The sequence below is a fragment of the Coregonus lavaretus genome (assembly GCF_964263955.1).
Source record: "Coregonus lavaretus genome assembly, contig: HAP1_SCAFFOLD_1400, whole genome shotgun sequence".
Taxonomy (NCBI): domain Eukaryota; kingdom Metazoa; phylum Chordata; class Actinopteri; order Salmoniformes; family Salmonidae; genus Coregonus; species Coregonus lavaretus.
In genome coordinates this window covers 49,198-112,500 of record NW_028157457.1, presented here as the reverse complement: position 1 = coordinate 112,500, position 63,303 = coordinate 49,198, and the positions used below count along the sequence as shown (strand labels likewise).

General features: G+C 44.2%; 1 protein-coding gene across 3 annotated transcripts; it reads left to right on the top strand.

The window, feature by feature from the left end:
• Positions 1-8,461: 8,461 nt before the first annotated feature.
• LOC311125415 (E3 ubiquitin-protein ligase RNF38-like) lies at positions 8,462-56,078 on the top strand. Of its 3 annotated transcripts, none has more exons than XM_084199458.1 (13): positions 8,462-8,574; positions 9,745-10,425; positions 28,539-28,594; positions 38,564-38,754; positions 39,012-39,354; positions 41,802-41,960; positions 47,502-47,663; positions 50,220-50,387; positions 50,914-51,017; positions 51,783-51,867; positions 53,451-53,572; positions 55,035-55,134; positions 55,739-56,078. In XM_084199458.1, the coding sequence occupies exons 2-13, from the start codon at positions 9,822-9,824 to the stop codon at positions 55,799-55,801; spliced, it is 2,157 nt and encodes a 718-aa protein (XP_084055584.1). In that variant the 5' UTR covers positions 8,462-8,574; positions 9,745-9,821; the 3' UTR covers positions 55,802-56,078. The 3 variants fall into 3 exon arrangements, with proteins under 3 accessions (XP_084055584.1, XP_084055585.1, XP_084055583.1); XM_084199459.1 differs by lacking the exon at positions 8,462-8,574 and adding an exon at positions 8,583-8,676; XM_084199457.1 differs by lacking the exon at positions 8,462-8,574 and adding an exon at positions 8,737-8,872.
• Positions 56,079-63,303: the final 7,225 nt, after the last annotated feature.

Genomic DNA, 63,303 nt, shown 5'->3' with positions numbered 1-63,303 from the left:
AGGTTTGAACACATGGTTCTCTCTGTCTGTGTATGTATATATATATATGTGTGTGTGTGTGTGTGTGTGTGTGTGTGTGTGTGTGTGTGTGTGTGTGTGTGTGTGTGTGTGTGTGTGTGTGTGTGTGTGTGTGTGTGTGTGTGTGTGTGTGTGTGTGTGTGTGTGTGTGTGTGTGTGTGTGTGTGTGTGTGTGTGTGTGTGTGTGTGCGTGCACCTTTTCTGTTTGCATGAGTGTTGACCCATAGTGATAACTGACCCAGGTTATGCAGAATAATCATTGAAAGTGTAGGGAGCGTTACTGTACTCACCACCTATTTTTGTGTCACTTCATCACTGATGGAAGGCTCATCTTCAATGGAAACCCTCTCTTTGTTATTCCATGGTATCTACATAGTGATAACTAATATGGCTTTTCACTCAAGGCAACGGAGGCCATTTGTTCTTCTGCATATCTCATGTGGATTTAAATTATAGATTCTGTTTGCACCCCAAATGGCACCCTATTCCCTATATAGTGCACTACTTTTTACCAGAGCCCTATGGGGGAGTGCACTTTGACTCCGCATTAACTAGGCCTGGATATCAATATTAAAACACATCTATTCTATCCTCCTCACTCTCTCTCTCTCTCTCTCTCCTCTCTCTCCTCTCTCTCTCTCTCTCTCTCTCTCTCTTCTCTCTCTCTTCTCTCTCACTATCTCTCTCTCCTCTCTCTCTTCTCTCTCTCTCTCTCTCTCCTCTCTCTCTTCTCTCTCTATCTCTCCTCTCCCTCCCTCCCTCCCTCTCTCTCTCTCTCTCTCTCTCTCTCTCTCTCTCTCTCTCTCTCTCTCTCTCTCTCTCTCTCTCTCTCTCTCTCTCTACAGCTGGTGAGGACATGGTAGTGTCTGCCCCTCCCCCACCATTTGAACGAGCCAATGGTAGAGGATGTCAACAGAACCCCTCCCCTCCCCCACCACATCCATCTCTATTCCCATCCCCCAGAGCCCTGTGACACTCCACCCCCATCCCCCTATATCCCCCTATCATTCTACTCATCTACCCCTAACCCACTTACCAATCCCCCTTGCCCCAAATACCCACCAGACTCCCCACCACACCCTCTCTCTCCCCCTCTCCTCTGCGGCCTTATCTCATGAATATCGTAGCACACTGGGTGAAGACTTGATCCTTCGCGCCTGTCTACGGACGCAGGCTGCCACAGCAACATTATAGTGTGTGTGTGCGGGCGTGCGTGGGTTTGTGTGTGTGTGTGTTTGTGTGGAGAGGGGGATGTATGTGAAATGAGAGAACAAAACCAAAGGGGAATAGGTTTAGGAGGTGAGATGTGTGTATGTGTGAAATTTGGTTTCACATACATCCCATCCTGACACAACACACACTCCCAATATTCAAGGAATTCTGCTGAGGAATATTCTAATATTGATATAGGCTATACATATAGCTGTATTACCTTATACTATATTACTGTATATTGATGTAGGATACATTACCCACTATATTACAGTATATTGATGTAGGCTACATTACACACTATATTACTGTATATTGATGTACTTCTGAGTGGTGCAGTGGTCTAAGGCACTGCATCGCAGTGCTAACTGTGCCACTAGAGATCCTGGTTCGAATCCAGGCTCTGTCGCAGCCGGCCGCGACCGGGAGACTCATGGGCGGCGCACAATTGGCCCAGCGTCGTCCAGGGTAGGGGAGGGAATGGCCGGCAGGGATGTAGCCCAGTTGATAGAGCATGGCGTTTGCAATGCCAGGGTTGTGGGTTCGATTCCCACGGGGGGCCAGTATAAAAAAAAATATGTATTCACTAACTGTAAGTCGCTCTGGATAAGAGCGTCTGCTAAATGACTAAAATGTAAAATGTAAAAATGTAGGCTACATTACCCACTATATTACAGTATATTGATGTAGGCTACATTACCCACTATATTACAGTATATTGATGTAGGCTATATTACCCACTATATTACAGTATATTGATGTAGGCTACATTACCCACTATATTACAGTATATTGATGTAGGGTATATTACCCACTATATTACAGTATATTGATGTAGGCTACATTACCCACTATATTACTGTATATTGCTACAGTATATTGATGTAGGCTATATTACCCACTATATTACTGTATATTGCTACAGTATATTGATGTAGGCTATATTACCCACTATATTACTGTATATTGATGTAGGCTATATTACCCACTATATTACAGTATATTGATGTAGGCTATATTACCCACTATATTACTGTATATTTATGTAGGCTATATTACCCACTATATTACAGTATATTTATGTAGGCTATATTACCCACTATATTACTGTGTAATGATGTAGGAAATATTACCCACTATATTACTGTATATTTATGTAGGCTATATTACCCACTATATTACTGTATATTGATGTAGGCTATATTACCCACTATATTACTGTATATTGATGTAGGCTATATTACCCACTATATTACTGTATATTTATGTAGGCTATATTATCCACTATATTACTGTATATTGATGTAGGCTATATTACCCACTATATTACAGTATATTTATGTAGGCTATATTACCCACTATATTACTGTGTATTGATGTAGGAAATATTACCCACTATATTAATGTATATTGATGTAGGCTACATTACCCACTATATTACAGTATATTGATGTAGGCTGTATTACCCACTATATTACTGTATATTGATGTAGGCTACATTACCCACTATATTACTGTATATTGATGTAGGCTATGTTACCCACTATATTACAGTATATTGATGTAGGCTACATTACCCAGTATATTACAATATGTTGATGTAGGCTGTATTACCCACTATATTACTGCATATTGATGTAGGATACATTACCCAATATATTACAGTATATTGATGTAGGCTACATTACCCACTATATTACTGTATATTGATGTAGGCTACATTACCCACTATATTACTGTATATTGATGTAGGCTACATTACCCACTATATTACAGTATATTGATGTAGGCTGTATTACCCACTATATTACTGTATATTGATGTAGGCTACATTACCCACTATATTACTGTATATTGATGTAGGCTACATTACCCACTATATTACTGTATATTGATGTAGGCTACATTACTCACTATATTACAGTATATTGATGTAGGCTGTATTACCCACTATATTACTGTATATTGATGTAGGCTACATTACCCACTATATTACTGTATATTGATGTAGGCTACATTACCCACTATATTACTGTATATTGATGTAGGCTACATTACCCACTATATTACTGTATATTGATGTAGGCTATATTACCCACTATATTACAGTATATTGATGTAGGCTACATTACCCACTATATTACAATATGTTGATGTAGGCTGTATTACCCACTATATTACTGCATATTGATGTAGGCAACATTACCCACTATATTACAGTATATTGATGTAGGCTACATTACCCACTATATTACTGTATATTGATGTAGGCTACATTACCCACTATATTACTGTATATTGATGTAGGCTACATTACCCACTATATTACAGTATATTGATGTAGGCTATATTACCCACTATATTACTGTATATTGATGTAGGCTACATTACCCACTATATTACTGTATATTAATGTAGGCTACATTACCCACTATATTACTGAATATTGATGTAGGCTACATTACCCACTATATTACTGTATATTGATGTAGGCTACATTACCCACTATATTACAGTATATTGATGTAGGCTGTATTACCCACTCTATTACTGTATATTGATGTAGACTACATTACCCACTATATTACTGTATATTGATGTAGGCTACATTACCCACTATATTACTGTATATTGCTACAGTATATTGATGTAGGCTATATTACCCACTATATTACTGTATATTGATGTAGGCTATATTACCCACTATATTACAGTATATTGATGTAGGCTATATTACCCACTATATTACGGTATATTTATGTAGGCTATATTACCCACTATATTACTGTATATATTAATGTAGGCTATATTACCCACTATATTACAGTATATTGATGTAGCCTATATTACCCACTATATTACTGTATATTTATGTAGGCTATATTACCCACTATATTACTGTATATTGATGTAGGCTATATTACCCACTATATTACTATATATTGATGTAGGCTATATTACCCACTATATTACTGTATATTGCTACAGTATATTGATGTAGGCTATATTACCCACTATATTACTGTATATTGATGTAGGCTATATTACCCACTATATTACAGTATATTGATGTAGGCTATATTACCCACTATATTACTGTATATTTATGTAGGCTATATTACCCACTATATTACTGTATATATTAATGTAGGCTATATTACCCACTATATTACAGTATATTGATGTAAGCTATATTACCCACTATATTACTGTATATTTATGTAAGCTATATTACCCACTATATTACTGTATATTGATGTAGGCTATATTACCCACTATATTACTGTATATTGATGTAGGCTATATTACCCACTATATTACTGTATATTTATGTAGGCTATATTATCCACTATATTACTGTATATTGGTGTAGGCTATATTACCCACTATATTACATTATATTTATGTAGGCTATATTACCCACTATATTACTGTGTATTGATGTAGGAAATATTACCCACTATAGTAATGTATATTGATGTAGGCTACATTACCCACTATATTACAGTATATTGATGTAGGCTGTATTACTCACTATATTACTGTATATATATGTAGGCTACATTACCCACTATATTACTGTATATTGATGTAGGCTACGTTACCCACTATATTACAGTATATTGATGTAGGCTACATTACCCACTATATTACAATATGTTGATGTAGGCTGTATTACCCACTATATTACTGCATATTGATGTAGGATACATTACCCACTATATTACAGTATATTGATGTAGGCTACATTACCCACTATATTACTGTATATTGATGTAGGTTACATTACCCACTATATTACAGTATATTGATGTAGGCTACATTACCCACTATATTACAGTATATTGATGTAGGCTGTATTACCCACTATATTACTGTATATTGATGTAGGCTACATTACCCACTATATTACTGTATATTGATGTAGGCTACATTACCCACTATATTACTGTATATTGATGTAGGCTACATTACTCACTATATTACAGTATATTGATGTAGGCTGTATTACCCACTATATTACTGTATATTGATGTAGGCTACATTACCCACTATATTACTGTATATTGATGTAGGCTACATTACCCACTAAATTACTGTATATTGATGTAGGCTACATTACCCACTATATTACTGTATATTGATGTAGGCTATATTACCCACTATATTACAGTATATTGATGTAGGCTACATTACCCACTATATTACAGTATATTGATGTAGGCTGTATTACCCACTATATTACTGCATATTGATGTAGGCTACATTACCCACTATATTACAGTATATTGATGTAGGCTACATTACCCACTATATTACTGTATATTGATGTAGGCTACATTACCCACTATATTACTGTATATTGATGTAGGCTACATTACCCACTATATTACAGTATATTGATGTAGGCTGTATTACCCACTATATTACTGTATATTGATGTAGGCTACATTACCCACTATATTAATGTATATTAATGTAGGCTACATTACCCAATATATTACTGTATATTGATGTAGGCTACATTACCCACTATATTACTGCATATTGATGTAGGATACATTACCCACTATATTACTGTATATTGATGTAGGCTACATTACCCACTATATTACTGTATATTGATGTAGGCTACATTGATGTAGGCTACATTACCCACTATATTACAGTATATTGATGTAGGCTACATTACCCACTATATTACAGTATATTGATGTAGGCTACATTACCCACTATATTACAGTATATTGATGTAGGCTGTATTACCCACTATATTTATTGCCTTACCTCCATAACTTGCTACATTTGCACACACTGTATATATATTTTCTGTTGTATTTCTGACTTTATGTTTTTTTTTACCCCATATGTAACTCTGTGTTGTTTTTATTGCACTACTTTGCTTTATCTTGGCCAGGTCGCAGTTGTAAATGAGAACCTGTTCTCAACTGGCTTACCTGGTTAAATAAAGGTGAAATAAAAAAATAAAAATAAAATTACTGTATATTGATGTAGGCTATATTACCCACTATATTACTGTATATTGATGTAGGCTACATTACCCACTATATTACTCTATATTGATGTAGGCTACATTACCCACTATATTACAGTATATTGATGTAGGCTACATTACCCACTATATTACTGTATATTGATGTAGGCTACATTACCCACTATATTACAGTATATTGATGTAGGCTACATTACCCACTATATTACTGTATATTGATGTAGGCTACATTACCCACTATATTACTGTATATTGATGTAGGCTACATTACCCACTATATTACAGTATATTGATGTCGGCTACATTACCCACTATATTACTGTATATTGCTACAGTACATTGCCCATTATAATAGGGTATATTGCTACAGTATATTACCCATTACAATAGGATACCTTTTAGGAGTCAGCCTGCCTCTCATGAAGAATAGGGTGTATTTGGTGATCATTTCATCCAAACCATCATCTGCTGATGTTTTTCTGCTATGTACTGTGTGTATACAATTGCTGCTATGTAATGTGTATATAATTGCTGCTATGTAATGTGTATATAATTGCTGCTATGTAATGTGTATATAATTGCTGCTATGTAATGTGTATATAATTGCTGCTATGTAATTTGTGTATAATTGCTGCTGGCCTGAAAAGTCTCTATTAAAATGTTTACATTTCTGTATGAGTAATAGACAATACAATCATTCAATCAATCAATCAATCAATTGTTGGTTTCTGCCAGTATGTTGATACACTTTATATACAAAAGTATGTGGACACCCCTTCAAATTAGTGCATTTGGCTATTTCAGCCACACCCGTTGCTGACAGGTATGTAAAATCGAGCACGCAGACATGCAATCTCCATAGACAAATATTGGCAGTAGAATGGCCCATGCTGAAGAGCTCAGTGACTTTCAACGTGGCACCGTCATAGGATGCCAACTTTCCATCAAGTGATTTCGTCAAATCTCTGCCCTGCTAGAGCTGCACCAGTCAACTGTAAGTGCTGTTATTGTGAAGTGGAAACTTCTAGGAGCAACAACGGCTCAGCTGTGAAGTGGTAGGCCACACAAGCTCACAGAACGGGACCGCTGAGTGCTGAAGCTCGTAAAAAGCGTGTATAAACTGTCTGTCCTTGGTTGCATCACTCACTACCGAGTTCCAAACTGCCTCTGGAAGCAACGTCAGCACAACAACTGTCCGTCGGGAGCTTCATGAAATGGGTTTCCATGGCCGAGCAGCCTAAGCACACAAGCCTAAGATCACCATGCGGAATGCCAATGCTTCGGCTGGAGTGGTGGAAACGCGTTCTCTGGAGTGATGATTCACGCTTTCACCATCTGGCAGTGTGACGGACGAATCTGGGTTTGGCGGTTGCCAGGAGAATGCTACCTGCCCCAATGCATAGTTCCAACTGTAAAGTTTGGTGGAGGAGGAATAATAATGGTCTGGGGCTGTTTTTCATAGTTCGGGCTAGTTCCCTTAATTCCAGTAAAGGGAAATCTTAACGCTACAGCACACAATGACATTCTAGACTATTCTGTGCTTCCAACTTTGTGGCAACAGTTTGGGGAAGGCCCTTTCCTGTTTCAGCATGACAATGCCCCTGTGCACAAAGCGAGGTCCATATAGAAATGGTTTGTCGAGATCGCTGTGGAAGAACTTCACTGGCCTGCACAAAGCCCTTACCTCAACCACATCGAACACCTTTGGGATGAATTGGAACGCTGACTGCGAGCCAGGCCTAATCGCCCAGCATCATTGCCCAACCTCACTAATGCTCTTGTGACTGAATGGAAACTTTTATAAACCAGCATAATATGTTATTCCTTTTTTTAATTCGGGTAAGCAGCTGCAATAGGTAGCAGGCTATCTGTAGATAAATCATTTACAATCCCCTTTTAGTCTTGCTAATGCATCGAAGATAGCGTTTGATTTTACTAGGCAAAACCAGTCGAGCAACGATCGGACTCAAACAAACGATTTGCCTTGAGACAGTTTTGGGACCTTTTTATTGAAATGATTCCCTTCACTGTAATCCAAAATAATAGCAATATAAATCAATTTACGACCCACGGTACCCAGGTGAGTTTCGAGGTTTGAATATCGAGGTAAGAGCGAGAACGAGGTGAGAGAATGAGCTGCGAACACTTTCCTTTATCTGCTATTGATTAGTTCGGCCTGGGTGAAATCTGGCTTCTGCGTTGACGGTCCGTCACATTTCACGCTGACATCGAGCGAACACACGCTACCATATACACACACCACACGGCTCCAAATATTATCGACAGATCGCAGTTTGGGAGTACAGTAGAGAACGGGGAGTGTATTAAAGGTAGGTGACTGAGGAGAAAAAAAAACATGGTATAATGGGACAAACGGGTATTTTCTCAACGTCGAACGAAGAGGTGGATCCCGCTTTTAGCTCGTATTAAATGTATGTTGTGTTTTTTCTTTGAAATTTGAGGTTCACCACTTTTTAGTCAGTCAGGGGCGAAAGCTGGATCCCTTCTAGCCATGACCGGGGGTTCTGCGTTTGGGAAACGCTTTCTCTCCGCTGGGACAGACGCGAACTAGCTAAATTGATTCAGGAGCTAGCTTTACACTTAACTAGCTAACAGTAGCTACTAAGGGTAAGTTTATAGGCTACTTTTTTTTTTTTTTTTTACATACTGGTAACCAGAGTCGTTTAAAGGGAATTCAAGACATGGGTGACTAGTTAACGTTAGCTTGGTTTTCTCTGTGTGTTTCATACCGCGGGAGGAGGGGTTGGTTCGTTGACAGAGAGCGATGGCTAACTAATATGCTAGCTGGCTAACTAACTGGCTGAATAAGTTGACGACGTACTCACTCAAACTGTCAAAACTAATCCCAAAACTGTACACAACGTTAGACACGGACACGAATGATCTGTTTAGTGTGTTAACACAGTGCTGGTAGTTTGTTGTAACCGAGTATTGGTGCTAAACCGTGTGTTATTGGCAGCTAGCATGCTAGTTAGCTATGGCGTTATAGGATACGGTGCCCTGGGCGGTTTTCACGGAAGTATACTGTACCTAGTTAGCTAGCTGAATAAACTAAGTTTGAGTCCATTCCTAGAAAACATTGAACCGCTGTAGTTTACAAAAAATAGTATTTCTAAAGTGGAAGTTGGAAGAGTTATATTTTTAGTGTTTCAGTGAAAAGGGACGAGCTCAGTTTTCTTATGTCTTGTGATCCATGAGTACTGGGAATCGAGACAGAAGGACATGGTTTGGAGTTTCCTGAAAGCGTAAACAAAGCTATGTCACAAAATAGTTTGACATTTGAAAGCTAAGTAGTTATAACCAACGACATTAACGTATTTTTTTTTACCTAATCAAATAATCTGCTTTCTATGGGTAGCCTTTTAAAACTGGTTGTTGTTGTGTAGGCTGTTTAGTTAGCTAACGTTATTTTTTTCAAATTTCCATCCAGTCATCAACTGTATTTTCTAAAGTTGTTTTTGTTTTATTTATTTTTTTAGAAAGGAAGAGATTTTCTAGTGAGGAAACGGGGAAAACAGAACGACAGAAAAGAAAGCGAGGAAACCCCCAAAAGGAAATGCCAATCGCAGCCACGGGTCAACTGACGACTCAGGAACCCCGTATTTTCTCCCGACTGCCCTCCACCCCGGAGCCTGTACCGAAAGGGGGTCATTTATGTGACGGTGCGGGGGCAGTAGCCGAGTCCCAGGAGCTAACAGAATACGGGGGTGCCGAGGGGGGCAGGGGAGGACTAGTAGCCAGCTACAGCCAGACCAGCGGCGCTAGGGGATTTCTGCCGCTCCGTTCTTCCAACTCCAACGGTTCTCCTCCACAATCCCCACCCACGTCCTCCCCCCTCGCCTCATCTTTCTTCCATCACCACCCCTATCAAATAGCCATGGAGCCCCCCAGGACTCGATCGCGTTCTCGGTCTGGATTCTACCAGCAGTACGGTGCGACCGGCCCCGGGATTAATGCCAACGGGGGAACTGGACCTAACAACAATTACCACCATAGCCAGCAACAACATCAACAGCAGCACCACGACTCGGGGTGCGCACCGCTTGGAGCTCACAGCCACCACACGGAGCAGCACAGCATTGGAGCCCCAGGATCTAACGTCTCCCCTGGTGCTCAGAGGCAGTCGGGACCGCCTGGAGCACATCGCATCTCGGCTGCAGGTAAGCGTTCTCTCATATGCACTCACTAACTGTCAGTCGCTCTGGATAAGAGCGTCTGCTAAATGACTAAAATGGAAATGTGATGTGTAGGCTACCCTTGACCCGACAGGCTAGGGAAACTGCTCTAGGTTTTCTTGTTGTAGCCTCTGCTCTAGTGTCCGGAGGCAGTGTGTGTGTGTGTCTAATGCATTTAGGCAGTGAGAGGCAGTCTGTTTCTGGGGATAGGGAACACAACAGTGTGTGTCTGCTCTAGTGTCCGGAGGCAGTGTGTATGTGTGTCTAATGCATGTAGGCAGTGAGAGGCAGTCTGTTTCTGGGATAGGGTACACAACAGTGTGTGTCTGCTCTAGTGTCCGGAGGCAGTGTGTATGTGTGTCTAATGCATGTAGGCAGTGAGAGGCAGTCTGTTTCTGGGATAGGGTACACAACAGTGTGTGTCTGCTCTAGTGTCCGGAGGCAGTGTGTATGTGTGTCTAATGCATTTAGGCAGTGAGAGGCAGTCTGTTTCTGGGGATAGGGTACACAACAGTGTGTGTCTGCTCTAGTGTCCGGAGGCAGTGTGTATGTGTGTCTAATGCATTTAGGCAGTGAGAGGCAGTCTGTTTCTGGGATAGGGAACACAACAGTGTGTGTCTGCTCTAGTGTCCGGAGGCAGTGTGTATGTGTGTCTAATGCATTTAGGCAGTGAGAGGCAGTCTGTTTCTGGGATAGGGAACACAACAGTGTGTGTCTGCTCTAGTGTCCGGAGGCAGTGTGTATGTGTGTCTAATGCATTTAGGCAGTGAGAGGCAGTCTGTTTCTGGGATAGGGAACACAACAGTGTGTGTCTGCTCTAGTGTCCGGAGGCAGTGTGTATGTGTGTCTAATGCATTTAGGCAGTGAGAGGCAGTCTGTTTCTGGGATAGGGTACACAACAGTGTGTGTCTGCTCTTGGGTTTGTCAGAGAATACCCAGGCGGAGACAGAGGCAGCGAGGAGAGACGGAGAACTCAAGCTGGTTTAATGCACTAAGGATCTGCTCCTGAAAGGGAGAGGGGGGGGGGGGGCAGGCAGCTGTATCAGGTTGGCATGGTAATGTGTGTGTGACTGCACATTAGGTCTATTCTAATTAAGTAGGCTCTGTTATGTGCTGCCACAGAGCAGCAGCTAGATGGTTATTACATAGTAGTTACATGGAACAAGCAGTTTAGCTTTGTGTATGATGCTGCCACGATGCACTGAGATTAACTCTATAGGCTGTTCCTCGCTCTCTCTCTCTCCGCCTGTTCCTCTCTCTGTGTTCCTCTCTCTGTGTTCCTCTCTCTCCGCCTGTTCCTCTCTCTGTCTCTGTCCTTCCGCCGCCTCTGTCTGTCTGTCCGTGGGTTAAACAGGTCAGAAGAGTCATCCCATTTTGCAATAGCTATTACAGATGGATGAACAAGGTGATACAATGCTACTATACTGGACACAAGTAGTGGCACAATACAATGATCCCATGGCTGTAGTACAATGGCATGTAGGCCTGGATTTAGTCTTTCTTCTAGTAAATAATCACCTTTGTCTGACTGTGTGTGACGGCTACTACATAACTGTGGTCCTGTGTAGCTCAGTTGGTAGAGCGTGGCGCTTGCAACACCAGGGTTGTGGGTTTGATTCCCGGGGCCACCCCCATACGTAAAATGTATGCCCGCGTGGCTTTGGATAAAATCGTGTTCTAAATGGCATTTTATATTGTAACAGAAACCAACTAGACTTCACTGAGTAGGAGGCCTGTAACTACCAGGAAGAATACAATGGTACTGGGTAGTAGTGGTGGTGGTGGTGGTGGTAGTGGTGGTGGTGGGGTGGATGTCATTCAATGACCTGTAGATTCTGTCACCTCATCAACCAGAATGGCACATACAACTTGTCTGGATATTTACCTATATTTAGATAAGAGGGAATATTCATCTATCGTTTTTCATTCAATGTGCTTTATTGTTTTCATCTCTTTTCTCCAGAGTTAATAATTGACTGTGGTTGTTGAACTCCGTTAGTTTCAGTTTAGCTAGGTTTGGAACTGAACAGAACGTTGCATTCTGTTTTACTAGGTTTTGCGTTCATTAGTGCATACCGCACAAAAACACTTTGCTACGGAAACAAGCTATTCTTATTGGACAAGTTCAGGTTACTTCCTCCGTTTAAGTCTGTTGTCTTCGGGGGGGCGGCATTGTTGTTGTTGTTGTTATAGTAACTAGGCTATATGGAAGAGTGCATGTTAAAACCCCTTTCACACAGTGGCCCGTGCACTGAACCAGAAAACACTGTTTGACTATATAGAGTTTCAGATCTATAGTGAACAGGACCTGGGGAGTGTCTCCTCCTCTAGACTCTACAGCTAACTCCCCAGCACACAGACACCACCTCATTTGGGTCATATTCAATGATGAAATGATGGTGACTGTGTGAGCGTTTTACGTTGCAGCAGTGTTCAGGTGTGTGTGTGTGTGTGTGTGTGTGTGTGTGTGTGTGTGTTTGTGTGTGTTTGTGTGTGTGTGTGTGTGTGTGTGTGTGTGTGTGTTTGTGTGTGTGTGTGCTGAGCGGCAGTGAATGGTACGCTGGGACTGGAAATACCTGTCTGGGAGAGTGGGTGTCAAAGTTAGAACACACTAACACACACACACACACAGTGTAGCACTATTCACAATAAGCTGTGTGTGTATGTGAAGTGGGGAGGACAACACACACACAGACAGGCCTACAGAGAGAGAGAGAGAGAGAGAGAGAGAGAGCGCTCCGGACAAGAGGAGAAAGAACGTGGGGGAGAGAGGAGAGAGGTGGAGGACAGGTGGGGGAGAGGGGAGAGGTATGAAAGAGGACAGGTGGAGGAGAGAGGTGGGGGAGAGAGGTGGAGGACAGGTGGGGGAGAGGAGAGAGGTGGGAGAGAGGTATGAAAGAGGACAGGTGGGGGAGAGAGGAGAGAGAGGTAGGGGGGAGAGGAGAGAGGTGGAAGAGAGGTATGAAAGAGGACAGGTGGGGGAGAGGACAGGTGGGGAGAGAGGTGGAGGAGAGAGGTGGGGGAGAGAGGAGAGAGAGGTGGGGGAGAGAGGTGGAGGAGAGAGGTATGAAAGAGGACAGGTAGGGGAGAGGACAGGTGGGGAGAGAGGTGGAGGAGAGAGGTGGAGGAGAGAGGTGGAGGAGAGAGGAGAGGTGGGGGAGAGAGGAGAGGTGGGGGAGAGGAGAGGAGAGAGAGGTGGGAGAGAGGAGAGAGAGGTGGGAGGAGAGGAGAGGGGTGGAGGGGTGGAGGAGAGAGAGGTGGAGGAGAGAGGTGGAGGAGAGCGGTAGGGGAGAGAGGAGAGGTGGGGGAGAGGAGAGGTGGAGGAGAGGAGAGAGGTGGGAGAGAGGAGAGAGGTATGAAAGAGGACAGGTGGGGGAGAGGACAGGTGGGGGAGAGGAGAGAGGACAGATGGGGAAGAGGACAGGTGGGGGAGAGGAGAGAGGACAGGTGAGGAAGAGGACAGGTGGGGGAGAGGAGAGAGGACAGGTGGGGGAGAGGAGAGAGGACAGATGGGGGAGAGGAGAGCTGAGAGACATGATGACAGCAGGGTGGGGGATGGAAAAGAGAGGTAGACAGAAGAGAGCAGTTTCTAGCGTCATCATGTCAGGAAGTGTTAGATTAATTTGGATTTTAAGAATAATGACTAAAGAATTACACCCCAAACACAGTATAAATGTTAGAATTATCATGTGTCAACCCACTAACAGAAGGGCGTTACTAACCATTCAAGGGGGGAGGCGGGAACTGTTTAAGAAAGGTGGGAGGAGCATAGTGTTTTTGTTTGTCAAGAAGTATAAAGAAAGGAGATTTGTGTTTTGGCCTCAGAGCTCTCACCATGAATAAAAATACAGATAAGACTTGTGAGTTGTGGACCTTGAATCATTGATGATTAAAACCAGAGCCTTACAACCTCTGGTAATGATTCAAGCTTAGGGTGAATTAGAGATAGAAATTCACGTGACAGGAAGCTTCATCCTCCTCACCAGTACTGTCAGTTTGGTGGTTCATCCCCCTTTGGTTAGGGTTTGGGGAGAGGCAAGCTGATCCTAGATCTGTGGTTGAGGTAGTATCTAATGGCAGGAGTTGGATTAGCTTTCAAAAATCTGAATTTTCTAAACGCAGACAATAAAAACATCTGCATTTTAAACAATTTCACCTGCGTTTTATATTGAAAGTCAAGTGTTTGCTTCAATAAAGTAATGAGGAACGTCCAACTAGATTCATGCAAAACATTCAGCAGGAAATGGCTTCATTTTCATCAGATGACAACAGAAGTGCAACACTATTTGGCTGACAGCCACACATAGTAAATTATCTTCCAATGAAAGACCCAAGGTATTTCTTGCAAAGATGCTGCATGGCCATCATATTTCTAATGTTTGTCGTAGAAAGAGTGTAGCCAGCTACATTTCCTAATGTGTTGCGTGAAGTTAATCTTGCATTGTAACTTGCTATTGGAGGAAGACCACACCGGAGGGCGATGGACATCAGCCAGGGCGCTGTCTGCTGATAGGATGCCCCTTCCTGAATGCGGGAATTTGATTGGTCTGACGACGAGAGCAGAAGTGGAGAAGTGCACCTGAAGCCGAACAGACGTTTCAATAGAAGCATTTTAGATCTGTTTACAAAACGCAGCAATATATTTTCTCTGCGTTTTATCATCTTTTCTGCGAGGGGAAAAAAACGCAGAATTCTGCATTAACGCAACCTCTGAATGGTCTGGGGAGGGGCCAGCTGATCCTAGATCTGTGGTTAACCATTAGATACTAACTTAAGGTTAGGTATTGGGGAGGGGCCAGCTGATCCCAGATCTGTGGTTAACCATTAGATACTAACTTAAGGTTAGGTATTGGGGAGGGGCCAGCTGATCCTAGATCTGTGGTTAACCATTAGATACTAACTTAAGGTTAGGTATTGGGGAGGGGCCAGCTGATCCTAGATCTGTGGTTAACCATTAGATACTAACTTAAGGTTAGGTATTGGGGAGGGGCCAGCTGATCCTAGATCTGTGGTTAACCATTAGATACTAACTTAAGGTTAGGTATTGGGGAGGGGCCAGCTGATCCTAGATCTGTGGTTAACCATTAGATACTAACTTAAGGTTAGGTATTGGGGAGGGGCCAGCTGATCCTAGATCTGTGGTTAACCATTAGATACTAACTTAAGGTTAGGTATTGGGGAGGGGCCAGCTGATCCTAGATCTGTGGTTAACCATTAGATACTAACTTAAGGTTAGGTATTGGGGAGGGGCCAGCTGATCCTAGATCTGTGGTTAACCATTAGATACTAACTTAAGGTTAGGTATTGGGGAGGGGCCAGCTGATCCTAGATCTGTGGTTAACCATTAGATACTAACTTAAGGTTAGGTATTGGGGAGGGGCCAGCTGATCCTAGATCTGTGGTTAACCATTAGATACTAACTTAAGGTTGGGTATTGGGGAGGGGCCAGCTGATCCTAGATCTGTTCTTAAGTTAGTATCTAATGGTTAAAGTAAAGGTTTGGGGGAAGAAGCTGATCCTAGATCTGTGTGCGGGTTGGTTTAACAGTAGCTCAATGTCTGTGACACGCAGAATTGCATAAATTGATGGTTGGAATGGCCGATTTGTGTTTCTGTCCTAATGGATGTAGATCTGAGAGGAGAATGGCTGTCTGATACACACACACAATGCCAAGTCACAAGTTTGTGTGTCTGAGTAGATGGCTGGATCTGCATTCTGAAAGCATGCGTGTTTGTCACTGGAGGGGATGTTGCCTGTTGCCTCATTTCCCCCATATGCTCCACACACACACACCCCTTGTACCCATGTAGGCCCCCAAAAAAAGAAACCCCCTTCACATTCAGCCGTGTGTACCAGATGCCCTTCTCCACAGCCACTTGTGTTTAATAAGGAGTAAGGAGGGGGCTCCTGAGAACAAGCTTACGACTGCAGTGTGTGTGTTTTTGTGTATAGTACTCACGCCTACAGCATCTGTGTCTCAGGCTCACTGGATGAGTTCCAAATAGCACCTTATTCCCTACATAGTGCACTAGATGTCTTGGTTCCTTAATAGAACATGTATTCTCCTTGTTACAGAGAGAGAGAGAGAGAAAGTGAGGCAGAGCTAGAAGGAGAGAGAGGGGTGCTTGTCAGTCTTCCCACGCTGGTCACCTGCGCTAGGGATGAAAGCTAATGATCCCTCGCTCCTCCACTCCTCCACTCCCCTCCTTGAAGGTCCTCTGTACCCCTCTCCTCCCTTTCTGCTTCCTTCCTTTTACCCCTCTCCTCTCTGCTCCCTCCTTCATCCTAACCTCTCCATCTCTCTCTCTCTCTCTCGTTCTCCTCCGTCGCTTTTGTCTGAAGAGGGTATCGTTCTAATGTATCACTCAATGTTCCTCTCCTTCTGAAAGAGGGGTTAGTCTGTTTGATTACTCCTCTCCTCCTGAAAGAGGGGTTAGTCTGTTTGATTACTCCTCTCCTCCTTCTGAAAGAGGGGTTAGTCTGTTTGATTACTCCTCTCATCCTGAAAGAGGGGTTAGTCTGTTTGATTACTCCTCTCCTCCTCCTGAAAGAGGGGTTAGTCTGTTTGATTACTCCTCTCCTCCTGAAAGAGGGGTTAGTCTGTTTGATTACTCCTCACCTCCTGAAAGAGGGGTTAGTCTGTTTGATTACTCCTCACCTCCTCCTGAAAGAGGGGTTAGTCTGTTTGATTACTCCTCTCCTCCTGAAAGAGGGGTTAGTCTGTTTGATTACTCCTCTCATTCTGAAAGAGGGGTGAGTCTGTTTGATTACTCCTCTCATTCTGAAAGAGGGGTTAGTCTGTTTGATTACTCCTCTCCTCCTGAAAAAGGGGTTAGTCTGTTTGATTACTCCTCTCCTCCTGAAAGAGGGGTTAGTCTGTTTGATTACTCCTCTCCTCCTGAAAAAGGGGTTAGTCTGTTTGATTACTCCTCTCCTCCTGAAAGAGGGGTTAGTCTGTTTGATTACTCCTCTCCTCCTGAAAGAGGGGTTAGTCTGTTTGATTACTCCTCTCCTGAAAGAGGGGTTAGTCTGTTTGATTACTCCTCTCCTCCTGAAAGAGGGGTTAGTCTGTTTGATTACTCCTCTCCTCCTTCTGAAAGAGGGGTTAGTCTGTTTGATTACTCCTCTCATTCTGAAAGAGGGGTGAGTCTGTTTGATTACTCCTCCTCCTCCTGAAAGAGGGGTTAGTCTGTTTGATTACTCCTCTCCTCCTGAAAAAGGGGTTAGTCTGTTTGATTACTCCTCTCCTCCTGAAAGAGGGGTTAGTCTGTTTGATTACTCCTCTCCTCCTCCTGAAAGAGGGGTTAGTCTGTTTGATTACTCCTCTCCTCCTGAAAGAGGGGTTAGTCTGTTTGATTACTCCTCTCCTCCTTCTGAAAGAGGGGTTAGTCTGTTTGATTACTCCTCCTCATCCTGAAAGAGGGGTTAGTCTGTTTGATTACTCCTCTCCTCCTTCTGAAAGAGGGGTTAGTCTGTTTGATTACTCCTCTCCTCCTGAAAGAGGGGTTAGTCTGTTTGATTACTCCTCTCTACCTGAAAGAGGGGTTAGTCTGTTTGATTACTCCTCCTCCTCCTGAAAGAGGGGTTAGTCTGTTTGATTACTCCTCTCCTCCTCCTGAAAGAGGGGTTAGTCTGTTTGATTACTCCTCTCCTCCTCCTGAAAGAGGGGTTAGTCTGTTTGATTACTCCTCTCATTCTGAAAGAGGGGTTAGTCTGTTTGATTACTCCTCTCCTCCTCCTGAAAGAGGGGTTAGTCTGTTTGATTACTCCTCTCCTCCTCCTGAAAGAGGGGTTAGTCTGTTTGATTACTCCTCTCCTCCTCCTGAAAGAGGGGTTAGTCTGTTTGATTACTCCTCTCCTCCTCCTGAAAGAGGGGTTAGTCTGTTTGATTACTCCTCTCATTCTGAAAGAGGGGTTAGTCTGTTTGATTACTCCTCTCCTTCTGAAAGAGGGGTTAGTCTGTTTGATTACTCCTCCTCCTCCTGAAAGAGGGGTTAGTCTGTTTGATTACTCCTCTCCTCCTCCTGAAAGAGGGGTTAGTCTGTTTGATTACTCCTCTCCTCCTCCTGAAAGAGGGGTTAGTCTGTTTGATTACTCCTCTCATTCTGAAAGAGGGGTTAGTCTGTTTGATTACTCCTCTCCTCCTCCTGAAAGAGGGGTTAGTCTGTTTGATTACTCCTCTCCTCCTCCTGAAAGAGGGGTTAGTCTGTTTGATTACTCCTCTCCTCCTGAAAGAGGGGTTAGTCTGTCTGTTTTGTTTTTACTCCTTTTGTCTTGTTTCCAGGGCAACAGGTTTTTACTCTTTATTGTTTAGGGGGTTCGCCTACCACCACTCTGATACCACAACTGAACACTGACTGTATCCCAAATAGCACCCTATTCCCTATATAGTGCACTACTTTTAACCATGGGCCCCATGGGTCTCTAGTTAAAAGTAGTGCACTATGTAGGGAATAGGGTGCTATTTGGGACACAGTCACTAAGTCCTTTGCGTGGAGAGGATTATGATAACTTTTTTAGAAAGGATCTATTTCTTCTAGATATTAATACAGAGACCCAGAATAGTTAGATATATTTATGTTTATTAGGTAGGCTGTCTTTTCCTATCAAGGAGGAGAGGACAGAGGAGGACAGGACAGAGGAGTTTAAGATGATTCAGAATGAACCAGGCCAGGGAGAGGGCTGATACCGTCTGTCTGGGGGGAGTGATGAGGAGAGGGCTGATACAGTCTGTCTGGGGGGAGTGATGAGGAGAGAGGAGAGGGCTGATACCGTCTGTCTGGGGGGAGTGATGAGGAGAGAGGAGAGGGCTGATACCGTCTGTCTGGGGGGAGTGATGAGGAGAGAGGAGAGGGCTGATACCGTCTGTCTGGGGGGAGTGATGAGGAGAGGGCTGATACAGTCTGTCTGGGGGGAGTGATGAGGAGAGAGGAGAGGGCTGATACAGTCTGTCTGGGGGGAGTGATGAGGAGAGAGGAGAGGGCTGATACCGTCTGTCTGGGGGGAGTGATGAGGAGAGAGGAGAGGGCTGATACAGTCTGTCTGAGGGGAGTGATGAGGAGAGAGGAGAGGGCTGATACCGTCTGTCTGGGGGGAGTGATGAGGAGAGAGGAGAGGGCTGATACCGTCTGTCTGGGGGGAGTGATGAGGAGAGGGCTGATACAGTCTGTCTGGGGGGAGTGATGAGGAGAGAGGAGAGGGCTGATACCGTCTGTCTGGGGGGAGTGATGAGGAGAGAGGAGAGGGCTGATACCGTCTGTCTGGGGGGAGTGATGAGGAGAGGGCTGATACAGTCTGTCTGGGGGGAGTGATGAGGAGAGAGGAGAGGGCTGATACAGTCTGTCTGGGGGGAGTGATGAGGAGAGAGGAGAGGGCTGATACCGTCTGTCTGGGGGGAGTGATGAGGAGAGAGGAGAGGGCTGATACAGTCTGTCTGAGGGGAGTGATGAGGAGAGAGGAGAGGGCTGATACCGTCTGTCTGGGGGGAGTGATGAGGAGAGAGGAGAGGGCTGATACAGTCTGTCTGGGGGGAGTGATGAGGAGAGAGGAGAGGGCTGATACAGTCTGTCTGGGGGGAGTGATGAGGAGAGAGGAGAGGGCTGATACAGTCTGTCTGAGGGGAGTGATGAGGAGAGAGGAGAGGGCTGATACAGTCTGTCTGAGGGGAGTGATGAGGAGAGAGGAGAGGGCTGATACAGTCTGTCTGGGGGGAGTGATGAGGAGAGAGGAGAGGGCTGATACCGTCTGTCTGGGGGGAGTGATGAGGAGAGGGCTGATACAGTCTGTCTGAGGGGAGTGATGAGGAGAGGGCTGATACAGTCTGTCTGGGGGGAGTGATGAGGAGAGAGGAGAGGGCTGATACCGTCTGTCTGGGGGGAGTGATGAGGAGAGGGCTGATACCGTCTGTCTGAGGGGAGTGATGAGGAGAGGGGAGAGGGCTGATACCGTCTGTCTGGGGGGAGTGATGAGGAGAGAGGAGAGGGCTGATACCGTCTGTCTGGGGGGAGTGATGAGGAGAGGGCTGATACAGTCTGTCTGAGGGGAGTGATGAGGAGAGGGCTGATACAGTCTGTCTGGGGGGAGTGATGAGGAGAGAGGAGAGGGCTGATACCGTCTGTCTGGGGGGAGTGATGAGGAGAGGGCTGATACCGTCTGTCTGAGGGGAGTGATGAGGAGAGGGGAGAGGGCTGATACAGTCTGTCTGAGGGGAGTGATGAGGAGAGAGGAGAGGGCTGATACCGTCTGTCTGGGGGGAGTGATGAGGAGAGGGCTGATACCGTCTGTCTGAGGGGAGTGATGAGGAGAGAGGAGAGGGCTGATACAGTCTGTCTGGGGGGAGTGATGAGGAGAGGGGAGAGGGCTGATACAGTCTGTCTGGGGGGAGTGATGAGGAGAGGGGAGAGGGCTGATACAGTCTGTCTGGGGGGAGTGATGAGGAAAGTTTACAAGGGAGAACATGTGAGCCAAAGAGCAGAGGGAGGGAGGGAGGCGTTGGCGCTGCTGTTTTTGGCATTTCTCCCTTTCCCCTCTGTTCATGAGTTCTCACCAACAGGAAGCCCAAACCCCACTAGCCAAATCTACACTCTTTCTATGGTGTTCTCTCTTTCTTTCACTCTATCCCTCCATTCCTGCCCTCTGTCACGGTTTCCCTCTCACTAGTTTCTGTTTCTCTCTTCACCCTCTTTTCTTTCCCTTCTCTTTCTTACTCATTCTGTTCTTCTTCTCTCTGTTTAGGCCTACCTCTCTTTCTGTTCTTCTTCTCTCTGTTTAGGCCTACCTCTCTTTCCTTCTTCTCTTTTCTCTCTGTCCTCTCCTCCTCCTGGCTGGCTCAACTGTTCCTTCCCTCTTTCCTTCCCCTGGGCTTAGTTGCTCTCTCCCTCTCGTTCCTTCTCTCTCTCTCGCTCCTTCTCTCTCTCTCGCTCCTTCTCTCTCTCTCGCTCCTTCTCTCTCTCTCGCTCCTTCTCTCTCTCGCTCCTTCTCTCTCTCTCGCTCCTTCTCTCTCTCTCGCTCCTTCTCTCTCTCGCTCCTTCTCTCTCTCGCTCCTTCTCTCTCTCTCCTTCTCTCTCTCCTTCTCTCTCTCCTTCCACATGACCCTCTCTCTATTTGCCCCTTTTTTAAGTTTGTGTTGTAACAGTTGTGCAGAATGTGTTGAACAGGTGTGTGTGTGAAGGAAATGTAGCAGCAGCAGAGCACAGGACAGCTGAGCAGCTTCAAACACTACTGATGTTGTAGAGAGAGAGAGACATGGAGAGTCTGCTGGGCCCTGTCTGTCAGTGAAGGAGGGAGAGAGGGAGGGGAGAGTCTGCTGGGCCCTGTCTGTCAGTGAAGGAGGGAGAGAGGGAGGGGAGAGTCTGCTGGGCCCTGTCTGTCAGTGAAGGAGGGAGAGAGGGAGGGGAGAGTCTCTGCTGGGCCCTGTCTGTCAGTGAAGGAGGGAGAGAGGGAGGGGAGAGTCTCTGCTGGGCCCTGTCTGTCAGTGAAGGAGGGAGAGAGGGAGGGGAGAGTCTGCTGGGCCCTGTCTGTCAGTGAAGGAGGGAGAGAGGGAGGGGAGAGTCTGCTGGGCCCTGTCTGTCAGTGAAGGAGGGAGAGAGGGAGGGGAGAGTCTGCTGGGCCCTGTCTGTCAGTGTAGGAGGGAGAGAGGGAGGGGAGAGTCTGTTGGGCCCTGTCTGTCAGTGAAGGAGGGAGAGAGGGAGGGGAGAGTCTGCTGGGCCCTGTCTGTCAGTGAAGGAGGGAGAGAGGGAGGGGAGAGTCTGCTGGGCCCTGTCTGTCAGTGAAGGAGGGAGAGAGGGAGGGGAGAGTCTGCTGGGCCCTGTCTGTCAGTGAAGGAGGGAGAGAGGGAGGGGAGAGTCTGCTGGGCCCTGTCTGTCAGTGTAGGAGGGAGAGAGGGAGGGGAGAGTCTGCTGGGCCCTGTCTGTCAGTGTAGGAGGGAGAGAGGGAGGGGAGAGTCTGCTGGGCCCTGTCTGTCAGTGAAGGAGGGAGAGAGGGAGGGGAGAGTCTGCTGGGCCCTGTCTGTCAGTGAGGGAGGGAGAGAGGGAGGGGAGAGTCTGCTGGGCCCTGTCTGTCAGTGTAGGAGGGAGAGAGTGAAGAGAGAGGGAAAGGAGAGAAGGTCCATGTGGTATGTGTGTGGGGTTTGCATGGAAGTGAACGTGTGTAGTGTTGGTGACTTGTAGTTCTAGAGTGTGAGCGTTAGCGAGCGGCCTGTGTGTGTGTGTGTGTGTGTGTGTGTGTGTGTGTGTGGGCCTTGTTTACTGGCTTCCTGGGTGGGCTGTCTGTGGAGCAGCACTGAGGGTTCTTCCCAAATGGATCCCTATATAGTGCACTACTTTGGACCAGAGCTCTATGAGCCCTGCTTAAAAGTAGTGCGCTATATAAGGGAATAGGGTGTCATCTGGGACACTAGAGAGACATGGAGATCATTACGTCACTACGGCAACACTACTACTACAGAGTTAGGACGGGGGAGGTGGAGGGAGGGAATGAAAACTAGAGGGAGAGTGTCACTCCTGTGTTTACAATGGGAAGCCATACTTAATGACACACACACACACACACACACACACACACACACACACACACACACACACACACACACACACACACACACACACACGGGTGCTGTCAGTCACGTAGGGTTAGTTTATTCTCTCTGTCTTTTTTAAAGAGGTAGCGTTTTAGTGTGTCTGGTGAAGACCTCATGTTATTCTACAAGGCTGGCGCTGAAGTCTTGACGGCTGTTGATGTGTTCTGTTCAGATGTCTTAAGATCTTCGTGTGTGTGTGTCTCTCACGCTCATCTCGCGCGCTCATCACGCGCTCTCGCCTCTCTCCCCTCTCTCGCCTCTGTCTCGCTCTCTCACGTCTCTCTCTCGCTCTCTCTATCTGTGTGTTTTTAGATGTGAAAAGTTACTGAGAAATAATCTCACCAGCTACTTCTAAGAGAGATGGAGGGAGAATGATATGAAAAAGAGGAGAGATAGAAAGGGATGTGTTAATGAGGGAGGGGGGGAGGGAGGGAGAGGACTGAAAGAGAGTGTGGGTATGACATGAAGAAGAGATGGGGGGGGCTGGTGATATGTAGAGGGAATGTGTGTGTGTGGGAGGGATGGAGAGAGAGGGAGGGTGTAATGTGTTGGAGGGAGTGATGGTGATGAAATGAGGGAGGAGGAGAAGAGGAAATAGCTGATGCTTCCAGAAAATCAATAGCTGTCAAGAGAAGCCACAATCTCTCTCTCTCTCATACTCTTTTTCATCGATCTTCCCCTCTCTCTCCCATCCTCCCTCTCTCTCTCTCCCACCATCCTCCCTGTCTCTGTCCTGTTCTCTCCTGTCCCATGGTGTGTCTCTGTCCTGTTCTCTCCTGTCCCATGGTGTGTGACTGTCCTGTTCTCTCCTGTCCCATGGTGTGTGACTGTCCTGTTCTCTCCTGTCCCATGGTGTGTGACTGTCCTGTTCTCTCCTGTCCCATGGTGTGACTGTCCTGTTCTCTCCTGTCCCATGGTGTGTGACTGTCCTGTTCTCTCCTGTCCCATGGTGTGTGACTGTCCTGTTCTCTCCTGTCCCATGGTGTGACTGTCCTGTTCTCTCCTGTCCCATGGTGTGTGACTGTCCTGTTCTCTCCTGTCCCATGGTGTGTGACTGTCCTGTTCTCTCCTGTCCCATGGTGTGTGACTGTCCTGTTCTCTCCTGTCCCATGGTGTGTGACTGTCCTGTTCTCTCCTGTCCCATGGTGTGTGACTGTCCTGTTCTCTCCTGTCCCATGGTGTGTGACTGTCCTGTTCTCTCCTGTCCCATGGTGTGTGACTGTCCTGTTCTCTCCTGTCCCATGGTGTGTGACTGTCCTGTTCTCTCCTGTCCCATGGTGTGTGACTGTCCTGTTCTCTCCTGTCCCATGGTGTGTGACTGTCCTGTTCTCTCCTGTCCCATGGTGTGTGACTGTCCTGTTCTCTCCTGTCCCATGGTGTGTGACTGTCCTGTTCTCTCCTGTCCCATGGTGTGTGACTGTCCTGTTCTCTCCTGTCCCATGGTGTGTGACTGTCCTGACAGTTGCAGCAAACTCAAACTAACATCGAAAAACAACCTATCATGTGAACAAAACAATGTAACTGGCCAAGAAACACGAGGACAAAGTCACTCTTTTAGTAGTCTTTCTGGTCAATTAGACCGGGTTCTACATGTGGGCTTTGGATTGAGGTAAATAATGGAAAGTAAAACTATCTTTTCATCACTAGTGTTCTTTAGTCTTCTCCTCTTAGATGAGGTGGCCTTGACCAGACTAACAAGAGTCCCAAATGGCACCCTATTCCCTGTTTAGCGCACTACTTTTGACCGAGTAACAGTCTGGTGGGATTCTGCTTTAATCCTGGATCACTGGCTTTACTGTGTGTTTGCCGTGTGTGTGTGTGTGTGTGTGTTTGCCGTGTGTGTGTGTGTGTGTGTGTGTGTTTGCCGTGTGTGTGTGTGTGTGTGTGTGTTTGCCGTGTGTGTGTGTGTGTTTGCCGTGTGTGTGTGTGTGTTTGCCGTGTGTGTGTGTGTGTGTGTTTGCCGTGTGTGTGTGTGTGTTTGCCGTGTGTGTGTGTGTTTGCCGTGTGTGTGTGTGTGTTTGCCGTGTGTGTGTGTGTGTTTGCCGTGTGTGTGTGTGTGTGTGTTTGCCGTGTGTGTGTGTGTGTTTGCCGTGTGTGTGTGTGTGTGTTTGCCGTGTGTGTGTGTGTGTTTGCCGTGTGTGTGTGTGTGTTTGCCGTGTGTGTGTGTGTGTTTGCCGTGTGTGTGTGTGTGTGTGTGTTTGCCGTGTGTGTGTGTTTGCCGTGTGTGTGTGTGTGTTTGCCGTGTGTGTGTGTGTGTTTGCCGTGTGTGTGTGTTTGCCGTGTGTGTGTGTGTGTTTGCCGTGTGTGTGTGTGTGTGTGTGTTTGCCGTGTGTGTGTGTGTGTGTTTGCCGTGTGTGTGTGTGTGTGTGTGTTTGCCGTGTGTGTGTGTGTGTGTGTGTTTGCCGTGTGTGTGTGTTTGCCGTGTGTGTGTGTGTGTTTGCCGTGTGTGTGTGTGTGTGTGTGTTTGCCGTGTGTGTGTGTGTGTGTGTTTGCCGTGTGTGTGTGTGTGTTTGCCGTGTGTGTGTGTGTGTGTGTGTTTGCCGTGTGTGTGTGTGTGTGTGTTTGCCGTGTGTGTGTGTGTGTTTGCCGTGTGTGTGTGTGTGTGTGTGTTTGCCGTGTGTGTGTGTGTGTGTGTGTTTGCCGTGTGTGTGTGTGTGTGTGTGTTTGCCGTGTGTGTGTGTGTGTGTTTGCCGTGTGTGTGTGTGTGTGTGTGTTTGCCGTGTGTGTGTGTTTGCCGTGTGTGTGTGTGTGTTTGCCGTGTATATTGTTTACTGCTTCTGAATGTACTGACTGTAGCTAGTCCTTTTGTCTTTCTCTAATCTCTCACACTAGAGACCCTAACTCACACAAACATGTTGTTTCTATGTTAAGGTCCAGATGTTAGATAATCAAAACAACAATAGGGGATAAATCTATATAAACCTATATAGCCTTAGTATCATATTGTCTCTATAAACCTATATAGCCTTAGTATCATATTGTCTCTATAAACCTATATAGCCTTAGTATCATATTGTCTCTATAAACCTATATAGCCTTAGTATCATATTGTCTCTATAAACCTTTATAGCCTTAGTATCATATTGTCTCTATAAACCTATATAGCCTTAGTATCATATTGTCTCTATAAACCTATATAGCCTTAGTATCATATTGTCTCTATAAACCTATATAGCCTTAGTATCATATTGTCTCTATAAACCTATATAGCCTTAGTATCATATTGTCTCTATAAACCTATATAGCCTTAGTATCATATTGTCTCTATAAACCTATATAGCCTTAGTATCATATTGTCTCTATAAACCTATATAGCCTTAGTATCATATTGTCTCTATAAACCTTTATAGCCTTAGTATCATATTGTCTCTATAAACCTATATAGCCTTAGTATCATATTGTCTCTATAAACCTTTATAGCCTTAGTATCATATTGTCTCTATAAACCTATATAGCCTTAGTATCATATTGTCTCTATAAACCTATATAGCCTTAGCATCATATTGTCTCTATAAACCTATATAGCCTTAGTATCATATTGTCTCTATAAACCTATATAGCCTTAGTATCATATTGTCTCTATAAACCTACATAGCCTTAGTATCATATTGTCTCTATAAACCTTTATATCATTAGTATCATATTGTCTCTATAAACCTATATAGCCTTAGTATCATATTGTCTCTATAAACCTATATAGCCTTAGTATCATATTGTCTCTATAAACCTATATAGCCTTAGTATCATATTGTCTCTATAAACCTATATAGCCTTAGTATCATATTGTCTCTATAAACCTATATAGCCTTAGTATCATATTGTCTCTATAAACCTATATAGCCTTAGTATCATATTGTCTCTATAAACCTATATAGCCTTAGTATCATATTGTCTCTATAAACCTATATAGCCTTAGTATCATATTGTCTCTATAAACCTATATAGCCTTAGTATCATATTTTCTCTATAAACCTATATAGCCTTAGTATCATATTGTCTCTATAAGCCTATATAGCCTTAGTATCATATTGTCTCTATAAACCTATATAGCCTTAGTATCATATTGTCTCTATAAACCTATATAGCCTTAGTATCATATTGTCTCTATAAACCTTTATAGCCTTAGTATCATATTGTCTCTATAAACCTATATAGCCTTAGTATCATATTGTCTCTATAAACCTATATAGCCTTAGCATCATATTGTCTCTATAAACCTATATAGCCTTAGTATCATATTGTCTCTATAAACCTATATAGCCTTAGTATCATATTGTCTCTATAAACCTACATAGCCTTAGTATCATATTGTCTCTATAAACCTTTATATCATTAGTATCATATTGTCTCTATAAACCTTTATAGCCTTAGTATCATATTGTCTCTATAAACCTATATAGCCTTAGTATCATATTGTCTCTATAAACCTATATAGCCTTAGCATCATATTGTCTCTATAAACCTATATAGCCTTAGTATCATATTGTCTCTATAAACCTACATAGCCTTAGTATCATATTGTCTCTATAAACCTTTATATCATTAGTATCATATTGTCTCTATAAACCTACATAGCCTTAGTATCATATTGTCTCTATAAACCTATATAGCCTTAGTATCATATTGTCTCTATAAACCTATATAGCCTTAGTATCATATTGTCTCTATAAACCTATATAGCCTTAGTATCATATTGTCTCTATAAACCTTTATAGCCTTAGTATCATATTGTCTCTATAAACCTATATAGCCTTAGTATCATATTGTCTCTATAAACCTATATAGCCTTAGCATCATATTGTCTCTATAAACCTATATAGCCTTAGTATCATATTGTCTCTATAAACCTATATAGCCTTAGTATCATATTGTCTCTATAAACCTTTATATCATTAGTATCATATTGTCTCTATAAACCTACATAGCCTTAGTATCATATTGTCTCTATAAACCTATATAGCCTTAGTATCATATTGTCTCTATAAACCTATATAGCCTTAGCATCATATTGTCTCTGTAAACCTATATAGCCTTAGTATCATATTGTCTCTATAAACCTACATAGCCTTAGTATCATATTGTCTCTATAAACCTTTATATCATTAGTATCATATTGTCTCTATAAACCTACATAGCCTTAGTATCATATTGTCTCTATAAACCTATATAGCCTTAGTATCATATTGTCTCTATAAACCTATATAGCCTTAGTATCATATTGTCTCTATAAACCTATATAGCCTTAGTATCATATTGTCTCTATAAACCTATATAGCCTTAGTATCATATTGTCTCTATAAACCTTTATATCCTGTGTCTAGGATCTATAGGGGGAGTCTACCACTGTTAATAATGGTATCTCTGTGTCTAGGATCTATAGGGGGAGTCTACCACTGTTAATAATGGTATCTCTGTATCTAGGATCTATAGGGGGAGTCTACCACTGTTAATAATGGTATCTCTGTGTCTGGGATCTATAGGGGGAGTCTACCACTGTTAATAATGGTATCTCTGTGTCTAGGAGCCGTAGGGGGGAGGAGCCATCCTGACCATGCCTGGGGAGAGGAGAGTGACAAGGTGAGAGCAACACACACACACACACACACACACACACAGTCATAATATCGTGCTCCAACAGCTCCTCTAGTGTTTACAGATATGACCTCATTGTGAAAGAGTGACACTGTCAGGTCCTTACACATACCTCTGCGCCATGTGGAGGGGACTGGTTTCTGTGGAGGGGACTGGTTTCTGTGGAGGGGACTGGTTTCTGTGGAGGGGACTGGTTTCTGTGGAGGGGACTGGTTTCTGTGGAGGGCGCTGGTTGGGAGATGTTGATTGAACTGAAGTGGAGAGGAAATGAAGGAATATGGAGGGAGGGAAAGAGGGAATGCAGGGAGAGGAAGGAATACAGAAGGAGAGGAGGAAGAAGGGAGGTGGATGGAGGGAGAGAGGAGGTGCTGCTAATGATTTCTCCTCCAGGTGTTGGTGTGAGTGGGGGAACTAGAGGAGGAATGGTGGCCCAGGAAAATACAGAGATTTGAAATCAAGAGGTGGGGAAGAGGGGGTGGGAGAAATAAAGTGTGTGTGTGCTTATGTGTGGGTCAGGGTGTGTGTGTGTCAGGGTGTGTGTGTGGGTCAGGGTGTGTGTGTGTGTGTGTTTTATAGGTGCGTGCACATGCAAGTGGGGAGGACGGGGTGCTAAAACAGTGTGTTTATTTTCTGTCCATACCTCTGTAGCCTAAGCACCAGCTGTGTGTGTCTGTGTGTATCTGTGTGTATCTGTGTGTGTCTGTGTGTGTGTCTGTGTGTGTCTGTGTGTGTCTGTGTGTGTCTGTGTGTGTGTGTCTGTGTGTGTGTCTGTGTGTGTCTGTGTGTGTGTGTGTGTGTCTGTGTGTGTGTCTGTGTGTGTCTGTGTGTGTCTGTGTGTGTGTGTGTGTCTGTGTGTGTGTCTGTGTGTGTCTGTGTGTGTGGTATTTAAATCCCCCATTGTATTTGAATTGGAGGTCACACCGCCTGCTGTATTTCTGGAGTGTTCTATTGCTGTTCTTGAAACATGCATGCAGGTACACACACTCACACTCACATGCGCACACACACACACACACACACACACACACACACACACTAGGGATATCAACCTGCAATAAGGCCCACTGGGAGTCTGGTCTGCATCATGTTAACTCCCCACCCTGCCTGCTCCACTAACTCACTGCTAGCCTGCACTGGGAGTCTGGTCTGCATCATGTTAACTCCCTGCCTGCTCCACTAACTCACTGCTAGCCTGCACTGGGAGTCTGGTCTGCATCATGTTAACTCCCTGCCTGCTCCACTAACTCACTGCTAGCCTGCACTGGGAGTCTGGTCTGCATCATGTTAACTCCCTGCCTGCTCCACTAACTCACTGCTAGCCTGCACTGGGAGTCTGGTCTGCATCATGTTAACTCCCTGCCTGCTCCACTAACTCACTGCTAGCCTGCACTGGGAGTCTGGTCTGCATCATGTTAGCTCCCCACTAACGCTGCACAGAAGTTAACACACTGAAATAATGCAACACGGAATGTAGAAATGTTGAAACTGTTAATTACTGTTCGTAAACAATGTCCATACAGGCTAGAATAACTTCAAAATGCAAGAAGATAGCCTACGAAGCTGGAAGCTACCGCTAACTTTCCTTGCTAGCTGACAGCTGAAGCTAACATCAATTCACTACCCCTAGTACTTTGTTTATGATGATAATATGCAAATCATAACGCAAAATAAGCAGATTTCAAAGCTGATTGCCACCAAAAACGTTATTCATTCACCTATTCAGTCTCTCACATCTCTCAAAGAGGATCTATTGGGTCAGAGAACTGACTCTGTGCCGCCCCTTCTTGCCTCATGAATGATGTCATTACTTGTTAAAGAGACAGCGCACACTTTTATAAAAGAAGCTACTTCTATGCAAATGTTGTTGATCAGTAGAATAAAATTAGTCCCAAATGGAAGGGAAACAGATTGATTGTCGTCTGTAGCCACATGAACTCAGCCAAAAACAAGCTCAATAACTCAATGCATTCACACACTCCTATTGAATATGCATTCAGCTGTATGGTGAATAGGCCTAGGCGACATCTGGATTTTACCCAGTTTATCATTAGAGATTTACCATTATGTTGTTAGATTGGTAAACAAAGTCGTTGATTTGTATAATTGATTTGTTAATGCATACATGGTGGTCTCTGGAAAATGTTGATGTAAATAAATTCTAATGTAACGATATTGAACTGCCCAAACGATTTGAACAGAGCAGTAGCAGAGTTTCTGTCTGGATCAAGTGCCATTCTGTAACTTTGGTTAATATGCCTTATTTTTTTTGCCTTGGTATCGTTTTGGTATTGTGATGGTATGGAGTATTGTGATGGTATGGAGTATTGTGATGATATGGAGTATTGTGATGGTATGGAGTATTGTGATGGTTTGGAGTATCGCGATGGTATGGAGTATTGTGATGGTATGGAGTATTGTGATGGTTTGGAGTATCGCGATGGTTTGGAGTATTGCGATGGTTTGGAGTATTGCGATGGTTTGGAGTATTGCGATGGTTTGGAGTATTGCGATGGTTTGGAGTATTGCGATGGTTTGGAGTATTGCGATGGTTTGGAGTATTGTGATGGTTTGGAGTATCGTGATGGTTTGGAGTATTGCGATGGTTTGGAGTATCATGATACTAAACCTGGTATCAGTTTCAAAGTGAAAAATCTGGTATCATAACACTATAGAGGGGGCAAGGAGTAATACTTTAGGATAGGGGTGTAACGGGGGGTTAGAATAGTTATACTGGCTGGCCTTGGGGGGTTGACATAGAGGGGGACAGGGGGTCAAGGAGGAATAATGAATGATAGGGGAGTGGAAAGGGGGTAGAGGGGTGAGAATGGGTACACTGGTCCCCCTCAGGGTGTAAGGTCAGTCGTGGTGTGGAGCTTGGACCCAAATCTGTGCAGTCATTTGGCTCTGGTGAACCCCTAGGCACTCCCCTAATCACCACTCCTCTACCCCCCTTCCTATCCCCACTCCCCTAATCACCACTCCTCTACCCCCCTTCCTATCGCCCTCTTTCACGCTCCCGTCCAAATCCCTCTATCCCCCTCTTTCACTCTCCCGTCCAAATCCCTCTATCCCCCTCTTTCACTCTCCCGTCCAAATCCCTCTATCCCCCTCTTTCACTCTCCCGTCCAAATCCCTCTATCCCCCTCTTTCACTCTCCCGTTCAAATCCCTCTATCCCCCTCTTTCACTCTCCCGTTCAAATCCCTCTATCCCCCTCTTTCACTCTCCCCCCCTCTCCTATACCTTCCCCTCTTGTCAACCCCCTCCTTTCCCCCTCCCACTCCCCCCTCTCTTTCTCTCAAATGTAATGCTAGAAGTGTGTGTGTGTGTCTGTGTGTCTGTGTGTGTGTGTGTGTGTGTGTGTGTGAGAGAGAGGATGTGATATGTATGAAAGCTCACATGTATGGCAGCCTAGGGAAACCCTTCACATCGTGAAATTTAGATTGTAGTTTTCAGAACTATAAAAACACTGTCCCAAATCCAGATCTTTTGAAATCACTGAGATATCTTTATCAGAACCAGAGTTATGAGCTTTTAAATCTGTACAATAACAGGTGCATGTATTTGAATTGGAGTCAAAACAATGTACATTTCAGTGTGATTATGAACCGTCAACAACACATCCTTAAAGAAAAACATGAAAGAAAGATCTGTTTGATTTGACAGGATATAGTGAGCTCCTAAGGTATTGTAAAGGATTGGGACAGTGACACCTTTTGTTTTGGCTCTGTACTCCAGCACTTTGGATTTGAAATGATACTTTGAGGTTCACCGTAACTGTTTAGAAATTACAGCCCTTTTTGAACATAGTCCCCCCATTTTAGGGGACCAAAAGTATTGGGACAAATTCACCTATGTGTATTAAAGTAGTCCACATTTTAAATATTTGGTTCCATATTCCTAGCACGCAATGATTACAACAAGCTTGTGACTTTACAAACTTGTTGGATGCATTTGCGGTTTATTTTGGTTGTGTTTCAGATCATTTTGTGCCCAATATAAATCAATGGTAAATAATGGAATATGTTTCTAAACACTTCTACATTCATGTGGATTCTACATTTACATTTACATTTACATTTTAGTCATTTAGCAGACGCTCTTATCCAGAGCGACTTACAGGAGCAATTAGGGTTAAGTGCCTTGCTCAAGGGCACATCGACAGATTTTTCACCTAGTCGGCTCGGGGATTAGAACCAGCGACCTTTCGGTTACTGGCACAACGCTCTTACCCACTAAGCTACCTGCCGCCCCAGGTACCATGATTACGGAATGAATGAATCGGGAATAATGAATGATTAATGAAAGTTAGACACACAAATAATCATACCCCCAAGACATGCTAACCTCTCACCATTACAATAACAGTGGAGGTTAGCATTTTATATCATACCCCCAAGACATGCTAACCTCTCACCATTACAATAACAGTGGAGGTTAGCATTTTATATCATACCCCCCAAGACATGCTAACCTCTCACCATGACTAACAGTGGAGGTTAGCATTTTATATCATACCCCCCAAGACATGCTAACCTCTCACCATGACAATAACAGTGGAGGTTAGCATTTTATATCATACCCCCAAGACATGCTAACCTCTCACCATGACAATAACAGTGGAGGTTAGCATTTTTGGGGGGGTATGATATTTGTGCGTCTAACGTTCTCACTCATTATTCATGTGTGTGTGTTAGTCTGAAACAGGTCATTATTCACGTACAGTGCATTTGGAAAGTATTCAGACCCCTTCCCTTTTTCTACATTTTGTTACGTTACAGCCTTATTCTAAAATGGATTACATTCCATTTTTTTCCTCATCAATTTACACACAATACCCCATAATGACGAATCAAAAACAGGTTTTTAGACATTTGAGATGTTTCTACAACTTGATTGGAGTCCACCTGTGGTAAATTCAATTGATTGAACATGATTTGGAAAGGCACAAACCTGTCTATATAAGGGCCCACAGTTGACAGTGCATGTCAGAGCAAAAGCCAAGCCACGAGGTCGAAGGAATTGTCTGTAAAGCTCAGAGACAGGATTGTGTCGAGGCACAGATCTGGGTAAGGGTACCAAAAAATGTCTGCAGCATTGAAGGTCCCCAAAAACATGATGATTTAATCAATTTTAGGATAAGGCTGTAAAAAGTCAAGGGGTCTGAATAGTTTCCGAAGGCACTGTATGTCAGTGTGTTAGTCTGAAACAGGAGTTGAAATGGACTAGTGCAGATGCTGAGGGCGTTACTGGCTGTAGAACTCAGTCTGCACAGTGGCAGCTGCCTGCCTGCCTGCCTGCCTGCATCCTGTGTGGGTGAGACTGTGTGTGTGTGTGTGTGGGGGGGTGTTTTTGTACTGTTTGTGTGGGTGTGTGTCTGCAGCCTGCCATCCAGCTGTTTCCTGTTAGCAAACATGCTGCTCTCACTGGTGTGTGTGTGTGTGTGTGTGTGTGTGTGTGTGTGTGTGTGTGTGTGTGTGTGTGTGTGTGTGTGTGTGTGTGCGTGTGACTCAGAGCCTGTGACTGTGTTTAAAGCTTGCTGCAATAGATAGAAGCTGACTTACTGAGGACACTGTGTCTCCTATGCTCTCTGTTCTGTAACGTCTTAGTAGGCTAAGATCATCAGTGATTCAATGACTGACTGTAGTAGGTGTGACTCAGTGTTAATGACTGATGACTGTAGTGGGAGTGACTCAGTGTTAATGACTGATGACTGTAGTAGGAGTGACTCAGTGTTAATGACTGATGACTGTAGTGGGAGTGACTCAGTGTTAATGACTGATCACTGTAATAGGAGTGACTCAGTGTTAATGACTGATGACTGTAGTAGGAGTGACTCAGTGTTAATGACTGTGTTGATTGTAGTGGGAGTGACTCAGTGTTAATGACTGTGTTGATTGTAGTGGGTGTGACTCAGTGTTAATGACTGTGTTGATTGTAGTGGGAGTGACTCAGTGTTAATGACTGATCACTGTAATAGGAGTGACTCAGTGTTAATGACTGTGTTGATTGTAGTGGGAGTGACTCAGTGTTAATGACTGTGTTGATTGTAGTGGGTGTGACTCAGTGTTAATGACTGTGTTGATTGTAGTGGGTGTGACTCAGTGTTAATGACTGTGTTGATTGTAGTGGGTGTGACTCAGTGTTAATGACTGTGTTGATTGTAGTGGGTGTGACTCAGTGTTAATGACTGTGTTGATTGTAGTGGGTGTGACTCAGTGTTAATGACTGATCACTGTAATAGGAGTGACTCAGTGTTAATGACTGTGTTGATTGTAGTGGGTGTGACTCAGTGTTAATGACTGTGTTGATTGTAGTGGGTGTGACTCAGTGTTAATGACTGTGTTGATTGTAGTGGGTGTGACTCAGTGTTAATGACTGTGTTGATTGTAGTGGGTGTGACTCAGTGTTAATGACTGTGTTGATTGTAGTGGGTGTGACTCAGTGTTAATGACTGTGTTGATTGTAGTGGGTGTGACTCAGTGTTAATGACTGTGTTGATTGTAGTGGGTGTGACTCAGTGTTAATGACTGTGTTGATTGTAGTGGGTGTGACTCAGTGTTAATGACTGTGTTGATTGTAGTGGGTGTGACTCAGTGTTAATGACTGTGTTGATTGTAGTGGGTGTGACTCAGTGTTAATGACTGTGTTGATTGTAGTGGGTGTGACTCAGTGTTAATGACTGTGTTGATTGTAGTGGGTGTGACTCAGTGTTAATGACTGTGTTGATTGTAGTGGGTGTGACTCAGTGTTAATGACTGTGTTGATTGTAGTGGGTGTGACTCAGTGTTAATGTCTGTGACTCCCAACAGCCTGACAGGCAGAACACATTACCCTGCAGCAGATTAAACACCCCTTCACAGGGTTCCAACATGTTCTCCATTAGAATGCACTTTACTGTTTTGACCAAATCATGGATGTTTTGAACCTTTGGAGTGAGGTGACCATGTGATAAATGTAACTTGCACAGCCAAGTCAAAGGGTTGTAAAATGCCCCTAAATGGTCCCGATCTGGAGCCCTGCCCCTTAACGCCCTCTTGCTGGAGAATAAGTAGCATCATCAGTACTGCCCTACCAAGCAAAAAGGCAGGAACTGAGTAAAAATGGCTTTTATTTACCTTGGTTTCACAGTAACCTTATGCAGTTACTGCTAACATGACCCCCATTTTCTCCACACCTCAATACAATAGAGGCAGGATACTGGTCCACATGGTTAAGTAGGTATTTTAATGTAGCATAAATGACATGAACTACCGTATTTTCCGCACTATAAGGCGCACCGGAGTATAAGCCGCAGCAGCTAAATTGAATGATGTGTACATATATAAGCCGCACTGGAATATAAGCCGCGGGTGTTTTAATGTTTATTTACCATATGTAAGGGTTCGTGCACAGAGGGGATTGTCGGGAAAGAGATGGCTGCTTGAAAACGTCCTTTGCACAAACTGTCTCGCTCTCGTAATGTCTGTCTGTCTTGCTCTCGTTCTGTCTCTCGTTCTGTCTCTCGTACCACTCTCGGTTCCACTTTTACTTTTGCGCGCTACCTGTCTCACTCTTTTCCGGCCTCCAGCTTTTCCTGCTGGAGCCCGCCGCTTAAAGGTGGGGGGCGCGGACCGGTCATAGAGCCCATAGAGTTAAAGTTGGTGGACTGTAACCTGTAAAATCCATAGATTTAGGAGGTCTTCTAGTGGCCGTTAGCTGTAAAAATCCATAGATTAGCCGCACCGTTATATAAGCCGCAGGGTCGAGAAATGGGAAAAAAGGCACGGTAATTTTCGACCAAATGAGCAGCTACTGCCTTTTTGCTTGGTAGGGCAGAGTAGTGCTCTGATAGGTTGTAGCTAACCAGCTAGCATTAGCAATCTGTTATTAGCCTACCTGAGCAGGTATATATATATATACTACCAGTCAAAGGTTTGGACACACCTATTCATTCCAGGGTTTTTCTTTATTTTTACTATTTTTTACATTGTAGAATAATAGTGAAGACATCAAAACTATGAAATAACACACATGGAATCATGTAGTAACCAAAAAAGTGTTAAACAAATCAAGATGTATTTTATATTTGAGATTCTTCAAATAGCCACCCTTTGCCTAGATAACAGCTTTGCACACTATATTTACTGGGATGATGTGCTTTCAGATGTCTCTTGAAGTCGCTGGTGTTTTTTCCTGTCAACTTGTGGGCGCAAACACTGTCTTCTCACTTAGAAAAGTTGTTTGAATCAACATGATAAGTAAAGTGGCTCTGAACTTCACTCCTTTTTCTCCCGGGAGCTTTTACCAGCCGTATGAGTAGCCACCAGATTGCAAATAACAGATTTCAGTCAGAGATAATGTAGTCTCGTTTTAGTTAACCCAAATGAAAAATCATTTTCGTTTAGTTCTATTTTCTTCTGGGTCTATTTAGTCAGTTATAGTCTCGTCAATTGCCACTGAAAAAAAAGGTGTTTTGAAGAATATCGTCACTATTTTAGTTGGTGAAATGAACACTGGTGTGGCGTGTGTGAGAGAAAATGAGGGAGTGAGTGAGCTCTTGCCGGTAAGTGAGTGAGTCATCGTTGACTGAAGAGTGTTCCCCAACTTTCTCTGTGAAAGTGTGTCTCACTGCGTCTCAACTCAAGCCCTAATGTGTGCAGATGACTCTCATATGGGCCTGTATTCATGTCTCACACTCACAAAGGGAGCACCATGAGTCACACTATGGGGTAGAATAGGGCTTGTGTGTTACTGAGCAACAATATGGGGTAGAATAGGGCTTGTGTGTTACTGAGCAACAATATGGGGTAGAATAGGGCTTGTCTGTTACTGAGCAACAATATGGGGTAGAATAGGGCTTGTGTGTTACTGAGCAACAATATGGGGTAGAATAGGGCTTGTGTGTTACTGAGCAACAATATGGGGTAGAATAGGGCTTGTGTGTTACTGAGCAACAATATGGGGTAGAATAGGGCTTGTGTGTTACTGAGCAACAATATGGGGTAGAATAGGGCTTGTGTGTTACTGAGCAACAATATGGGGTAGAATAGGGCTTGTGTGTTACTGAGCAACAATATGGGGTAGAATAGGGCTTGTGTGTTACTGAGCAACAATATGGGGTAGAATAGGGCTTGTGTGTTACTGAGCAACAATATGGGGTAGAATAGGGCTTGTGTGTTACTGAGCAACAATATGGGGTAGAATGGGGCTTGTGTGTTACTGAGCAACAATATGGGGTAGAATAGGGCTTGTGTGTTACTGAGCAACAATATGGGGTAGAATAGGGCTTGTGTGTTACTGAGCAACAATATGGGGTAGAATAGGGCTTGTGTGTTACTGAGCAACAATATGGACCATTGATCAGAGAGGGTGATGCTACATCTCTATATTGATTTATGATGGAGGTATAGGTGCTATGTGAAACTAACCTTGGGTTATCTCTTCCCCTCTTCTCTCTCCTCCCCTCTTCTCTCTCCTCCCCTCTTCTCTCTCCTCCCCTCTTCTCTCCCCTCCCCTTCTCTCCCCTCCTCTTCTCTCTCCTCCCCTTCTCTCCCCTCTTCTCCTCTCTCCTCTCCTTCTCTCCCCTCCCCTTCTCTCCCCTCCTCTTCTCTCTCCTCCCCTTCTCTCCCCTCTTCTCCTCTCTCCTCTCCTTCTCTCCCCTCCTTCTCTCCCCTCTCCTTCTCTCCCCTCTCCTTCTCTCCCCTCTTCTCCTCTCTCCTCTCCTTCTCTCCCCTCTTCTCTTCTCTCCCCTCCTCTTCTCCCTTCTCTCCTCCCCTTCTCCCCCCTCTCCTTCTCTCTCCTCCCCTTCTCTCCCCTCCCCTTCTCCCCCTCCCCTTCTCTCTCCTCCCCTTCTCTCTCCTCCCCTTCTCTCTCCTCCTTCTCTCTCCTCCCCTTCTCTCTCCTCCTTCTCTCCCCTCCCCTTCTCTCTCCTCCCCTTCTCTCTCCTCATCTTCTCTCCCCATCCCCCCAACAGCGTGAGGACAGCCCCAGTCCAAAGCGTCAGAGGCTATCCGGCCAATCAGTGCTGGATCTCTCCACTGTGGCCCCACCCTCAACCCCCTCTCCGCCAATGAGGCCATGGGAGCTGCCCCCCAGTCGCAGACCTCCCCCTAACCCCCACTACCACCAGGAGCGCTGCCATACACCTGCCAGACACAGACACAGGTAAGAGACTGTTACCTCACCTGGTACTGTGCTTTTAGCTTGGTTACTTTGCTTGGTTCATTAGTCAGTCAGTCAGTTACTCAGTCAGTTAGGTAGCTATTCAGTTTGGAATATTTCTCAGTAGTCAATATTGACCAGTAAGAGCTAACATGATGATGATGATTGTAACTATGATGATGGTATATTCATAGTTAATGATTTGATTATAGTTATCAGAATGATGAAGACTTAACTCCTCCCCCTCTCCTTTCCTCCAGTCCTCCAGCGCGTCGCCAGCGTGGCCGTCTCTCCCGTCCCCCACGTCACCTCCCCCCTCCTCCCCACCACCCTTCCCCTCCTCCCCCCTCCATCCGACTAGACCCCCAGGACCAAAACTACCGCCACCACCACCCTCACCCCCACCAGAGCTACCCTCACCCCCCTCCTCCCCCCTACGGCCAGCCCCCAGCCCCTGCTAGAGGGGGGGTGGAGGAGCCCCGAGCGTTCCACCCCCCCACCCTATCTCCACGGTTACTGCACCCTGCTGTCCATCATTCTCATCAAGCAGCTCACCACCAGGCACAGCAGCAAGGAACCATGGTTATGGACCTACATGAACAGGTCAGTCCCAGTCTCCTATATATTAACTCTCTCCAACAGGCTTCAGTCCCAGTCTCCTATATATTAACTCTCTCTCCAACAGGCTTCAGTCCCAGTCTCCTATATATTAACTCTCTCTCCAACAGGCTTCAGTCCCAGTCTCCTATATATTAACTCTCTCTCTCTCCAACAGGCTTCAGTCCCAGTCTCCTATATATTAACTCTCTCCAACAGGCTTCAGTCCCAGTCTCCTATATATTAACTCTCTCTCTCTCCAACAGGCTTCAGTCCCAGTCTCCTATATATTAACTCTCTCTCTCCAACAGGCTTCAGTCCCAGTCTCCTATATATTAACTCTCTCTCTTTCCAACAGGCTTCAGTCCCAGTCTCCTATATATTAACTCTCTCTCTCTCCAACAGGCTTCAGTCCCCGTCTCCTATATATTAACTCTCTCTCTCTCCAACAGGCTTCAGTCCCAGTCTCCTATATATTAACTCTCTCTCTCTCCAACAGGCTTCAGTCCCAGTCTCCTATATATTAACTCTCTCTCTCTCTCCAACAGGCTTCAGTCCCAGTCTCCTATATATTAACTCTCTCTCTCTCCAACAGGCTTCAGTCCCAGTCTCCTATATATTAACTCTCTCTCTTTCCAACAGGCTTCAGTCCCCGTCTCCTATATATTAACTCTCTCTCTTTCCAACAGGCTTCAGTCCCAGTCTCCTATATATTAACTCTCTCTCTTTCCAACAGGCTTCAGTCCCAGTCTCCTATATATTAACTCTCTCTCTCTCCAACAGGCTTCAGTCCCAGTCTCCTATATATTAACTCTCTCCAACAGGCTTCAGTCCCAGTCTCCTATATATTAACTCTCTCCAACAGGCTTCAGTCCCAGTCTCCTATATATTAACTCTCTCCAACAGGCTTCAGTCCCAGTCTCCTATATATTAACTCTCTCCAACAGGCTTCAGTCCCAGTCTCCTATATATTAACTCTCTCTCTCTCCAACAGGCTTCAGTCCCAGTCTCCTATATATTAACTCTCTCTCTCTCTCCAACAGGCTTCAGTCCCAGTCTCCTATATATTAACTCTCTCTCTCTCCAACAGGCTTCAGTCCCAGTCTCCTATATATTAACTCTCTCTCTCTCCAACAGGCTTCAGTCCCAGTCTCCTATATATTAACTCTCTCTCTCTCCAACAGGCTTCAGTCCCAGTCTCCTATATATTAACTCTCTCTCTCTCCAACAGGCTTCAGTCCCAGTCTCCTATATATTAACTCTCTCTCTCTCTCCAACAGGCTTCAGTCCAGTCTCCTATATATTAACTCTCTCTCTCTCTCCAACAGGCTTCAGTCCCAGTCTCCTATATATTAACTCTCTCTCTCTCCAACAGGCTTCAGTCCCAGTCTCCTATATATTAACTCTCTCTCTCTCCAACAGGCTTCAGTCCCAGTCTCCTATATATTAACTCTCTCTCTCTCTCCAACAGGCTTCAGTCCCAGTCTCCTATATATTAACTCTCTCTCTCTCCAACCGGCTTCAGTCCCAGTCTCCTATATATTAACTCTCTCTCTCTCCAACAGGCTTCAGTCCCAGTCTCCTATACATTAACTCTCTCTCTCTCTCCAACAGGCTTCAGTCCCAGTCTCCTATATATTAACTCTCTCTCTCTTTCCAACAGGCTTCAGTCCCAGTCTCCTATATATTAACTCTCTCTCTCTCTCTCCAACAGGCTTCAGTCCCAGTCTCCTATATATTAACTCTCTCTCTCTCTCCAACAGGCTTCAGTCCCAGTCTCCTATATATAACTCTCTCTCTCTCTCTCCAACAGGCTTCAGTCCCAGTCTCCTATATATTAACTCTCTCTCTCTCTCTCTCTCCAACAGGCTTCAGTCCCAGTCTCCTATATATTAACTCTCTCTCTCTCTCTCCAACAGGCTTCAGTCCCAGTCTCCTATATATAACTCTCTCTCTCTCTCTCCAACAGGCTTCAGTCCCAGTCTCCTATATATTAACTCTCTCTCTCTCTCTCTCTCCAACAGGCTTCAGTCCCAGTCTCCTATATATTAACTCTCTCTCTCTCTCTCCAACAGGCTTCAGTCCCAGTCTCCTATATATTAACTCTCTCTCCAACAGGCTTCAGTCCCAGTCTCCTATATATTAACTCTCTCTCTCTCTCTCTCCAACAGGCTTCAGTCCCAGTCTCCTATATATTAACTCTCTCTCTCCAACAGGCTTCAGTCCCAGTCTCCTATATATTAACTCTCTCTCTCTCCAACAGGCTTCAGTCCCAGTCTCCTATATATTAACTCTCTCTCTCTCCAACAGGCTTCAGTCCCAGTCTCCTATATATTAACTCTCTCTCTCTCCAACAGGCTTCAGTCCCAGTCTCCTATATATTAACTCTCTCTCTCTCTCCAACAGGCTTCAGTCCCAGTCTCCTATATATTAACTCTCTCTCTCTCCAACAGGCTTCAGTCCCAGTCTCCTATACGGTGACTGCTGTCCCTCCTCATCGTGGTCTAGTTACTCCTCTGTATACAGGACAGCACCTCCCTCCTGTCTGCTCCTCTCAACAACAGATCCCAGCCTGCAGTGTGGTCTTCAGTACAGGACAACACTACCACCCTGTGAGTAGAGGGAGGGAGGGAGGGAGTATTGGGGGGGGTGTGTGTTTGCAGTGTGGTCTTCAGTACCGGACAACACTACCACCCTGTGAGTAGAGGGAGGGAGGGAGGGAGTATTGGGGTGTGTGTGTTTGCAGTGTGGTCTTCAGTACCAGACAACATTACCACCCTGTGAGTAGAGGGAGGGAGGGAGGGAGGGAGGGAGGGAGGGAGGGAGGGAGGGAGGGAGGGAGGGAGTATTGGGGGGGGTGTGTGTTTGCAGTGTGGTCTTCAGTACAGGACAACACTACCACCCTGTGAGTAGAGGGAGGGAGGGAGGGAGGGAGGGAGGGAGTATTGGGGTGTGTGTGTTTGCGGTGTGGTCTTCAGTACCGGACAACACTACCACTCTGTGAGTAGAGATAGGGAGGGAGGGAGTATTGGGGGGGGGGGGTGTTTGCGGTGTGGTCTTCAGTACCGGACAACACTACCACCCTGTGACTTAGCAACAGTCCTTGTATTGGTTCTCCTGGGTCATGTCCAAGAGGGCACAACATTTTGAACATTTCAGGTACAAATGTCTAGTCTGGGTACCAGTCTGTTTAGCTATCAGTCCACTCCTTGGTCTAGTCTGGGTACCAGTCTGTTTAGCTATCATCTAGTCTGGTACCAGTCTGTTCAGCTATCATCTAGTCTGGTACCAGTCTGTTTAGCTATCAGTCCACTCCTTGGTCCAGTCTGGTACCAGTCTGGTTAGCTATCATCTAGTCTGGTACCAGTCTGTTTAGCTATCATCTAGTCTGATACCAGTCTGTTTAGCTATCATCTAGTCTGGGTACCAGTCTGTTTAGCTATCAGTCCACTCCTTGGTCCAGTCTGGTACCAGTCTGGTTAGCTATCATCTAGTCTGGTACCAGTCTGTTTAGCTATCATCTAGTCTGGTACCAGTCTGTCTAGCTATCATCTAGTCTGGTACCAGTCTGTCTAGCTATCATCTAGTCTGGTACCAGTCTGGTTAGCTATCATCTAGTCTGGTACCAGTCTGTTTAGCTATCATCTAGTCTGGTACCAGTCTGTCTAGCTATCATCTAGTCTGGTACCAGTCTGTCTAGCTATCATCTAGTCTGGTACCAGTCTGTTTAGCTATCATCTAGTCTGGTACCAGTCTGTTTAGCTATCATCTAGTCTGGTACCAGTCTGTTTAGCTATCATCTAGTCTGGTACCAGTCTGTTTAGCTATCATCTAGTCTGGTACCAGTCTGTTTAGCTATCATCTAGTCTGGTACCAGTCTGTCTAGCTATCATCTAGTCTGGTACCAGTCTGTCTAGCTATCATCTAGTCTGGTACCAGTCTGGTTAGCTATCATCTAGTCTGGTACCAGTCTGTTTAGCTATCAGTCCACTCCTTGGTCTAGTCTGGTACCAGTCTGTTTAGCTATCAGTCCACTCCTTGGTCTAGTCTGGTACCAGTCCGTCTAGCTATCATCTAGTCTGGTACCAGTCTGTTTAGCTATCAGTCCACTCCTTGGTCCAGTCTGGTACCAGTCTGGTTAGCTATCATCTAGTCTGGTACCAGTCTGTTTAGCTATCATCTAGTCTGGTACCAGTCTGTTTAGCTATCATCTAGTCTGGGTACCAGTCTGTTTAGCTATCATCTAGTCTGGTACCAGTCTGGTTAGCTATCATCTAGTCTGGTACCAGTCTGTCTAGCTATCATCTAGTCTGGTACCAGTCTGTCTAGCTATCATCTAGTCTGGTACCAGTCTGGTTAGCTATCATCTAGTCTGGTACCAGTCTGTTTAGCTATCATCTAGTGTGGTACCAGTCTGTCTAGCTATCATCTAGTCTGGTACCAGTATGTCTAGCTATCATCTAGTCTGGTACCAGTCTGTTTAGCTATCATCTAGTCTGGTACCAGTCTGTTTAGCTATCATCTAGTCTGGTACCAGTCTGGTTAGCTATCATCTAGTCTGGTACCAGTCTGGTTAGCTATCATCTAGTCTGGTACCAGTCTGTTTAGCTATCATCTAGTCTGGTACCAGTCTGTTTAGCTATCAGTCCACTCCTTGGTCCAGTCTGGTACCAGTCTGTTTAGCTATCAGTCCACTCCTTGGTCTAGTCTGGTACCAGTCTGGTTAGCTATCATCTAGTCTGGTACCAGTCTGTCTAGCTATCATCTAGTCTGGTACCAGTCTGTTTAGCTATCAGTCCACTCCTTGGTCTAGTCTGGTACCAGTCTGTCTAGCTATCATCTAGTCTGGTACCAGTCTGTTTAGCTATCATCTAGTCTGGTACCAGTCTGTTTAGCTATCATCTAGTCTGGTACCAGTCTGGTTAGCTATCATCTAGTCTGGTACCAGTCTGGTTAGCTATCATCTAGTCTGGTACCAGTCTGTTTAGCTATCATCTAGTCTGGTACCAGTCTGTTTAGCTAGCAGTCCACTCCTTGGTCCAGTCTGGTACCAGTCTGTTTAGCTATCAGTCCACTCCTTGGTCTAGTCTGGTACCAGTCTGGTTAGCTATCATCTAGTCTAGTACCAGTCTGTCTAGCTATCATCTAGTCTGGTACCAGTCTGTTTAGCTATCAGTCCACTCCTTGGTCTAGTCTGGTACCAGTCTGTCTAGCTATCATCTAGTCTGGTACCAGTCTGGTTAGCTATCAGTCACTCTAGTCCGTGTCATATGACAGAGACATGTTGACATATAGACATGTTTAGCATGACAGAGGTGGCAAGAAGTAAATGATAGCTAAACAGACTGGTACCAGACTAGATGATAGCTAACCAGACTGGTACCAGACTAGATGATAGCTAAACAGACTGGTACCAGACTAGATGATAGCTAAACAGACTGGTACCAGACTAGATTATAGCTAAACAGACTGGTACCAGACTAGACCAAGGAGTGGACTGATAGCTAAACAGACTGGTACCAGACTAGATGATAGCTAGACAGACTGGTACCAGACTAGATGATAGCTAAACAGACTGGTACCAGACTAGATGATAGCTAGACAGACTGGTACCAGACTAGATGATAGCTAGACAGACTGGTACCAGACTAGATGATAGCTAACCAGACTGGTACCAGACTAGATGATAGCTAGACAGACTGGTACCAGACTAGATGATAACTAGACAGACTGGTACCAGACTAGATGATAGCTAGACAGACTGGTACCAGACTAGATGATAGCTAAACAGACTGGTACCAGACTAGATGATAGCTAAACAGACTGGTACCAGACTAGATGATAGCTAGACAGACTGGTACCAGACTAGATGATAGCTAGACAGACTGGTACCAGACTAGATGATAGCTAAACAGACTGGTACCAGACTAGATGATAGCTAACCAGACTGGTACCAGACTAGATGATAGCTAAACAGACTGTTACCAGACTAGACCAAGGAGTGGAATGATAGCTAAACAGACTGTTACCAGACTAGACCAAGGAGTGGAATGATAGCTAGACAGACTGGTACCAGACTAGATGATAGCTAAACAGACTGGTACCAGACTAGATGATAGCTAGACAGACTGGTACCAGACTAGATGATAGCTAACCAGAATGGTACCAGACTAGATGATAGCTAACCAGACTGGTACCAGACTAGATGATAGCTAAACAGACTGGTACCAGACTAGATGATAGCTAGACAGACTGGTACCAGACTAGATGATAGCTAAACAGACTGGTACCAGACTAGATGATAGCTAGACAGACTGGTACCAGACTAGACCAAGGAGTGGACTGATAGCTAAACAGACTGGTACCAGACTAGATGATAGCTAAACAGACTGGTACCAGACTAGATGATAGCTAGACAGACTGGTACCAGACTAGATGATAGCTAGACAGACTGGTACCAGACTAGATGATAGCTAAACAGACTGGTACCAGACTAGATGATAGCTAAACAGACTGGTACCAGACTAGATGATAGCTAAACAGACTGGTACCAGACTAGATGATAGCTAAACAGACTGGTACCAGACTAGATGATAGCTAAACAGACTGGTACCCAGACTAGATGATAGCTAAACAGACTGGTACCAGACTAGACCAAGGAGTGGAATGATAGCTAAACAGACTGGTACCAGACTAGATGATAGCTAGACAGACTGGTACCAGACTGGACCAAGGAGTGGACTGATAGCTAAACAGACTGGTACCAGACTAGATGATAGCTAAACAGACTGGTACCAGACTAGACCAAGGAGTGGAATGATAGCTAAACAGACTGGTACCAGACTAGACCAAGGAGTGGACTAATAGCTAAACAGACTGGTACCAGACTAGACCAAGGAGTGGACTGATAGCTAAACAGACTGGTACCAGACTAGACCAAGGAGTGGACTGATAGCTAAACAGACTGGTACCAGACTAGACCAAGGAGTGGAATGATAGCTAAACAGACTGGTACCAGACTAGATGATAGCTAAACAGACTGGTACCAGACTAGACCAAGGAGTGGACTGATAGCTAAACAGACTGGTACCAGACTAGACCAAGGAGTGGACTGATAGCTAAACAGACTGGTACCCAGACTAGACCAAGGAGTGGACTGATAGCTAAACAGACTGGTACCAGACTAGACCAAGGAGTGGACTGATAGCTAAACAGACTGGTACCAGACTAGATGATAGCTAACCAGACTGGTACCAGACTAGATGATAGCTAAACAGACTGGTACCAGACTGGACCAAGGAGTGGAATGATAGCTAAACAGACTGGTACCAGACTAGACCAAGGAGTGGAATGATAGCTAAACAGACTGGTACCAGACTAGACCAAGGAGTAGACTGATAGCTAGACAGACTGGTACCAGACTAGATGATAGCTAGACAGACTGGTACCAGACTAGATGATAGCTAGACAGACTGGTACCAGACTAGACCAAGGAGTGGACTGATAGCTAAACAGACTGGTACCAGACTAGATGATAGCTAGACAGACTGGTACCAGACTAGATGATAGCTAAACAGACTGGTACCAGACTAGACCAAGGAGTGGACTGATAGCTAAACAGACTGGTAACCAGACTAAGACATGTATTGTATAGAACATTAGTTATTGTGCTACTTACGAGAGAAGTGTATCTGTTGTACATAGCAACAGATAGGTAGCTTAGTGGTTAAGAGCGTTGTGCCAGTAACCGAAAGGTCGCTGGTTCTAATCCCCGAGCCGACTAGGTGAAAAATCTGTCGATGTGCCCTTGAGCAAGACACTTAACCCTAATTGCTCCTGTAAGTTGCTCTGGATAAGAGCGTCTGCTAAATGACTAAAATGTAAATGTATAATATATTCAGGTCATTGAAGCCTCCACCCTGGTGTGATGATGTTGCTATGATTGTTGGTGTTTGCTGCCCCCTAATGGCAAAAATTATTAAATGCAGATTTATGTTGTTGACATGAAAAGTAGTATCAAACCTCTCTCTCTCTCCCCCTTCTCTCTCTCTCCCCCTCTCGCTCTCTCTCCCCCTTCTCTCTCTCTCTCCCCTCTCTCTCTCTCTCTCTCTCTCTCTCCTCTCTCTCCTCTCTCTCCTCTCTCTCTCCCTCAGATGCTGGGGGCGTGTTCGGTGCAGCATGTGCCCTATGTCTTTCCCTCGCTCCTCTCCAGTGATGCCCCTTTCCTCCTCCACCCCCCCCACCTCTCTCACCACCCCCCCCACCTCCCTCCACCTGGACAGTTCCTTCCCTTCCAGACACAACAGGCCAGATCGGTAAGAAACACATTACTCTGATTTTCATTATAATAAGGAATTGTGTTTTTTATGACTTTTTCCACAAATGCAGTGTTTCTCAAAGTACCCAAACTAGTTTATTTTTAATATCCTGCCATTAGATGTGCTACCCAGAGTCTTTAACCATTAAGGTAGTGTTGCTACCCAGAGCCTTTAACCATTAAGGTAGTGTTGCTACCCAGAGCCTTTAACCATTAAGGTTGTGTTGCTACCCAGAGTCTTTAACCATTAAGGTAGTGTTGCTACCCAGAGCCTTTAACCATTAAGGTAGTGTTGCTACCCAGAGTCTTTAACCATTAAGGTAGTGTTGCTACCCAGAGCCTTTAACCATTAAGGTAGTGTTGCTACCCAGAGCCTTTAACCATTAAGGTAGTGTTGCTACCCAGAGTCTTTAACCATTAAGGTAGTGTTGCTACCCAGAGCCTTTAACCATTAAGGTAGTGTTGCTACCCAGAGCCTTTAACCATTAAGGTAGTGTTGCTACCCAGAGCCTTTAACCATTAAGGTAGTGTTGCTACCCAGAGCCTTTAACCATTAAGGTAGTGTTGCTACCCAGAGTCTTTAACCATTAAGGTAGTGTTGCTACCCAGGGCCTTTAACCATTAAGGTAGTGTTGCTACCCAGAGTCTTTAACCATTAAGGTAGTGTTGCTACCCAGAGTCTTTAACCATTAAGGTAGTGTTGCTACCCAGAGTCTTTAACCATTAAGGTAGTGTTGCTACCCAGAGTCTTTAACCATTAAGGTAGTGTTGCTACCCAGAGCCTTTAACCATTAAGGTAGTGTTGCTACCCAGAGTCTTTAACCATTAAGGTAGTGTTGCTACCCAGAGCCTTTAACCATTAAGGTAGTGTTGCTACCCAGAGTCTTTAACCATTAAGGTAGTGTTGCTACCCAGAGTCTTTAACCATTAAGGTAGTGTTGCTACCCAGAGCCTTTAACCATTAAGATAGTGTTGCTACCCAGAGTCTTTAACCATTAAGGTAGTGTTGCTACCCAGAGCCTTTAACCATTAAGGTAGTGTTGCTACCCAGAGCCTTTAACCATTAAGGTAGTGTTGCTACCCAGAGCCTTTAACCATTAAGGTAGTGTTGCTACCCAGAGCCTTTAACCATTAAGGTAGTGTTGCTACCCAGAGTCTTTAACCATTAAGGTAGTGTTGCTACCCAGGGCCTTTAACCATTAAGGTAGTGTTGCTACCCAGAGTCTTTAACCATTAAGGTAGTGTTGCTACCCAGAGTCTTTAACCATTAAGGTAGTGTTGCTACCCAGAGTCTTTAACCATTAAGGTAGTGTTGCTACCCAGAGTCTTTAACCATTAAGGTAGTGTTGCTACCCAGAGCCTTTAACCATTAAGGTAGTGTTGCTACCCAGAGTCTTTAACCATTAAGGTAGTGTTGCTACCCAGAGCCTTTAACCATTAAGGTAGTGTTGCTACCCAGAGTCTTTAACCATTAAGGTAGTGTTGCTACCCAGAGCCTTTAACCGTTAAGGTAGTGTTGCTACCCAGAGTCTTTAACCATTAAGGTAGTGTTGCTACCCAGAGTCTTTAACCATTAAGGTAGTGTTGCTACCCAGGGTCTTTAACCATTAAGGTAGTGTTGCTACCCAGAGTCTTTAACCATTAAGGTAGTGTTGCTACCCAGAGCCTTTAACCATTAAGGTAGTGTTGCTACCCAGAGCCTTTAACCATTAAGGTAGTGGTTCTACCCAGAGTCTTTAACCATTAAGGTAGTGTTGCTACCCAGATCCTTTAACCATTAAGGTAGTGTTGCTACCCAGAGCCTTTAACCATTAAGGTAGTGTTGCTACCCAGAGCCTTTAACCATTAAGGTAGTGTTGCTACCCAGAGCCTTTAACCATTAAGGTAGTGTTGCTACCCAGAGTCTTTAACCATTAAGGTAGTGTTGCTACCCAGAGTCTTTAACCATTAAGGTAGTGTTGCTACCCAGAGTCTTTAACCATTAAGGTAGTGTTGCTACCCAGAGTCTTTAACCATTAAGGTAGTGTTGCTACCCAGAGTCTTTAACCATTAAGGTAGTGTTGCTACCCAGAGTCTTTAACCATTAAGGTAGTGTTGCTACCCAGAGCCTTTAACCATTAAGGTAGTGTTGCTACCCAGAGCCTTTAACCATTAAGGTAGTGGTGCTACCCAGGGTCTTTAACCATTAAGGTAGTGTTGCTACCCAGAGTCTTTAACCATTAAGGTAGTGTTGCTATTCAGGCCCTTTAACCATTAAGGTAGTGTTGCTATTCAGGCCCTTTAACCTGGGTAGCAACACTATCTTAAGTCAGTCTCATATTCACATCTTAAATTGTCTGACTTGCCTTCTATTCACAATGTGCTCACATTAGTCAAACTGACTTGACATAACAGTTTAGAATCCATTATAACCTTTTCTCCTGGCCTAGAGAACCCTTGAGACTAGATAACACGTTTCTGTAACAGCTCATAATCCCCTTATGTATGCCTACGATCCTTCATAACACTTTTGTATGCCTATGACCCTTCATAACCCTTTGTATCCCTGTCATAGCCGTTGCAGAGGATAGAGAACGAGGTGGAGCTACTAGGAGAGCACCTGTCTGTGGGAGGGGGGTTCAGCTACCCTCATGGAGGACACCACCCTTCCTCCCTGCCCCCCTCCACACCCCTCCAGTTCCTCTCTCACCACGACCCCCTGTCACAGGAGCTGTTCGGAGTGGTAAGACACACACACATACCCCACCCTTCCTCCCTGCCCCCCTCGACACCCCTCCAGTTCCTCTCTCACCACTACCCCCTGTCACAGGAGCTGTTCACACACACCTCATGCTAGCCATCAAAACACCGGCCCAAGGGCTCTCTTACAGGGCCACTCGTCCACACGTATTTGAATTTATTAAGGATCCCCATTTAGTTCCTGCCAAGGCAGCAGCTACTCTTCCTGGGGTCCAGGAAAATTAAGGCAGGTGTACATTTTTTAAAACATTACAATACATTCAAAACATTTCACACACTTCCACACAGACAGAGAACATGTCCTTAATCTATGAAGAGTTCCACACAGACAGAGAACATGTCCTTAATCTATGAAGAGTTCCACACAGACAGAGAACATGTCCTTAATCTATGAAGAGTTCCTCACAGACAGAGAACAACATGTCCTTAATCTATGAAGAGTTCCACACAGACAGAGAACATGTCCTTAATCTATGAAGAGTTCTTACCTTTCTCTCTCCCTCTCTCAGCCGTACCCCCACTTCATGCCTCGGCGAATCACAGGACGTCGTTACCGTTCCCAGCAGACCGTGCCCCCGCCCCCTTACCACCCTGGCTTCCTGCCTTACTTCCTGTGAGTACTTCTTGCTCTCTTGTTGTTGTAGCAACTGTGAATTAGATGTGCAATGTTGGAATAAATCATGTGTTTATATGGTATAATACTGAATGATATGAGGCATCATGTTACTACAGTATTGTAATAAATCATGTGTTTATATGGTATAATACTGGATGATATGAGGCATCATGTTACTACAGTATTGTAATAAATCATGTGTTTATATGGTATAATACTGGATGATATGAGGCATCATGTTACTACAGTATTGTAATAAATCATGTGTTTATATGGTATAATACTGCATGATATGAGGCATCATGTTACTACAGTATTGTAATAAATCATGTGTTTATATGGTAATAATACTGGATGATATGAGGCATCATGTTACTACAGTATTGTAATAAATCATGTGTTTATATGGTAATAATACTGGATGATATGAGGCATCATGTTACTACAGTATTGTAATAAATCATGTGTTTATATGGTATAATACTGGATGATATGAGGCATCATGTTACTACAGTATTGTAATAAATCATGTGTTTATATGGTATAATACTGGATGATATGAGGCATCATGTTACTACAGTATTGTAATAAATCATGTGTTTATATGGTATAATACTGCATGATATGAGGCATCATGTTACTACAGTATTGTAATAAATCATGTGTTTATATGGTATAATACTGCATGATATGAGGCATGTGATCATCATTTGTTTATTCAAATCTCTCTCCATCTCTCCCTCTCCTCTCTCGCTCTCTCAGGTCGATGCTTCCAGTGGGTCCTACAGTCGGTCCTCCCATCAGTCTGGAGTTAGATGTGGATGATGGAGAGGTAGAGAACTATGAGGTAAGCTAGCAACACAGCTAACTACACATCTATATGGTCTCCTAAACTCTTAATGGAGTGGAGGTAGTTTAATGAACACGGCTAACTACACATCTATATGGTCTCCTAAACTCTAATGGAGTGGAGGTAGTTTAATGAACACGGCTAACTACACATCTATATGGTCTCCTAAACTCTTAATGGAGTGGAGGTAGTTTAATGAACACGGCTAACTACACATCTATATGGTCTCCTAAACTCTAATGGAGTGGAGGTAGTTTAATGAACACGGCTAACTACACATCTATATGGTCTCCTAAACTCTAATGGAGTGGAGGTAGTTTAATGAACACGGCTAACTACACATCTATATGGTCTCCTAAACTCTAATGGAGTGGAGGTAGTTTAATGAACACGGCTAACTACACATCTATATGGTCTCCTAAACTCTAATGGAGTGGAGGTAGTTTAATGAACACGGCTAACTACACATCTATATGGTCTCCTAAACTCTAATGGAGTGGAGGTAGTTTAATGAACACGGCTAACTACACATCTATATGGTCTCCTAAACTCTAATGGAGTGGAGGTAGTTTAATGAACACAGCTAACTACACATCTATATGGTCTCCTAAACTCTAATGGAGTGGAGGTAGTTTAATGAACACGGCTAACTACACATCTATATGGTCTCCTAAACTCTAATGGAGTGGAGGTGAGTTAATGAACACGGCTAACTACACATCTATATGGTCTCCTAAACTCTAATGGAGTGGAGGTGGGTTAATGAACACGGCTAACTACACATCTATATGGTCTCCTAAACTCTAATGGAGTGGAGGTAGTTTAATGAACACGGCTAACTACACATCTATATGGTCTCCTAAACTCTAATGGAGTGGAGGTGGGTTAATGAACACGGCTAACTACACATCTATATGGTCTCCTAAACTCTAATGGAGTGGAGGTAGTTTAATGAACACGGCTAACTACACATCTATATGGTCTCCTAAACTCTAATGGAGTGGAGGTGGGTTAATGAACTACAGTGTTTCCTGACACATCTATCCTCTTGTTAGCTCCAATAGCTAATGCCTAGGCTTCAGCTCAGTGGGCTAAAATGATTAAAGCGTGTTGATTGGGTGTGTATCATGTTCTTCATAGTCTACACCAATCCAATGCTGTTATGTCCTCACGGGCGAGTGAATGCAGTGGTCTAAGGCACTGCATCGCAGTGCTAGCTGTGTCACTAGAGATCCTGGTTCGAATCCAGGCTCTGTCGTAGCCGGCCGCGACCGGGAGACCCATGGGGCGGCGCACAATTGGCCCAGCGTCGTCCAGGTAGGGGAGGGAATGGCCGGCAGGGGATGTAGCTCAGTTGGTAGAGCATGGCGTTTGCAACGCCAGGGTTGTGGGTTCGATAAAAATAATGTATGTGCTAACTGTAAGTCGCTCTGGATAAGAGCGTCTGCTAAATGACTAAAATGTAATGTAAATGAATGAACGCAGCTAGGGTAGATGGGAGGACAATAGGAATTTGTCTTGTGTAGGTAGACTGTCTCTTCTCTGACCTCTAACCTTTAACCCCGCTGTCTGACCTCCAGGCCCTGTTGAACCTAGCAGAGCGTCTGGGTGAGGCTAAACCAAGAGGACTGACCAAGGCTGACATAGAACAGCTGCCCTCCTACCGCTTCAACCCCAACAACCACCAGTCAGAACAGACACTGTGAGTAGAGTCCCTTCAACAACCACCAGTCAGAACAGACACTGACTAGAGTCCCTTCAACAACCACCAGTCAGAACAGACACTGACTAGAGTCCCTTCAACAACCACCAGTAAGAACAGACACTGACTAGAGTCCCTTCAACAACCACCAGTCAGAACAGACACTGTGAGTAGAGTCCCTTCAACAACCACCAGTCAGAACAGACACTGACTAGAGTCCCTTCAACAACCACCAGTCAGAACAGACACTGACTAGAGTCCCTTCAACAACCACCAGTCAGAACAGACACTGACTAGAGTCCCTTCAACAACCACCAGTCAGAACAGACACTGACTAGAGTCCCTTCAACAACCACCAGTCAGAACAGACACTGACTAGAGTTCCTTCAACAACCACCAGTCAGAACAGACACTGACTAGAGTCCCTTCAACAACCACCAGTCAGAACAGACACTGACTAGAGTCCCTTCAACAACCACCAGTCAGAACAGACACTGACTAGAGTCCCTTCAACAACCACCAGTCAGAACAGGCACTGACTAGAGTCCCTTCAACAACCACCAGTCAGAACAGACACTGACTAGAGTTCCTTCAACAACCACCAGTCAGAACAGACACTGTGAGTAGAGTCCCTTCAACAACCACCAGTCAGAACAGACACTGACTAGAGTCCCTTCAACAACCACCAGTCAGAACAGACACTGACTAGAGTCCCTTCAACAACCACCAGTAAGAACAGACACTGACTAGAGTCCCTTCAACAACCACCAGTAAGAACAGACACTGACTAGAGTCCCTTCAACAACCACCAGTCAGAACAGACACTGACTAGAGTCCCTTCAACAACCACCAGTCAGAACAGACACTGTGAGTAGAGTCCCTTCAACAACCACCAGTCAGAACAGACACTGACTAGAGTCCCTTCAACAACCACCAGTCAGAACAGACACTGTGAGTAGAGTCCCTTCAACAACCACCAGTCAGAACAGACACTGTGAGTAGAGTCCCTTCAACAACCACCAGTCAGAACAGACACTGACTAGAGTCCCTTCAACAACCACCAGTCAGAACAGACACTGACTAGAGTCCCTTCAACAACCACCAGTCAGAACAGACACTGACTAGAGTCCCTTCAACAACCACCAGTCAGAACAGACACTGACTAGAGTCCCTTCAACAACCACCAGTCAGAACAGACACTGTGACTAGAGTCCCTTCAACAACCACCAGTCAGAACAGACACTGACTAGAGTCCCTTCAACAACCACCAGTCAGAACAGACACTGGCTAGAGTCCCTTCAACAACCACCAGTCAGAACAGACACTGTGACAATAAATGTGTGGGTGTTTGTGCTTTGTGACCATTTCAGGACAAAATGTGTGTGTAATGTTCTGTCTGTCTGTTTCAGGTGTGTATGTGTTGTATTAACGTTATGTTAACGTTGTTGTATCTCTGTTCCAGGTGTGTGGTGTGTATGTGTGACTTTGAGTCTCGTCAGCTGTTAAGAGTCCTGCCCTGTAACCATGAGTTCCACACCAAGTGTGTTGACAAGTGGCTTAAGGTGAGTCAGACAGATGGTTTTAAATTATATCAATACAAGAGGCTTTATTTAACAGTCAGATGGTGATATACAGTGGGGGAAAAAAGTATTTAGTCAGCCACCAATTGTGCAAGTTCTCCCACTTAAAAAGATGAGAGAGGCCTGTAAATTTCACCATAGGTACACGTCAACTATGACAGACAAAATGAGAAAATGTTTTCCAGAAAATCACATTGTAGGATTTTTAATGAGTTTATTTGCAAATTATGGTGGAAAATAAGTATTTGGTCAATAACAAAAGTTTCTCAATACTTTGTTATATACCCTTTGTTGGCAATGACACAGGTCAAATGTTTTCTGTAAGTCTTCACAAGGTTTTCACACACTGTTGCTGGTATTTGTGGTCCTCTGTAGCTCAGCTGGTAGAGCACGGCGCTTGTAACGCCAAGGTAGTGGGTTCGATCCCCGGGACCACCCATACACAAAAAAAATACCCAAAAAATAAAATAAAGGTATGCCCTCCATCTCCTCCTCTCTCTCTCTCTCTTATCTCTGGCCCTCCATCTCCTCCTCTCTCTCTCTCTCTTATCTCTGGCCCTCCATCTCCTCCTCTCTCTCTCTCCAGGCTAACAGAACGTGTCCTATCTGTCGAGCGGACGCCTCCGAGGTCCAGCGGGATTCTGAATGACCCAACAGATCTAGGATCAGCTCAGCCCTCCCCACATCCTAACCTGACGCTTTAGGGAGGGAAACACAACAGACCGTAGATCAGTGTCTCGGGGCAACCCCCCCCCCCCCCTCGCCAAGTGACTCTTTTAAGAAATAGACTATGCCTTCTTCCTATGGTGATAGTGTTCTAATAATGGCCTTTGACACACACACACACACACACGTATGAGGGGAAGTTGGACTTTTTCCTTTGTACTGTCTTACCTTCCTGCATTGTGATTGGCGTCGTCTTCTTCTGAACGCTGAGAGAATCTCGGCGACTTAAAAAGTTCCTGCGTTGTTTTACTAACTAACCGAATGGAGAATATGGAAGTCCAAAGATTGACTATTATGACATCGTTGTTGTTATTGTTAATATTGATATTCTGTTTATGATTAATCGTTCAGAACCTGGATTGAGATGTGTGTCCGCTAGTAGGGTATTTTGGTTTATAAAGCTCTTTTTGTTCATTTACCGTTAGTGTGTGTGTGGTTGCGTGCGCAGAACACCAATGGTTACGTCTGTATTATTTCTGCAGGACAGTACACTGGCCTCCTGCTCATGCTGCGGTCGCCGCTCTGATTGGTCAATGCTGTGCACTGAGACAGGAAGTGTTTCATGAGGAAGGGGAGGGGCTTACAGGGAGGAGAAGTGGAACAGAACCAGAGTAGTTAACTCTGTATCTCTCTCTCTCCTTCTTTTTCCTCTCCCAGTCCATCCTCCTCTCTCTCCTTTTCTGTTCACTCACTCAATGGTTCAGTGTGATGGATCAGCCTCTATTATATACTCAGTTTGCCCTCACACACACACACACACACACACACACACACACTGAACACACACCCCCACCCAGCAAGGGTGTGTGTGTGTGTGTGTGTGTGTGCAAGCTGGTATGAATTGATGTTAAACAGCCAACATTGTTTTATTGGTCAGTTACTTAGAAAGTGATCAAATCTCAAATGAAACCCTATTCTAAAATATATTGCTTACAGGCCAGAAGGAATGAACTATCTAGGGAATATGGTTACATTTGAGGTGCAGCCATCATTGTTCACTGGTCGTTAAAATCATATTGAGATGGTGACATTATTTGAAGTATAGTTTAAGGCACATAATGATGATGATGATTTTAGCATTTAGCATTGTAGCATCACAGTTAAGTTTTAACCCCTTGGTAAAATGTTTTGCCTGTCGACCACAAGAGTGAGAATACCAGTCCCTGGTTTTCAGTCTGTCTTCATTCACAACCACAATGACTCTTCCATTCAGTCAGTCTTCATTCACAACCACAATGACTCTTCCATTCAGTCAGTCTTCATTCACAACCACAATGACTCTTCCATTCAGTCTGTCTTCATTCACAACCACAATGACTCTTCCATTCAGTCAGTCTTCATTCACAACCACAATGACTCTTCCATTCAGTCAGTCTTCATTCACAACCACAATGACTCTTCCATTCAGTCTGTCTTCATTCACAACCACAATGACTCTTCCGTTCAGTCAGTCTTCATTCACAACCACAATGACTCTTCCATTCAGTCAGTCTTCATTCACAACCACAATGACTCTTCCATTCAGTCTGTCTTCATTCACAACCACAATGACTCTTCCATTCAGTCAGTCTTCATTCACAACCACAATGACTCTTCCATTCAGTCTGTCTTCATTCACAACCACAATGACTCTTCCATTCAGTCTGTCTTCATTCACAACCACAATGACTCTTCCATTCAGTCAGTCTTCATTCACAACCACAATGACTCTTCCATTCAGTCTGTCTTCATTCACAACCACAATGACTCTTCCATTCAGTCTGTCTTCATTCATCTCCTCCTCTAGGATGCCTCTCACCCCCCCCCCTTTCTCTCTCTCCCTTCTTCGATCCCCCTGTTTTCCGGTGTGTTCTCTGTCTACCCAGTGTCTTTAGAAGTAGTCCTTTAACGGCTGTCATAAACCCTACATAAGGCTGTCTTAACATGCACAATGTCACCCTATGTCAAGTTCTTCATGGCCTCCTACGGTCCTTCACCCACTATGTATCACGATATGTGCTCTATGTCAGGCTCACAGCAACCTTAAGTAGGCCTTACGATAGTCTTATGTAGGCCTTACGACAGCTAGCAGAAGGGAAAAGTGTATTAAACAATGTCAGCCAGGCACCTGCAGTGTCTTAATAAATAAGAGATGCCTTTAAATCCCAGATTTACCCTCCTTAAAGCCATGAAACCAACAGGTGGGTTAATGATCTTAGATCAGTGTTTAGCTGGGACAAGGTCTTCACCCTACATGTTTAAAAGAAACCATTCTCTCCAGTGTCCAATGTAGTTTGTCAGCTCAGCGTTAAAGGCGTAAAGTCATTGGTCATAGCCATGGCAACGGGGGTCAAAAGCTTCCGTTTTCCAGTTTTTTTGTTTCCTGGGTTAAAGGTGTTATACTGTCGTCATGGCGTCCATTTTGTGTCATAGGATTCTAATTATTGTTCTATTGTTATTTCTCCTGCTTGGTACACTACTAGCAGTTACCTCATTGTCTCTATTTATGTATATTCAGATACCAATATAGGACATGCTGATTTTTGGTTTTCAAATTGTTTATTTTTTCATCATACTATTTGTCGTTGGGTTGTTTTTTTAAAAGTGTTTTATCATTTGTTAATCACATGACGTTGGTAGATTTCTTCTCATAATGTATTATATCTGTAACCAAAATCATTTGAAGGCTTGATATTACTAAATTTTTAACAAACATTTGTACATTTTTTTAATGAGAGTTATTACTAGGAAGGCGTTACTAAGTGGTGAAATGAATTGTTATTTTTAATCCCTGTCCCCCCCCCCGTCTTTTGGATTTCAAAAGGTGGTTCTATAATAAATGTAGAACTTCCAACTCTACTCTCCTTTTCTCTCACATGCTGTCGTTCTGTTGAAACTCCTGTCCTCCTAAAGATGGGTGGGTTTTCATTCATTTAACTGTGAAATGTCATTTTTTGTAAATGTTCTACTCCTATATAAAGCATAGAGGGGACTAATTATTCTCTGTTCTACTCCTATATAAAGCATAGAGGGGAATAGTTATTCTCTCTGTTCTACTCCTATATAAAGCATAGAGGGGAATAGTTATTCTCTGTTCTACTCCTATATAAAGCATAGAGGGGAATAGTTATTCTCTCTGTTCTACTCCTATATAAAGCATAGAGGGGAATAGTTATTCTCTCTGTTCTACTCCTATATAAAGCATAGAGGGGAATAGTTATTCTCTGTTCTACTCCTATATAAAGCATAGAGGGGAATAGTTATTCTCTCTGTTCTACTACAAAAATATAAATGCAACATGCAACAATTTCAATTTTTTTACTGAGTTACAGTTCATATAAGGAAATCAGTCAATGGAAACAAATTCAATAGGCCCTAATCTATGGATTTCACATGACTGGGCAGGGGCGCAGCCATGGGTGGGCCTGGGAGGGCATAGGCCCACCCACTTGGAGCCAGGCCCACCCACTGAATGAGTTTTTCCCCACAAAAGGGCTTTATTACAGACAGAAATACTCCTCAGTTTCATCAGCTGTCCGGGTGGCTGGTCTCAGACAATCCTGCAAGTGAAGAAGCCAGATGTGGAGGTCCTGGGCTGGCGTGGTTACACGTGGTCTGCGGTTGTGAGGCCGGTTGGACGTACTGCCAAATTATCTAAAACGACGTTGGAGGCGGCTTATGGTAGCGAAATTAACATTCAATTCTCTGGCAACCGCTCTGGTGGACATTCCTGCAGTCAGCACGCCAATTGCACGCCCCCCTTTAAAACTTGAGATATCTGTGGCATTGTGTTGTGTGACAAAACTGCACATTTTAGAGTGGCCTTTTATTGTCCCCAGCACAAGGTGCACCTGTGTAATGATCATGCTGCTTAATCAGCTTATTGATATGCCACACTTGTCAGATGAATGGATGATCTTGGCAAAGGAGAAATGCTCATTAACAAAATTTGTGCACAACATTTTAGAGAAATAAGCTTTTTGTGAGTATGGAAAATATCTGGGATCTTTTCATTTCAGCTCATGAAACATGGGACCAACACTTTACATGTTGCGTTTTATATTTTTGTTCAGTATAGTTCCTACACATCACCTTCTATATTCAAACAAAATAGGCCATTTACAGGCAAATGGGCAGCGTCATGCTCATGTCAGGCCTCTAGAACGCAAATGTAGTCTTCCTAGTAGGAATGCAACAATGGGGTGGTGTGTACAGTGCCTTGCAAAAGTATTCATCCCCCTTGGTGTTTTTCCTTTTTTGTTGCATTACAACCTGTAATTTAAATTGATTTTTATTTGGATTTCATGTAATGGACATATACAAAATAGTCCAAATTGGTGAAGTGAAATTAAGAAAATAACTTGTTTCAAAAAATTCGAAAAAAAATAAAACACGGAAAAGTGATGCGTGCATATATATTCACCCCCTTTGCTATGAAGACCCTAAATAAGATCTGGTGCAACCAATTACCTTCAGAAGTCACATAATTAGTTAAATAAAGTCCACCTGTGTGCAATCTAAGTGTCACATGATCTGTCACATGTTCTCAGTGTATATACACCTGTTCTGAAAGGCCCCAGAGTCTGCAACACCACTAAGCAAGGGGCACCACCAAGTAAGCGGCACCATGAAGACCAAGGAGCTCTCCAAACAGGTCAGGGACAAAGTTGTGGAGAAGTACAGATCAGGGTTGGGTTATAAAAAAATATCCGAAACTTTGAACATCCCACGGAGCACCATTAAAACCATTATTAAGAAATGGAAAGAATATGGCACCACAACAAACCTGCCAAGAGAGGGCAATCCACCAAACTCACGGACCAGGCAAGGAGGGCATTAATCAGAGAGGCAACAAAGAGACCAAAGATAACCCTGAAGGAGCTGCAAAGCTCCACAGCGGAGATTGGAGTATCTGTCCATAGGACCACTTTAAGCTGTACACTCCACAGAGCTGGGCTTTACGGAAGAGTGGCCAGAAAAAAGCCATTGCTTAAAGAAAAATATAAGTAAACACGTTTGGTGTTCGCCAAAAGGCATGTGGGAGACTCCCCAAACATATGGAAGAAGGTACTCTGGTCAGATGAGACGAAAGTGGAGTTTTTTGGCCATCAAGAAAAATGCTATGTCTAGCGCAAACCCAACACCTCTCATCACCCAGAGAACACCATCCCCACAGTGAAGCATGGTGGTGGCAGTATCATGCTGTGGGGATGTTTTTCATCGGCAGGGACTGGGAAACTGGTCAGAAATGAAGGAATGATGGATGGCGCTAAATACAGGGAAATTCTTGAGGGAAACCTGTTTCAATCTTCCAGAGATTTGAGACTGGGATGGAGGTTCACCTTCCAGCAGGACAATGACCCTAAGCATACTGCTAAATCAACACTTGAGTGGTTTAATGGGAAACATTTAAATGTCTTGGAATGGCCTAGTCAAAGCCCAGACCTCAATCCAATTGAGAATCTGTGGTATGACTTAAAGATTGCTGTACACCAGCGGAACCCATCCAACTTGAAGGAGCTGGAGCAGTTTTGCCTTGAAGAATGGGCAAAAATCCCAGTGGCTAGATGTGCCAAGCTTATAGAGACATATCCCAAGAGACTTGCAGCTGTAATTGCTTCAAAAGGTGGCTCTACAAAGTATTGACTTTGGGGGGGGGTGAATAGTTATGCACGCTCAAGTTTTCTTTTTTTTTGGTCTTATTTCTTGTTTGTTTCACAAGAAAAAATATTTTGCATCTTCACAGTGGTAGGCATGTTGTGTAAATCAAATGATACAACCCCCCAAAAAATCTAATTAGAAGTTGTAAGGCAACAAAAATAGGAAAAATACCAAGGGGGGTGAATACTTTCACAAGCCACTGTATGTGTGTGTCAGTGGCGGTTGGTGCCGTTTATGATGTGGGAGGATGATTATTTTTTCTCATAAACATGGCCTTATTTCTATTACAGTATATTGGATGACTGTCTTTTAATAATCCATTCATCCAGTTCAATGTAACATCAATAGGTTTAGGCTACAACATGTTACTCGAATTTTCCCTATACCCATCATGAGGTTGCTACATCCTAGCCTATGAATGAAAGTTTACAACGTAGGTGCACACAGGTCGAGAAACAAATTTGAGGTGACAGACAGTGACATTCAATAACGCCTTGCACACTCTTACCTGCATCTAGCTTATCTAGGGTGTAATCATTAGTCCAACAGTTGCAAACGAGAGTTTCTATTGGACAAATTCAGGTATTTTTTATCTCTGTTTCGTTTGCTTCCGTTTAAGAAACGTGTTCAATAGAATCGGTGGAATGAATACACCCCTGATCATGCATAAACACAGTTCACTTTCATAGCAGCCACGTTGTATTCCTTCTCGCCTCTATGCACTCTCCTCCTCTCACCTTTTCCCTTCGTTTGTGGACTTCAATGAACAACACATCAGCTGTATGTGACCAGGTGAAAAAACCTTTCCAAAACAAACCATGTCATAACCGCTACACACAGTCAATATCGTTGTCCCCATATTAGCTAAAGTAACTTCCTAGTCAACATAGCTAATAGAACTAACGCGTTAGTAAACCCGCTACAATCATGCAGTAATGTTACAGTGTACAGTCAGTATGCAGTTACACCGGCGGGCCCCAGTGGCAATAAATTAGTAATACCAAAAGCTTACCTTGACTTGGAAGAGTTCCAGTGTTGTGTTGTAAAGTCATAGCCAGCTAGCTAACATAGCATCCCTCTGTTTGAGCTGGGTGTTTGAGTAGGCAAACTAGCCAGCTGCAATTGCTAGCTAAGTAAGTGAAACTCCCAGTGAAAAAAAAAAAATCACTCTCTCTCTTGCTTCTCCTTCATTTTTGAAGAAATTAACTTGTTGAAAACTTTTCAACTATTGTATTTCTCTTTGAATCAACTACTCACCACATTTTATGCACTGCAGTGCTAGTTAGCTGTAGCTTATGCTTTCAGCACTAGATTCATTCTCTGATCCTTTGATTGGGTGGACAACATGTCAGTTCATGCTGCAAGAGCTCTGATAGGTTGGAGGACGTCCTCCGGAAGTTGTCATAATTACTGTGTAAGTCTATGGAAGGGGGTGAGAACCAAGAGCCTCCTAGGTTTTGTATTGAAGTCAGTGTACCAAGAGGAGGACGGAAGCTAGCTGTCCTCCGGCTACACAATGGTGCTACCCTACAGAGTGCTGTTGAGGCTACTGTAGACCTTCATTGCAAAACAGTGTGTTTTAATCAATTATTTAGTGACGTGAATATATTTAGTATAGTTTTATCTAAAAAGGATAACTTTTCAATGTTTTTACAATTTTAATTTTTATGAAATTCACTGAAGAGGATGGCCCTCCCCTTCCTCCTCTGAGGAGCCTCCACTGTTGTGCGCATCCGTTTCAGTGTGTTTTGGGAGTCGAGCAAGATTCCACTCCTACGACTCCAA

Bases quoted from the DNA above. Each gene is read 5' to 3' on its own strand.
- LOC311125415 (XM_084199458.1), top strand. From the start codon at position 9,822: ATGCCAATCGCAGCCACGGGTCAACTGACGACTCAGGAACCCCGTATT. The intron at 51,868-53,450 runs GTAAGCTAGCAA...TCTGACCTCCAG, and splicing joins GAGAGGTAGAGAACTATGAG to GCCCTGTTGAACCTAGCAGA. The intron at 55,135-55,738 runs GTGAGTCAGACA...CTCTCTCTCCAG, and splicing joins GTGTTGACAAGTGGCTTAAG to GCTAACAGAACGTGTCCTAT.